The 71461-nt window shown below is 32.0% G+C and overlaps 7 protein-coding genes across 10 annotated transcripts; 4 read left to right on the top strand and 3 right to left on the bottom strand.

The window, feature by feature from the left end:
• Positions 1-5577: 5577 nt before the first annotated feature.
• On the bottom strand, positions 5578-7973 carry LOC106776022 (dof zinc finger protein DOF2.1). Its single transcript, XM_014663320.2, has 2 exons — positions 7359-7973; positions 5578-6922 (listed from the first exon to the last, which is right to left on the bottom strand). Exons 1-2 carry the CDS (start codon positions 7383-7385, stop codon positions 6047-6049), a joined length of 903 nt encoding a protein of 300 aa, XP_014518806.1. The 5' UTR covers positions 7386-7973; the 3' UTR covers positions 5578-6046.
• Positions 7974-22973: 15000 nt separating this feature from the next.
• On the top strand, positions 22974-24220 carry LOC111242779. The gene is made up of 2 exons (XM_022787589.1): positions 22974-23745; positions 23876-24220. The coding sequence occupies exons 1-2, from the start codon at positions 23662-23664 to the stop codon at positions 24194-24196; spliced, it is 405 nt and encodes a 134-aa protein (XP_022643310.1). The 5' UTR covers positions 22974-23661; the 3' UTR covers positions 24197-24220.
• Positions 24221-29388: 5168 nt separating this feature from the next.
• Positions 29389-34726, top strand: LOC106775776 (arogenate dehydratase/prephenate dehydratase 2, chloroplastic). The gene is made up of 12 exons (XM_014662963.2): positions 29389-29736; positions 29835-29887; positions 30313-30405; positions 30708-30908; positions 30980-31060; positions 32869-32964; positions 33053-33130; positions 33239-33328; positions 33434-33495; positions 33651-33732; positions 33810-33885; positions 34371-34726. Exons 1-11 carry the CDS (start codon positions 29496-29498, stop codon positions 33867-33869), a joined length of 1137 nt encoding a protein of 378 aa, XP_014518449.1. The 5' UTR covers positions 29389-29495; the 3' UTR covers positions 33870-33885; positions 34371-34726.
• A 679-nt stretch (positions 34727-35405) lies between these two features.
• LOC106755582 (NEDD8-specific protease 1) lies at positions 35406-37534 on the bottom strand. The gene is made up of 2 exons (XM_014637759.2): positions 37391-37534; positions 35406-36597 (listed from the first exon to the last, which is right to left on the bottom strand). Exon 2 carries the CDS (start codon positions 36577-36579, stop codon positions 35887-35889), a length of 693 nt encoding a protein of 230 aa, XP_014493245.1. The 5' UTR covers positions 36580-36597; positions 37391-37534; the 3' UTR covers positions 35406-35886.
• A 5148-nt stretch (positions 37535-42682) lies between these two features.
• Positions 42683-54727, top strand: LOC106756546 (V-type proton ATPase subunit a1). 3 transcript variants are annotated; one of them, XM_022778460.1, is made up of 19 exons: positions 42683-43065; positions 44445-44489; positions 45231-45350; positions 45544-45651; positions 45947-46060; positions 46191-46364; positions 46531-46668; positions 49855-49962; positions 50098-50205; positions 50329-50477; positions 50713-50866; positions 51224-51384; positions 51932-52138; positions 52231-52414; positions 52503-52586; positions 52814-53007; positions 53098-53157; positions 53710-53771; positions 54005-54114. In XM_022778460.1, exons 1-18 carry the CDS (start codon positions 42922-42924, stop codon positions 53768-53770), a joined length of 2313 nt encoding a protein of 770 aa, XP_022634181.1. In that variant the 5' UTR covers positions 42683-42921; the 3' UTR covers position 53771; positions 54005-54114. The 3 variants fall into 3 exon arrangements, with proteins under 3 accessions (XP_022634181.1, XP_014494505.1, XP_022634182.1); XM_014639019.2 differs by lacking the exon at positions 53710-53771 and having other exon boundaries at positions 42684-43065; positions 54005-54727; XM_022778461.1 differs by lacking the exons at positions 42683-43065; positions 53710-53771 and adding an exon at positions 43080-44120 and having other exon boundaries at positions 54005-54727.
• Positions 54728-55834: 1107 nt separating this feature from the next.
• LOC106756057 lies at positions 55835-64658 on the top strand. Its single transcript, XM_022787233.1, has 16 exons — positions 55835-56116; positions 56230-56418; positions 56543-56784; positions 56881-56974; positions 57097-57249; positions 57482-57618; positions 57733-57921; positions 58019-59056; positions 59141-59522; positions 59637-61308; positions 61400-61508; positions 61716-61775; positions 61921-62984; positions 63088-63196; positions 63370-63450; positions 64365-64658. Exons 1-16 carry the CDS (start codon positions 55984-55986, stop codon positions 64434-64436), a joined length of 5724 nt encoding a protein of 1907 aa, XP_022642954.1. The 5' UTR covers positions 55835-55983; the 3' UTR covers positions 64437-64658.
• Positions 64659-64816: 158 nt separating this feature from the next.
• LOC106756058 (mitogen-activated protein kinase 3) lies at positions 64817-68512 on the bottom strand. Of its 2 annotated transcripts, XM_022778459.1 has the most exons (7): positions 67934-68512; positions 67588-67717; positions 66671-66808; positions 66229-66561; positions 65861-66044; positions 65510-65700; positions 64817-64948 (listed from the first exon to the last, which is right to left on the bottom strand). In XM_022778459.1, the coding sequence occupies exons 1-6, from the start codon at positions 68092-68094 to the stop codon at positions 65531-65533; spliced, it is 1116 nt and encodes a 371-aa protein (XP_022634180.1). In that variant the 5' UTR covers positions 68095-68512; the 3' UTR covers positions 64817-64948; positions 65510-65530. The 2 variants fall into 2 exon arrangements, with proteins under 2 accessions (XP_022634180.1, XP_014493789.1); XM_014638303.2 differs by lacking the exon at positions 64817-64948 and having other exon boundaries at positions 65068-65700; positions 67934-68509.
• Positions 68513-71461: the final 2949 nt, after the last annotated feature.

The raw sequence follows: 71461 nt of genomic DNA, 5'->3' as shown, positions 1-71461 counted from the left end.
TATTTCGTTTGCATGGTCCAAAGAGAAAACAAGACTTTCTCTTGCATCCATTTCATACCTTCCAGTCCATCTATCATATTTATACCATTACATCAAACCAACAAAAGCCATCCTATAACAAAATTCCTTTACTAAAGAGTTGCTTCGATTGTTTGTCTTCGAAACAACTCCTACCAAGAAGAAAAAGTGAAAATCTCAAAAATAGAGAAATCCTAAGTCATACCATCTAACAAATAAAGCAATTATCTGAAATAGACCAATATAAAAAAAAAAATCTCAGTCTGTAGAATTTGTGAACCATATAATGTTCACAAATGAAACCAAGAAAAAAAAAAAAACAGAAAAAGAAAGTTGAAAGTAAAAAAGAAACTTCCTAAAACAGATTCTGATTAAATAGAATAATTTAGTTTTATCAACTTACTAATACTAATAGGAAAAATCTATGTAAAAAAATAGTTTGAAAAAGTTCAAATATAAAATAAAAGAGAGAACACAAAAAAAAATATAAAAAAAAATAAAGAGACGAGTTTTAGAAATGGATAACTAAATAATTAAAATTGTACTCTATGTAAAATTTAACTTTTATTTTCTTGAAATCACGCTCACTGAACAAAAACCAGATGTCTTACAAAATTTATTTAATTTAATTATTGAAAAATCATATTAATGGATGTGGAATAAATCATGCAAAACACATTTGAAGGAACACAGAAAAATAAGAGAGAAATTATAGAAGAAAATAAAATTAGTCAAAAAATTGAAAGGATTAAAAAATAATAATAATATGAATATACAAAGTGTGTTTGAATAGAATTGAAAAAATAAACGAGAAAATTGGTAGAAAAATAAGTTAAATGACTAAGAAAAATATTATGCAAATTGACGAAAAAAATATAAATGTTATAAAATTTTTAAAATAGTGCCTTTTCATCCTTAGCATAATTGAAAAAGATATATATATATATATATATATATATATATATATATATATATATATATATATGACCAAATTGAAATTATATTTACTAAATTCTATCATTAAATTACTATAGATTAAAAATGTTAATTTGGATTATAAAATTCTGTTGTATAAAAAATTCTTTCATGTTAAATTTTAAATAAAGAAAGGTATAAAAAATAAAACCTTACAGCAGGTAAAAAAATGAAAAAAAAAAAAAAAAAAGATAACCTTTCCTTTGTAAACGAAGCACTGTTTAAACTTGCATGCTATAAACTGTACTTTTCACTTTCTCTGAATCCATAGCATAGCACTTGTTCAACTTTACTCCCACAATCTCTGTAAGTGTTGCTCATTCTCTCATACACCTTTAATTGATTCTTTCCTTCTCTCTTTTTTCTTCATCCTTTTAACATTTATTCCAATGTCTGCAAAATTAGGTTTGATAAATTGAAAAGAAAATGATACTTTGACAACTAAAGTTTAAGGCTAAAACAAATCTATTTGACGTGAATTGATGAATTTATCTTATCAATTTGTTCTTGGATTTATTTTAATTTTTCTGCCTTTGATAATTCAAGGTAATTTCATTTACCATCAGAACTTTTCAACATGAACAGAAAATTTGACAACATGGATTTATGCTAAATAATATGTTCATATACTATGCACCGTAATTAATGTATTGGGGGCAATGTTCTAGAAAAAGTGTTAGCCTAATATATACTTTTGTTTTGATTGTATGTATGCTATATATTTTTTTTCTTGGAAATTCTCCATAAGCTTGAACAAAAGGTTCGGTTAAACTGATAAATTTTACCGTGGGATTGAAGCTAAACAACTAAACTATGCTATTAATAAAAGGTGCTCGAGCTCAATTAATCATAAATGAAAGAATATTGAAGCCAGTGCTAAGAAAATGTAAGTTATCCTTGAGAAAAATGAGAGGGAAGGGGAGGTGTTTCGGTTGGGTTTGGAGGTCCCTTGTAACCTTCCTAGTGGGGACTTGTTGGAGGCCGGACGGTCATCATGGTCCTCTTCAAACTCGAAGTTGTTCGTTCTCCCTCTTTCCTTCTTCTCCAAGCCGAGCAGGGCGGGTACCTGCCAAAGGCACTCCGACGCTCAAGTCAGCAAAAGTGGTGTACATCATATATATAACGTGTCTGAAATCATACCTGAGACCCTTATTTATACTAGCTGTAATGGGCTTTTACCTTTCGTGGGCCTGATGACGGCCCAATCACACCTTAACCTCCATTAGGGGCTTTAATGAATTATTATCGTTTATAATCTATCCATGTGGTTGGCCTAGAAGGTCGGCCTGGCGGCCTGGATAGTCGGCCTGATGGTTGGTCGGCTTGGAAGGTCGGCTTGGAAGGACTGCACGGACGGCCATATGGGAGGACCGTATGGTCATTGGGAAAGACCGTACGGTCAGGTGGAGGGGTCGTACGGTACAGGAGGTATTGGGTGTGTATTTGTTTCTTTTTCCCTTCAACAGCGCTGTTGGAGATATTCTTGGAGTTAAGTTTAAGGTTGTGGGTGTTTCTTCTAGCCCTGTTTAAAGAGAAGGAGAAGCCCAGTCTTGAATTATTGCTTGTAGGCATTCTGAGATGTTCCTCTTTCACTACTTTTAGGTTTAAGATGAGATTGCTACTACAAAAAACATTTCGACTGCTAAAGTTATGGACACTACAATATTAAAATCATTTAGGTAGATGGAGTTACATTGATATGTTTTCACGTTGTTTCTTTCGACTCAATGGAAAATACTTATGTTATATATTTCTAAAACTGAGGACTTAAAGACAATTTAAAAAAAAATTAAATTGAAATTTTTTATACAAACATGAAGACCAACTGAGGGTTTTAATCTAAATAGGTAACAATATTATAAACAATATTGTACCATATAACTGGATAGCCCTAGTGAGAAAAGAGAAACGAATGACCAAGTGTGTTAAACCCTTCAAATGCGCACAAGATAAACATAAAGACCATCCAGCTAAGCATGAGCAGAGGTCGTACGAGTGATCTCAACAGCAAAGTACTTTAGAAACACCAAGAATCAAGGTTAAAGATAAGTGTCAACTATTGTAATCGTTTAAGATTGAGTCGTGATTAGGACTTTACTAATCTTAGATTCATTTTGAAAAACTATAAATAGGATGTCAAAGGTAAGAGGTAAGTAATCGTATTTATTGTGAATTTAAAAATTTGTTTCGTCCGGAATAATTACTAACTTGAACATCAGAGTACTTTTGGCAAAAAGTGAAGTTGTAAAAGTGTGTTTTGTAATTACTCGACCCTAAACCTGAAACAAGTACTATTATTAATAGATTCATGAACTTTTACCTGATTGGAAGTTAGATTCTTGTTGAATTGTTTAAGCTTTCACCAATTTATTTTACGTTTTAATCTCTTCTTCTATTATACTTGATCTTTGTTAGCTTATGTCTAGTATCGGTTGAGATGTTTTGTCGACATGATTTTGTACTATATCGACCGAAATGGTTTCGTTCATATAGTAGTATACAGTATAAATTATTTATCAATAACATTTATGTTTATTTCACATTTAAAGTGATAACCGTTATTTGAATCTTTAACCACTTGCTTAGGTAAAATCTCTTGTGGTAGATGATATCTAATTATTTACGTATTGTTATAATGAGTACCAATGTTTTAGTGTAACACGTGAAACTAAGGTTGAACAGGAACTTCTCATTCCAAGTTTGAATAACTGATGTAATTATTATCTTACATCAGAGAATTTCAAAGACAGGATATAGTATTAGTGTTTTCTGAGGATTCTTTGTTGTTGTACCAGGATGCTAGACAGCCAGTAATGGCATCACCCTAACATGTACGTGACCGGACGGCACCAAGCAGCAAGGCGAGCTTGATGGCTAGATTAGTAAATAAGATTAAGGTAAGTTGGAATTAAAAGTTATTGGGTCATGATTGAACCCTGATTAAGGTTTTCCTAATTCAAATTCTATCTCCAAATTTTATTCAGACATAACTCGCTTCTTTTTGAGTGTGAAACAGTGTCAAATTACCCAACAAGCATTAGCTCTCCCTGAAAAGGAGGTGATCCAGCGCACCTTCCAGTACGGTTACCTTGTTACGACTTCACTCCAGTCACTAGCCCTGCCTTTGGCATCCCCCTCCTTGCGGTTAAGGTAACGACTTCGGGCATGGCCAGCTCCCATAGTGTGACGGGCGGTGTATACAAGGCCCGGAAACGAATTCACTGCCGTATGGCTGACCGACGATTACTAGCGATTCCGGCTTCATGCAGGCGAGTTGCAGCCTACAATCCGAACTGAGGACGGATTTTTGGAATTAGCTCACCCTCACGGGATCGAGATCCTTTGTCCCATCCATTGTAGCACGTGTGTCGCCCAGGGATTGGATTGATTAACTGTACATTTAATATAGTTCTTTAATTACAAGAGTGAATATTTCACTAACTTTAGCATCATAAGACCTCTGGAAGTACCACTCCAGACGAACTTGGATTAAAGAAAACGAACCGAAAGACTAGCGTAATGGAGAAATCGTGAAGAGATTAAATGTCTCGACCCTATACCGGAACAGTTGTCATTTTAAAAGGTTAATGATAATATTATCAAACCAGGAACAACTTAAGTGTTCATCTGGTTGGAGACTCTCAAGTCTGAACAAGCGGCAAATATGTCTCATCGCTGTTACAGTTTTATTTGATAGTTGGAATATAAATATAGAGAAAAAAAGAAAAACATTGAAGGTGAAGCATTATTTTAATTGTGAGGTTAAGAAACATAGGAAAACATTTAGCTTTAGAATGGAATATAGTATGATGTTTGTGGCATGTGGTTTGTCAGATAAGCAAGAGATAGTGCTAGTTGAAGACTTTGACCTGCTGTACTTGCTCCACCTCCTTCTCATTTGAAACTCCAACCAAAGTAGGCCCAGTACTTGTTGCTCTTTGAGGTGAATGAATGTGACGGTCAATTTAAAAAAATTCAGTCCCTTTAATTCTATAATAATTTCTCATATCACAATCATGTAATTAAATATCAACATCACTTCCCACCAATCTCTCTACCCTAAATTCAGGACACAACAGTAATCACTTCTTGAATGCTATACAGCTGCACAGATGGTGTCTATTTTCATGTTTTCATACCCAATACAAGGATTTTTCTCAAAGGGTTACAACCAAACAAATCAGATTCTCCCTCTGACTCCATTGAATTTTTTATGCCACATTTCAAACCATGATGCAGTAATGTAGCTCATGCTCATTTGATTAAGGCACTTCAAACAATTTTCAAACTTATTACTGACGATTTTCTCACGCCCAAATCCTATGTTGGATTTGGTCTGCCAAGTGCCAAAGAGAGAGACAAAATCCTCACCGAAGTTGGCGCAGATGCTTCACTGAAATTTCTATTCTAAAATTCTCATCACCTGATTCAGCTCCACTATCATGTCATAACATATATACAATGGAACTATGGTAACCACTTAATTTAATTTAATACTGCATTTCAGCAATAGCAGTCAGTAGTCAGTACAAACATGTTCTAAGAATCTACCTGGTGAGAATAAGATGCAATCGTAGAAGAATATCTCGAAACTATCACTAATTATAAATTCAAAGCTCCTGAAAGAAAATGATTCTAACTGTTCAGAGAGTAGTTCTGCATTAAACCATGAAACATCACTCTCAGGCTCCCTGCTTCTCTCTTTCTCTCTCTCTCATCTGTCAAATAAGGAAATGATGATTGATGCTCTATATCTACTTCTCTCCAACTTCATTGACTTGGTTAGCAAACAACCTCTGAAATTTCATTAGTCTATTCACCAATTAAAGGATAGTAGTACAAAAAATTTGACAATTTAAGGAGCAAAAAGGAGAAAAAGAAAACAACAAGAAAGAAAGTAAAAGAAGATGATTCAAGGGAATCAACCAAACCCCTATTAACCTCAGCACTCGAGAGGATTGAAAGTCCTAATTAGACTGATTTTTTTTCTTTTTTTCTTTTTCATCAAACACTTAAGGAATTAATTATCAGTGTCTTAGCTTGATGATTGTGTCTACATTAGAGGACTATTGAGAAGTCCATGCCAAGATGAGGTGAGAGCATTCCAGTTAGCCCTTCCTGAGTCAAGCTCAGCCATGTTGGTGTCTCCATTGAGTTGCCATGGGAAACCCCACAACACCCTACTCTCACTTTGCTCTCTTGCATTGCAAAGTTCTTGTTTCATGGTGGTGACTGTGACTGCTTGGGTGGTGGCAACACTCATTTCTTGATCATAAGGCAGCAGCATCTCTCCACTAACCCCATTACCACAAGCATTGCCATTGTCCACCTCCCCCATGTCCCCATTCCCATATCCATAGTACAGATTCTGAACATTGCTTTGTGTTCCAAGGAACCCACTTCTAAGAGAATCCAAGAAACCTGGGTTCGTGGAAGAGTGGTGCATTCCAGGGTTGCCAAGGATATCACATGGGGTGCTTGTGGGATTCCCCAAAATTGAAAAGTCATGCTCATCATAACCCAATTGCCCACATGACTGCTTTTGCAGCCTTGCTAGTGCAAGAGTGAGGTCGCTGGAGTCATAAGACAAGGAAGGAAAACCAGTGAGTGGGTTGTTTGGATTGGGTGTGAATCCTTGATCTTGGATTCTCTTTGAAGATGAAGATGATGATGATGACCTCTTGTTCTTCCTGCACCCTCCTCCCACTGGAACATTCCTCAGTGTTCCTCCTTTGGTCCAATATCTTCTGCAAGACTTGCAGAAGTACCTTGGCTGGGAAAGGCTGTAATTGTTGTAGTAACAAAATTTGGTGTTGGTGGAGTCACATCTGGGACACTTTAGAGCTTGTTCTGGCTGAGGCCTTGGCTTCCTCTCCTGCTGTGCTTTTGAACATGCCAACATGTTCTCCAATGACTGGTTAGACATTTGCTGCAACAAACAAAACACAAAAAACATCCAAATTAACCAACTCACACATGTCAAATGAAACCCAACCACTGACCAACTAATCCTCAATCCAATTTGACTCCATGGTAACATGCATACAAAGGCTTAATTTAAACTTCCAAATTTTGTACTTTATTGCATTCAAAGGGAATTTTTTCCTTACTTTTCAGCTCGAGAGACATATCAATTACATGGAAAACACCATGAATAGTAAAGTATATGGTTTAGAAATACGAGGGAGGACAGAAGTTTCCTATAAAAAATGTTAAATATAAAAACAAAACCAATCACAAACCAAGATAACTGTCTTGTTCTCTGTTCCAAACTGATCTCAAGTATGAACTAAAAATTCAAAACCCAAAACCAGACAAAAAGAAGCCACGAAAGACACAATTAAAATACGTTGTTTTATATTTACCTGGTGTTGTCCAGTAGAAGGATCCATCCATACAAAGAAAATATATGCACTCCTGATCCAAACGACGAGTTTAACTCAACTAAAGAACTCAAAAGGTTAGAGCTTTTGGTAGATTGTGTATGTGGGTATGCAGTTTGGTGTGTTTGTGTGTGTATGAGAGTAGTTGAGAGAGAAGGGAAAGTGGAGAAAGATAAGTATAGAAGAGAGACCATGCAAAGTGAGGTAATAGAAACCTGTATAGGACTGGTTATATATAAAGCACCCCACAAGCAATCCCAAGAGAGAGAAAGAGAAGAGAGAGAAGGGAGTTTAATGCAATGATGTTTTTTGCCGTACACGATGATGGATGAGGTTGGCTTGCACGCAGAGAAAGCATTAAGATAGAAAGAAAATTCTAGTGCATTCTCACTTCCTTACTTACCCAATTCTGTTCTGCAACGGTTTCATACGAACCAAAAAAAACACAAAAACAAAAAGAAACATAAACATAAACCCAACATACAAGGTCCCTCTCTCGCGTGGATGCAACTATTCATGGACCCCACCTCATCATAGGTCCCCACACATCCACCACTCTCTCTCTCTCACCACCTTAACAAAATCCAAACACCAAAAACAAAATAAAAAAACCAAAACCTCTGCGATCTTCTCAGCCCCCAAACACAAAACCTCGTCCTCCCGCGTCCCTATGTTCGTCTTCTTTTTTTTAATTTTAATCATTCCTTCCATCTAATCTAATCTAAACCCATTTGTTCTTTTCAAGTAAAGAAAAGAGAGCAATAAATTAAATGAAGAAGGGTTTGTTGTAATGAAAAAAAAAAGGATTTTGTTTGGTATGTGTGTAAGTATGATGAAGTGGGACCAAGAGGGTGTAGCAGGAAGAAGATATTATTAATTGAAATTGATGGAAGGGAAGGATTGTCGTCGTTTGTTGAATGTCCGGGTGATGTGGATTTGTAATGATGTTGGGGACAGGCAAGGGGACACTAATGACAGTGACAGAGGATCTCTATTTTCATCTTCATCCTTCCTTCGTCTTTTTCCTCCCTTCATTCCTTTCTTTTCCATTTCCTCTTCAAACTCCAAAATTCTTCCTTCCCATTATTCACATTCCATCCCTCTTCTTCCATCCCCACATCACAAAATCTCAACTTTTTAACTCATATTATCAATCAACTATACTTCAAACATTCTGTAGCTGTGTAACTCTGCATAATGTTTTTTTGTTTGAAGAAAACTATGTATATATGTATATATATGTGTATATATATACAAATAACAGTAACGTAAAGACAGATAGATAGAGGGAAGGGAATTAACACGTTATATTGGTGGCTGAAAGCTATTGGTTGATTCTTGACACCTAACAAGTACTACTGTCACCACTCACTCACTCATTCACTAACTCACTCACTCCATATTCATGAGTCAATTTTTGCTTTACCTGTTTTGGGGTCACTTGGGCCTTCAGTTTTGGTGCTTGTGGTCCCTCTTCCTGATGATGATCAATAATAATCTGAAACACAGTCACTGACTTGTCTTACTCAACTCCCACTTATTGGATTGATGCAATTCCTCCTGCATGCCCTTTCTTTTCCTTCTCACTCCACACGCATTACAATTATTTCCTATTATAACACTTCAAATACTTTACCAAAATTAATTAATACTCTTCTTCTTCTTCTCATCTTTAGTGTAACATGTTTTTAACATAATCAATATGCTAAATTCTCGGTTTTTATTATAGAACAACACTTTTTCTGTTAATGATTTGAGAAAAACACCAGCACTCATCACTGTAAATGAGAAAAATAAACACCATGCAATTGAGGTATCTTTTTACATTGCTAACCACTGTCATCATGTCTTATCCCGCTTGTGCGTTTGTTGGAATATCTATCCATGTGGATTCTTAGACCACATTCACTCATCGATTCATCTTGTTGCGATCATGACATTCACTGTAGAATCGTGCTCGATCTGAATGGACATTTTGTATCCATACATCTGAATAAACATCTCAGTAAGTAAAAGAAAATTAAACAAGGTTTCATCTTCAATACTTTCATTAAAAATTACATACTGTTCATGTTTTAGTTTAGTTCAACAGCTGACTAGGGTTTATGTTGAAAGTAAGATTTCCTTAACTAATCAACATGAAAGATTAATAAGATAATTAAGAATTAACCAATCTAAATTTATCCATGTAAAAATCCGATAAAAGTAGTATAATTAGAGATAAAAAGATGCTCAGTTATACAACATTTTTTTTACTTTATTTACATATACACACACTAGCTAGGGCAAATTCTTGTAAATACTGCACTATTAGTCAGTGTTTTTCCAACCGTAAGCAACACGATTAATTTAGAAAAACAACAGACTCGAAGATTCATCTGAACCGCCAAATATATTACAGGGAATGATTGAATAATAGTTACCAATATTTGACAATGCAGAATAGAATGATTCTTTTTCGTCTTCTTGCTTTCTTTAATCAATCTGCAGATTAATAAGATTCATTTCCTCACACATGGCGTTTTGTCGCTTAGCTGGTGGAAAAAAGAGCCACTTTTTTTTTTCCACAACCGTTCTTAAAATGATTAGGGAAAAGTTAACGATCATCATTGCATTTTATAAATATTTAATCACTGGTTTACATGAATCATTTCTTTCTCTTTAGTTACAACAATTAACACCAACATGAACTGATTGCTAACCTAACAATCATAGCTATTATGTCCATATCCCGCATAATAGTTAAAAGAGAAACACACATATAACCATATAAGTTTTGTTGAATTATAACTATTCCAAGTTAATTATAATTACAATTCTTTTCATACACCTAATAGTCTCATATAATTTATGATTATAAAAATATTATTTCAACGAATTTAACATCAGAACAACAATAAATTAGTATGACTAAAAGGTTTAAAATTTAAATAAGGAAAATGATATTTTAACACAAATTTTTGACACTATTTTGACACTGCACACGTGTCAAAATGTGGTTGGACGATTTCAAATTAAAAAAAAATGAAGTAAGGGCATATTTGAAAGAAAAAAACCAAAGTTTTTTTTTTAATTTGAAATCGTCCAACCACATTTTGACACGTGTGCAATATCAAAATAGTGTCAAAAAACTTGTGTTAAAATATCATTTTCCTTTAAATAATCTATATATGAGTATTAGGTTCAAAATTATAGTATAATTTTGTTACATTTATTAAATGAGTGAATAGAATAGAATCACATAGTTGTAACTTGAAACACCCAAAGAGGCTTGATGCTAATATACAAATCACACTAGCACACCGTTTTCAAAAACTTTGCTACATAACATAAGAATCTATAGATTATATATATATCCCCACTCAAAAGAGGAAAGAAAAAAGTAGAAGAATGGGCCAATTATGTGGTGCTAGTACGTTGTATACGGTGTGATTTGTTGCTAAATTGGGTGTAATGTCTCCGTAGCAATTGGTATCAGATTCTTGGGAGAGGCAGCTGGTGGAAAAATAGTATAATATACTAACTATAATTCATAGTGTCATTATCACTTTGTTGAAAAAAATTAACAAACAATGATTAATCCCACTTTGCCACATCCTTTGGATCCCATACAAATTTAGCTTTGAGTGCACCCTATGTAACCTTACAAGAGTCCCTTGCTAGCTAGTATTCAAAGTAACCATAGATTGAAAGGAAAAAGAGAAGAATATATATATATATTATATATACTATATAGTAATAATATATGTTATCATGTGGTGATTGAAATGAACATGTGTGTGTTGAGCAATGGATATTTGAGAAAAATAATTAAAGAAAAATGTGGTGGGCCATGGATTGTAGGTGGGGCAATGAGGCATGAACATCATAGGGATCAGTCATGTTGGTTGACTGGTCAAATTTATACAGTCAAAGGAAACACCGAGGGCAAAAAAAAGTAAAAGTGAGTGATGGGAAACTGTGCCCAAACACTCCCTTGTCACACAACACATACGGTAACGTTGTTTGTATTAGCATTTCTGTGAAGAAAAGAATCTGGTTGGTGTTCCCACTTCTTTCTTCCGCGCAGAATCTTTGTCTCTATGGTTGAGGTTGATATGTCATCTCATTTTGTGTGCTCCTTCGTGTTTAATAAACATTATTAACAACTATACGATGTGATGCCTTCGTTACATAATTCCAACATAATTTTAAATAAATTAATTAATCAACACAATCACATAAAGCAAGATTGTGAAGACTTCAAATTGGAAAGTGGGATCATACAATTTCGTTGAACTAGCCAATGAACCAAAAAAGACAACAATGTTTGCCAATTACAACGCGTTCTTGGTTCGTAACAATAAATAATGATGTTGGACTATTAGTCATCGATGTAAAAAGTCGTTAATTTGCATTGTTTTTACTCATAATTTTACACCTCAAAGAGTCTGTTTTGTTTGTTGGGAAAATTTAACAGTAATAATACAGTGTTATGTTTGGTGATGTCTATTAAATGTTCCATTATGTTGTAAGTTTTACATCAAATCTTATTATTAATTCACCCTTAACCTTTTATTTATAAAATTTGGTTTTTTATTGGTGATATATATATATATATATATATATATATAGTACTGTTTCCTTATTCTATCACTTTGTTGAATGAATAATGTTAGAGTTCTTTAAGGAAGGAAAAAGGGTCGATAACGGAAAAAAATGAGTTCCGTTTCCGATGTTTTGTTGAAGAGGGAATACTATTTGAAATTTGCTTTAAGTCATTGCGCCTCATTTTTGGAAATACCGAGCATGTTGGAAATAGTACAAACTATTTCTTGTTCTGCACAGAATGCCAAAGAAATATTCTAGAAATTCGATATGCATCATACTTTCTTTTGAATGTGAACTATTTTTTTTTTTAACTATTTTATGATAATTAATCTATGATATTAAAATTACTTTTCTAATCATGTTTGAAAGATCAAATGTTTTTAACTGTTTTCTAACTTTAATCTTTATACTTTTGAAATATAAATAATGCAAAATTAATTTATCCTTCTTCCGTTAATATCATATTTCCTTACCTGACATCAAATCAGAGAGTGAACAGTAACTTATGCGTTAAGATTGTTCTGGCTATGTTGACACGTGTTAGTTTCGCAGCGTATGTAGCGCAGGTTATGCTTTGCTTCCCATATTTCGCTTCTTTTGGTTAATTTTTTAATCATGGCAGTAATTTATGATTGGTTTGGTGATTATTACAACAACTTCTGCTAGTCACGTGAATAGTCAAGAAAATCTACTTATTTAAGGAGTAATCATAAGATTTATATATTTAATTTACACTTTTCGTTTTTCTTAGCATTTTTTTACCATTTTAATACATGTTATTCCTTTATTTATCTTAAATATCTTTTAAGAATAAAAGTATGAAGAAGTTTTGAATTTAAAATATTTTTATTATTGTTGTTTTAGTCAAAAATAAAAATACAATTAGTTAGAGCATTTATAAATGTGGCATGTCTTTTTCGGTTTTTCAGGTCTTTTTTTATATTGGTTGTGTATGGTTTTTTGAGTTTTTTTATTTTTTATAATGTTATTTCTATTATTTTTACTTTTTAATATCTTGTCTTTATCACCTAATTTTTTAAAATTATTTAATAGCTACCATGTCAATGATTGGTATTAAATCTATAATTATGTAACCTTTTAACATGTTTTTAAGAATGTAAGACTAGAAAAATGTATTATTAACATATCCTTATTATTATCTAACATTTAGGTTTATCATCACATAGTCCTTTTTTCTTTATCTTTTCAGAGCGTAAAGTTAGATAGTTTTAATAATTGACTCAAATAATATATATCTTATTATGAACCTAAAAAATATTTAGGCTCTAAAAAGAACTACCAGGATGCATGACGATCTTAATATCACATTTTACAATTTGTAATGCTCAATATAAAATGTCTATAGCTCAATGTTATTTCAAGGATGGATTTAACGTTGTTTGTTTTACCAAGCAAAAATCGTGTTTCCTGATATAGACTTTTCGACTTTAGATCCCTTGAAAGAAGTTGTTGATGACCAGATTTTAAATGGTTAGCTCTGGACAATGTTTTTTCTTCCCATTCGCTTTGTCAGAATAAAATTCATGTAATTTCGTTCTTGTGTTACTTTATGAAAAACTTTGGATGTATAATCTATATTACCTCGTGAGAATAGTGATAATGTTGCTTGTTATCATGATTTCTATTTTACAATGGTCTAAAGCATATATTAAAAAATGCAAGAACTAAACACATAATTTTGTAGCTGAAAAATTGTAAAGCACTTCTAAACTTAGAAATTTATTATTATTCCCATCAAATATGCAAATTAATACTTTCTTTTTTTTTCTATTTTAAGAGCTTATTTGCTCCATTGTATTTTGCCCATTTTTTTATTCCTTAATAGACTAGATGACTCTTTGTCGAATTCTTCTTTATTCCTTAGGAGCCTCGCTCCCGTCGAGTTTTTGCTTTTTTTTATTCCTTGAGACTGGTTGCTCACATCAAATTTTAGGAGTTCTTCTTTATTCCTTAGAAGAGTATTTGCTTCCTGCACTATATTTAGAAATTGCAGGTGCTTGCTTTAAAGATTTATTTACTTTTTCGAAATCATTAGGATATTACACTTTTCTTTAATGGGTCATGAAATTAAGATATTGATTACTTTCTTAGTAGATTTCAATTTTAGGATATTAGTTTCTCTCTTATCAAATTTCTATTCTAGGAGACTAATTACTCCATTAGAAAATTTTGATTCTAGGAGACTGATTGCTCCCTTAGCAGATTTTGAGATTCTAGAAGATTGATTGCTCCTTTAGCAAGATTTTAGGAGTTTGTTTTCTCCCTTACTTGATTTTGAGATTTTAAGAGACTAATTGTTCCTTTAAAAGATTTTGAGATTTTAGAATAGTGATTATTCCCTTAGATTTATGCTTATTTTTTTCTTTTGAGAACACCTTAAAAGTTTGCTAATTCTTCTTTCTATATGTCAGTGTTGTATTCTTCATCTCTTGCTAAAATTGTTATGTTGCTTTGTTCACAGAGTGAACATGTGAAAAAAAATCCTATAAGCAAAGAGTTTCATTATTTGGATATGAAATGGCATAAACTAAAACATAGTAGCAATCAAGAGAGAGTAAAAACATAATATAAAATTTGAAATATTGCTCTAAATATTAGTGGGCACATAACATTATGTTAAATCACACTTTAACCAAAATGAAAAGAAGAAAAGTTTAGAAAAATAAACATATGAGATTTTTAAGGTCTCCTGTCATATTACATTGATTGTAACATTAAGTGATGCAATATCTCCTTCTCTGATAATGATTCTTTCTTTATTAAGGCTGGTTGCTCTAAACTGAGGTTATATTTATATGACATTACATCAGTTTTTAACATCGATGTAATATGTCTTGCACTTATTACATCACTTTTGTTCAAAAACCGATGTAATATGCTCTAAAAAATCAACGAATATCTCTTTTTTGTATTGGTGGTTATTAAGCATGATCGTTCATTGTCGTAAGGAATTTGGGGACAATGACTTCCATAATGGTTTCGTAGCAGCAACGTCAATGCACGAACATGATAGTAGTGACAACAACTAATCGGACGAAAGCATTGGAAAGTCAAAATATTGAACTAGACACTAACGATTTGTAATGAAAATGGCTATAGTAAAGTTGTACGATACACTAATTAGAAAAGTCTTTTTACACTAGTTAAAAAAACTTTTTATATCGGTTCTCAAATCGATATAAAAGTTGCAAGTATAAAAATTATTTGAAATTTTTATACCGGTTCCAAAATCAGTACAGAAAGTCCACTTTTAAAACAAAAGAATGTTCTGTTCTCTCTTGAGCCAGTAAACATTATCAGCACCCAAATTACACTAATAAAATTGAAACAAACAAGGAGAAACAAAACCTTATAAGCATTAGTAAGATGGGGAAAATGGCTCACGTTTACGCAACAGTGAGAAGATGCGAGCGCTGACGTTGGAGGATGTGTAATGAGCTAACGTGGAGTAGTTTCTAGGGCGACATTGAAGGCTTAGGGAGAGAGGGGAGAGAGGGCAAGTGCAACAAAAGTGTTAGGGAGAGAGGGATTTCGGAAACTTGGGTAATTTGGGGATGACCTCCATGAATACCCCCAATCACTTAGTTTAATGTGTTAAGCATCTTACCGAAGGCCACACACCCCTCGCTAAGCTCTTCTTGACCGTTGGTAATATTATTTTACCATGGTCGCCACTGATTCTCTTTTTGACCGTCGGTAACGCACTTTTACCGAAAGTCTAGAAGTCGTCGATATTATATATGTTACTGGTAATACGCAAATTTCTTGTGATGATGAGTGTTTAACAGTGAAAGATGAGTGCAAGGAGTGTTCAAGGTGGTACATAAACCAAAATAGGTGGCATGACAAAATCGTTAATTGGACCTTCCTAACGTTACCAAAGAAGTCACTATTGGTGGTGTCAGTATTGGAGGACGACGGAAGCTTTGCAAATGGTGTCGAGGTGGCGGCTAATTCCTAGCGAAGGAGGCTAAACCGATTTTGTCATCATACCACTTTTTAAACTGATTTTGAGTTCAACTTATATAGAAAAACTTTGTAATTCATTACAATTTTCTCATTTCACTTTTTTAATGGATGTAAACATTCTAACCAAAAGATAAAAATGTGCTCTGTTAGAGTATTGAAAAATGTGATTTGTTTTTTCTCAACTTCCTAAGTCTTTTTATATTGATTTCTCTTGATTTTTTTCGTCTTATAAATTTGCTCCTCTTTTCAACCTTTAATAACGTGATCTTTTAATTCTTTTTGTAACTAACAGGCCAATAATAAGTAAAATTTAAACCTTCTCATAAATAATTCAATCAGTAATGAATCTACTGCTTTGAGTCTATCATCACATGAATAATAATTAATTATACATTATACTATCTTAAAATTTTGAAATTAAAATATTAAAAATGAAGTTTCAAAAATAAATTCTTATTTTCCGAGAGAATGAAAAGATTGTTTCAAGATAAATATTTATTCATTCAACCTTCAACTAAAATAATTTCCTAAATTTCGATATTCTCACAAATCAATATTAATAAATGTACTTCTTTTTTTCAATCCAACTAAACATTTTATAAAAATAAAACCATGAAAAAATTCTAAACTTTTAAGAAAAAATATTTTAAATACAATGACCTAATGACTAGTATTATCTCAATTAATCAGAAGTGAGAGTATTCGTTATCACATTCATCTTTTGTTTCATTGTTCTCTATTTTTTAGGTATTTAATAACATGTAAGACTTGATGCACAAAATTAATTCCTCCGCTTCAAGAAAATTTGAAATAATTAGTTTGGATTTTTTTTTTTATACTCATTTTTATAAACTTATAAAAATTGGTGCTTAAATAATATTTATTCGTATGATATATATTGTTTTCACATTGATAATGTGTGTGAACTAAGAATAATCAATCGCGTGTTGGAAGCCAAATTACGCGCGGCGAGGAAAGTGATTTTTAAGGTTATGGTCGGTGTGAGGTGGGACCCAACGAAGATGACAGGTGTGTGTGATTTGAACACGTGGCATGGAAAATGCGGCTTGAAAGAGGAATATTGAAGTTTACGAGGAAGAAGCAAAGAACAGTGAATAATAGATCGATAGTAGTAAGTTGATTATAGAGAAAGAAAGAAAGAAGAAAAAGAGAGTGTGAAATGCACTAATTTTAGATGAATGAGTAAACAAACACCATATCATAGAATAATAGAATATAGCACTGTCAAATCTTGGACCCTGTTGCTGGGTGGGACCCACACTCACTTCTCCTCTCTTCTCAAGCAAAGAATCTATTTCACAATCCAATTCCAACAACCACATATCTCTTTTTTTTTTCTTCTTTTATGTTTTTTTTTTCATTTTGAGCCATGTAATTTCGAAAAATAAAATTTTATCCTAACATCTTATACTTTTTAGGTTTAAATTTCTTTTTGCTGTCTAAGTTATAAGCGAAAGTTCAGTTTAGTTCTCGTTTTTAAAAATGTAAATCTTTGGTCTCTAAGTTATAAAAAATGTATCAAATGAATCTTTTTTTGACTTGAAATACTATTTTTGATTGTTTCGTCTACATCTTTTGATTGCTCTGATTTGTTTCTTAATAATAATAATAACACTTTAGATTGCTCTTTGTACTTTGATCATAAACATCAAAAAATAACTCATTTGATACATTTTTTATAATTTAGGAATCAAAAGTTTACATTTTTAAAAACGGAAACTAAACTGAACATCCAGGGACCAAAAAGAGATTTAAACCTACTTTTTACAATTCACTCCTTAAAAGATAAATATTTTGAAGATGGTGGTTGGGAAGAGAGAGTGGGAGTGTTTGGTAACGAATTGATCGTAGTCTCTCAAGTGGAAAATGATGAACAATTAACACCATTGCTACGGTCTCCTTTTTTTTCAATTAAAAAAACATGTCCAATTATTATTTTTTTAGTATACATAAAGGAGGATTTAATGATAAAACACGAATCAATAAAACTTGAATTCAATTTAATAAGATATTAACATTTTTCTCTATAAAATCTTAAGAATTATGAATCTTTATTTTTATATATTATTTTATTTTTTCATTTCTATCTAATTTGATGTAAAAAAGTCTTAAAAATAATAAATTATGGAACTTTATCTTTATATTACTCTACTCTCTCATTTTTATCTTAATACTTGTGATTTTAAAATTTAGAAAAAGCTAAATTTTAATTAACCATAGTTAGTTTTTATATAATGCTTTTTCTTTTAATTCAAAAATTACAAAGAGTCTACCTTACACTATATGATTAAACTTAGTTCTGAGTTTTTATTTAAGTTTCTAAACGTTTATTATTATTGAAGAAAAAAAATGAATTTCGTAAAATTAATGTGATATTTTGAAAGAAAATGATACATTATTGTAAGAAATCTTTATTAAATATGCCTTGTTATTTCTTCCAAACGAACATTCTCAATATGATAAATGGTAACGGTGATACTGCAAATTCAATGGATTCAGCCTCTTTTTTTTTGTTCTTTGAATCCTTTTCAGATCTCAGCTTATCAGTCGGTCAATTTAAGGCTCTACGTTTTTCATGTTTCAATTCAAGTATCTTATAATACGAATAAATGTTATTTTAAGAAAATTTTCACTTACTTCTTTTATATAATTTTTGATAAATCGTTAGATGTTCTTAAATGAACTGTTGCAGTTTCAAAACCTTTAATAAAGTTTTTTGTTTGAAATATTTCCCCCCTAGCAATCCTTATAAAATATATATATAGCCAGCGTTTTTCAATGACTGTTAACCTTTAATTTCATCTTTAATGAACATTTTTAGTTGAAGTGTTTTTTTCTTTTTTTTTTCAAGCAAAAGTAAAAGAATAGATAACACTTTTAAGATTATTTTTTCAAAAATCATTTTTTACATGACAATTTGTTGTTATTTTAAATATTTTTTAAAAGAAAAAGGATAGTTTTGGAAGAAAAAGTAAAAAAAAAAAAAAACAGTAACATTTAAGTGTAATAGACACGTGTATATGTTATTGTACCAACATCCTTATTTTTTAGTGTGTATCTTAACCTTATGCGATTAGGTATTATGTATTTAAGTATAGAGAAGTAATAATAGTTAATTACTCTTTTGGTTAAAAGATATGATGACTTCTTTTGTTAAAGTCTTATTTTCTCTTTCTTTTGTTAGTTTATTTATAATCAAGTAAGACATAATCTATTATAATTTTGAACTTGTAATTTTGTTTTCTTAAATTAAGGTTTGTATATATTTAACTTTTGTCTCATTTTATTATTTCTTTCTTCAACCAATGATTATTTTTGTATCAAAACTTCTTAATATTATTTAGCGTATTTGCTTCAGATGTTAATTCTAGTTTGTTAGTAATAAAATATTTTATGTTTATAGGAGATAGATACACTTCATCTCATTTACCAATATTTATAAGTTGATATCTCTAATTGGCCTTTGAAGAATAAAACTTGTTTAGGATAAATAGTAATTACTACATATATTTTTAAAGCCATCAAACTCTTACCTATTATTGTATATATACTTAATAATGATAAAAGAAAAAAAAATTCTATAGATTATCTGACATATGTTATTTTGACATATTACGAATTGGATACAGAATGAGTTAATTCAACCAAACTTTTTATTAACGATCTAAAAAATTTAAGTTTAACTCGATTATACAAATTTGTAGATTAAATGGATTTGTTTTAATTATAATTTTTTTCTTCAATTCAAAACAAAATTACAAAAGCTAATTAAAATACAAATAAAATCTCATCCAAATATAATAAAAAAAGATGTTGAACTCTTAATATAATTTAAAATCACAAAATACAATATAATTTGAATAAAAGATAAAAAATTATTTAGGATTTTATTTTTTAAATATAATTTAATATTTAGAATCTACACTAACTCATCGAAAGTTTAAAATTTTAGTGCGTTAGATTCATTTTTAGTCCAAAATTTGTAATTTATTTTAATTCGATTAGAATCAAATTCCCGGTGAACTTGATTGGTTGAAAGGTTTTAATTCATTTTAATAGTTTTAATCATCTTTAATATTGATTTTAAAAATCTACAAAATTATTAAAACAATACTATATCAAAAATTAAATATTATATACGCAGAGTAGAAGTGAAATGCAGAGGCTTTAAAGAAAAAGGCGAAAATGAACAAGTCTTCATGATTAAGTATTGTTTATAAATCCTTTTGTAGTTATTAAAGCCGCAAATCTAAAAATTACATGCACCAATAGTTCCTCGTGGCACATTATAATATTGGATTATTAATATTGCTATTATTATTATTATTATTATTATTATTATTATTATTATTATTATTATAATAATAATAATAGGTGAAGGGTCTCTATTAGAAAAATGAACATTGCGTATATCTGTCGGTCTAAGGTGTGTTGTTTATTTGTTGTGTTGCGGTTTTTGTTTGTAATGGGTTGGTTTGTTTTGTTGGTGTCACAGTTCAAATTTTGTGAGCTGAGCATGCTTGTGTGGTCCATTTGGGAATAGTTTTTTTTAATGCATAATATATATATATATATATATATATATGGAAAAAATTCTTTTAACAACACTTCTTCAATAACTTTTGACAACACATACGTGACAGCGTGTGATTGATCCGTTTTAAATATTTTTTAAATATAAATTCAAATAAACCAATAAAATAATGATATGTTGTCAAAAAAATTGTCAAAAAATGTTGTCAAAATATTATTATAATATATATATATATATATATATATATATATATATATATATATATATATATATATNTATATATATATATATATATATATATATATATATATATATATATATATATATATATATATATATATATATATATATATATATATCCAAACAATGTCCATTCAAATCTATACAAAACATACACGTATCTTTATCACGTATTTTACAACCTAACTTAATTTATGATTATGATATGATATTCTAATGATGATCACGTTTCAGCTGCTTCTCATTGACGCTTCCACAGCTTGTATTTCGACAACGCATTCAACCAGAATTTTCTTATTAACTTACTTTTATTATTTAATTAAAGGCATGTGTTCTGTATTTGCATTAGATATTTAAAAAATAAAAGAAATTGCCAGATTTAAATTCAACTATATGAAAAGTTATAAGTGAATCATATCATTCACAACCGTTTCCTTGAAAGTTCTTCAATGGTTTTTTTTTTTAATTTGTAATTTAAATTAGATGATTTTTTTTATATATATATTTTTCTCGTATGGATTTGATCTAGCTGGTAATAATTAGAGTAAATAGCAAGTAGGTTACATCAATGTATTTAAAAGATGAAAAGTGAATTTTTATGTGAGTATAGTTGGAAAGGCTTTAAAACATTAAATACTGATATTCTGACATGTGTTTTTAAATTAGGAAGAAAAAGACGATGAAAAAAAGAGAGACTGAATAGAGGCTGAGATAAACCATCTTTATGTTTAAATGTTAGTAGTTGGTTTTAGAAAACTAATTAATGAATAGTAATACAAAATTGCATATAGAAATATAAAACAATTAATTTGGTTATAAATAAAAAGTTGTATATAAACTAAAGAAGCTAATTATAAGCCTTTTCGTTATCCTTTTTCCTCTTTAATCCCTCAAACATATCTAGACTTAAGTATGAAATTAAATTAATTTTAATTTTATTTTATTTATTTATTTTCAAATGAATTTTTGAGTTATGCATGTACAAGAAAGATTGAATATGAATTGAATTTAGTAAAATTTTAATTAAATAAAAAATAATGAAACATTTATGTAGAAAAATTTATATTTATATTTATTAGAAATGACAAAATAGATTAAACTGACTCATTAAGTCTAGTCCGATATTATTGATTAATAAAAAAAAAAAACCAGTTGGGTTAGCATCAATTTTAATAAAGTTAAACGGTACAATTCAGCCTGTCAAGTTATTAGATTATTATATTTTTTTTGTTATATAAAATCTAATATCACATTAAAATGGATTAAATTTTTTAATTTTTTATACGAAAACAAATTGATGCGAAATTCTTCAATTCAATACAGTATGAGAAAATAAAAAATAAAAAAGGATAAAAAACACGCAGAACTAGTTTAGAGATGAAAAGAGAACGATAAAGAAGAAACTAAGTTGTTTTAGTGTAATGAAGTTAAACTGTTGACTTGTCAAGTTTATTTTGACTCCCAAGTTAGAAACGCTAATATAGTCCACCTTTTTTCATCAGATTGTTTTTTTTTTACCATTGATAACATATATGGTTATTTGTTTACCTGTTTTGTTGATTTCTGGTGTGCATTGTGAAAAATGGTGCATTAGGTATTTTATGGGCTTTCGTTTCGTATTCTTATGGGCTTCTTTTCTAGTCCAAAGATTATTAAATGGGGTCGTTGCTCCCTACACCCTCACAGATTGCTTCAATACCTCCCCGTTCCTATTTTGTCTCCAATAAAATTTAATTTTTAGGTAATTTTTAGGATTAATATTTTTTTAACTTCTACCCACTCCATTGATAACCTAATAATAGTCCTCCTGTGTGAATGGATGCAGTGACAAGCAGACAAACTCTTCTTCTCTTTATCTCAGACTGTTTCTTTGTGGTCTGAAAGTGTGGTGGTTTGTGCTGTGAGTGTGGTGGTAGTGTAAATGTGTTTTGCAATATGCTTAATGGGAGGTTACAGGTTGGTGGTGGTGCAAGAAACTCATCTAGCAACAGAGAGATTGATTTTTGTGATAGTGGTTGAAGGTACAGTGAGAAAAGTAGTAAAGGTGCAGTGATGCTTAATAAATCCTATAAAAATATATTAATCTTGAAACGGATGTGACCATCCGTAAACGGATGTTAACATCCGTAAGGTAAATTTATTATAGAAAGTTATAATTTTGAAAACTATTTAATATAGTAATTTATGATTAGTTAATATTTAAATAAATATGAATGGTAGTGAGATTTTGATGGAAGGAAATAAAGAAATGTGATGAGGAGTTAGAGAGGAAGAAATAATTAAGAAGATGAGATGTGGGGGTGGAGGTGTGGTGCGGCAGTGGAGTGAAAAGAAAATGAAGGAAATGGGGAGGTGAGATCCGTGAGAGTGGGTGCAGCTCCAGAGAAGGAGAAAGTAAACAAGAGTAGGGTTTCAAATAATTTAAAATATGACAAAAGTAAAAAACTTTTTAACCTAGGGATATAATTGGAATTAAATAAATTGGGGGAGGTGGAAGAAGCATTCGTGGGGGTGGAGGGAGCAATACCCTTAAATGGGTCCAATATGGATGTTTTATGGGCATTGTTCCTTCCACCTCCCCATTTCCACTCTGCACCTCCCCATTTTTCATTAACTTTTTTTATATTACCAAAATAACCTTTTCTTTACTTTATTTTTTACTTTTTTAACCCTGTTTAATTAAATAATCCTATATTTCTATTTTTCCATTTTCTGCTTCACTCACTCACAGTAACACAACACCCCCACCTCCTCTTCTCACCCAAATTCGTTTCCCCTTCTCACTCTCCTAGATCCTTTTCATTTTTTTTAACCTTTTACTCCCAACTCTCTCAATCGTCCTCTTCTATTTGTTTGTGCATTTCGCGTGGTGGTGCTTTGTAGTTTTTGGTGTGTGCGACGGTGCTGCTCATGTGTGCAACAGGGCGGTGGGTGTGCGGCGGTGTGGCAGCGTGTTCGGTGGTGGTGCTTCGTTTCTTCCTTGGTCTACGAGAGGTTAGTTTCTTCGTCTCTTCTTTCATCCGCTTGATAGGGAAGCTTGTTTGGTTAGTTTGTTCATTTCTTCGTCCAAGCATGTTCTATAAATGTATGTTGCTGCTGGTTTTCTGTGTGCGCGTATGAGGAGGAAGACGTCGGCGTCGCCGCGGCCTGCTCGTCCAAGCTCCTAGCCCACAACATTTGTGGCGTGTTCGCGCTCAATCTGATGTTGGCTCGCTTTGGAACTTCCACTAGAGAGGTTTTCCTGTCTGCATTCTCATCCAAGGCCAAGGACGGGATACAAAATCTGAATTGGAATCAATTTCTTCAATTGGATTGTCACGGATCGCAGTTGCCGCTTCGAGAGCTCCGTTCTTTGTGCCACGTGGGAAAGGGGAGGAGACGTTGGTGGTTTGGAATTGGAGAAGGAATAGCAACACTTGGGCTCACAGGAACAGGCGTAGAGTGACAGTCTCGTGGCAGAGCATATCGCAAGTTGAATTGATGCTATTTTGAATTGTAAAAACTAAAACTTTGGCTCTCTGCCTTTAATTTTGTTTTTGGCTGATGTATTGTTGGTTGAGATTGTGCTTCTCTGAATGTTGAGGCATAAGGCTTGAATTGGTGAGTGATGTTTAGTTTGTTTGCTCTTGGTTAGTTTTGTTTTTCTGAACTGGAAATAATCAATATCTTTGAAAATAATAGTTGAAATGTTAATCGGATCTTGAATTCCGTTTTCGAATGTCAAGATCCGTTGATGACTCTCATATCCATTAATTTGCATGTGGTGACAGAGGAAGAAACTCCATAATCTCAATTTGCGACATGGGAGAAGAAGAGACTTATCTCAAAAAAAAAAGTGTGAACAAAGAGTTTAAAAGTAAAAAAAGTTAAAAAGATAAAAAAGATAAAGAAAAAGATTATCATCGTAATAAAAAAATATTGAAGAAAGTTGAGAAAGTGGAGGGAGGAAATGGAGAGGTGGAGGGATCAATGCCCATGTTTCACCCTCTACCTCTATCTCTACCTCTTTCATCTTATACCTCCAAATTTAAAGAAATGTTAATTTCCCTCTAATTAAAATTATATTTCATGTAGAAAATTAAAAACAAATCTAGTTTAAGATTCCAGTTCAGTGTGTTTCACTATGTATCTTAAACTTTTTAAAAAATTCAATTTTTAATCTTAAAATATATATATATTTTTTAAATTTTTTCTCATTCTTATTAAACTACCACTTTTTTTTAGTAAACTTTTAGTTTAAAAAATTAGTTTAATAAGGTAATGTTTGTCTTAGTTTTGGTTTTAGATCTAAATAGCACCTTTCATTAGAAATATAATAAAATGTAAATATATATTAAATTTCCTAATTTAATAATTCCTGTTAAGCTCTTTAGCAAATGGTGGATGAGTTTATCATTAAAACCAAATTACGAGTGATAGTCACGAGCTCAACATTCAATCGATGAACCTGGAAGCATGTCATTTAGTATAACATGATTTCATCTCTAACTATGCTAATTTATATCGGTGATTACGTAACATTTATGATCAATAACATTTTAGCATTCCTCCACGGAGACTCCATCTGGTCCTAAAACGAAGACGCAGACGCAGCGAACAGCCTAAAACGAAGACGCAGAACCATACACCAATTGCAGTTAAATTAAAAACCTAACAGATTTTTCAGTTGCATAAAAACCCAAAATATTGAATTGCAGATTCTGAAATGAAAAATTAGGAGGCTTAAGCGGAAGATTTAAGAGAAGGAGGAGAGGAGAAACACACCTTGAAAGATTTGATGGAACGGACACTCTAAGGTGATGATGGAGTTGGGGTGATGGCGAGAATGGGGGTGGGGTGTCTTATATAGGAAAAACACCATGAGGGGTTCATTTATGGCATTGGTGCTCCTGCCACTCTTCTTTTGATGGGATATTTTAACCACTCTTTTTTAATAATTTTCTAAAAAATAATTTGAAATAAACTAATCACAAACTGCTACATAAGCGTTGTCAAAAAAAAATTGTTAAAGAGACTTTTTTTCTTTCCTTTCTATACACATTTGTGTCATTCGACTCCTTTTTATAAAAGGAAAATAATATTTTAACACCATTTTGACACTGTACACATGTGAAAATGTGGTTGGACGATTTCAAATTAAAAAAAAACTTTGGTTTTTCTCTTCTAAATATGATGAGCCAAAAGAAAATGGTTAGTATGTGAGGAGACCATTTGCATGCATGGCTACATAGCCATTTACATTACTTCACACATCATGCATAAGGAAGAAGAAAAAAAGCATCTCAACCAAGCATAAATTAACTATTTCTTTTTTCTCTTTTACATTTTTCCATTTCACCTATACTTCCTTCTTCTTCATCTCCTAGCTCACACCTCCATATATACCACATACTCGAAACCCTTCATACACTGTTCATTACCAAAATTACTCATTATCAAATTAATGTTATCTCCGACCCTTTTTCTTCTTACAGATACTGATACATCTAAAGTATTTATGTCATTATCTATTTTATAGCTTATGTCTTTTTTTTTTTATAACACTTCATAAAGAACATGTAATTACAGTTTGTACGAGTTTTTTTCCTTTGTTAGAAGTGGGTTTTAGGCCTAAGTCAATCCCACAAAACTGGCTTGTAAGGTGAGGTCTGCATCCCATTTATATGTTATAAATTGGTCTTATCTCTAGTCGATATGGGACTTCCAACACACCCTCCTCATGCCGAGGTATATACATATCGAGCGTGAGACTAGATATTAATGGGTGGTCCGATAACGGCCCAACAGTGGGTGGAACAATATGCCCAACAAATATCGCTAGGATAGGCTTTAACCATAGCTCTGATACCATGGTAGAAGTGGGTTTTAGGCCTATGTCAACTCCACAAAACCGGCTTGTAAGGTGAGGTCTGCACCCCATTTATATGTTATAAAGTAGTTCTAAGTGGGCATTTCTGTTTCTATTCCACTCGTTGTCGAGCCAATATTGGACCACCCAATTTCTGCTATCACGCACGAGATGTCTATACCTCAGCGTGAAGGGGGTGTGTTGGAAGTCTCACATCGACTAGAGATAAGGCCAATTTATAATATATAAGTGAGGTGCAATCCTCACCTTACAAGCCGATTTTGTAGGGTTGAGTTAGGCCTAAAACTCACTTCTAATATCCTTTTCCTCCATTTATTTAATTAACATCACCCTGATATTCACAAATTTCTACCACATTTTCATTAATGACATTTTTATTCAAAACCATTCCGCTTTTCTACTACTAAATCTAGATTAATTAAGTTAAGCATACATTTTTTTTTAAAATTTCTATAAACATTACCATCACAATCTGCAACTATGTCCCATAATTGAGTTCAGAGATTCCCAAAACGTATAACTGCTTATTTCCCTCCTGGCCTTTAACTTTTTTTAGCAGCGGTTTCCCTCTTTGGCTACGGAATTCATATTGTTAAATCTTCTTCTGCTGTCACGTCAAATTGAATTCTTCTCAAAATGATGTATTGTGTCACTTTACAGGAGAGAGAGAAAAAATGACTACAAGGGAAGATAGAAAGAGTGATGAGAAAGGATTTTACATGGTAAAGTAAATTGTTTGAAAACTCCATGATAACAAGTAATAGGTAAAACAGTAGATGGGTCCCTCGCATATCACAGATACGATTCTTTAAAATTTAATTCATGCCAGTTTCTTTGGACATTGACAGTTCATATTTTTAATTTGATGTATTTGAGGATTTGGATGATCATACAAATATCGAAAAGAAAAGTAGAGAAGATTTTTTTTTTTTAATTTGTATATAATTTTTTAGGATTTTTATATTTTATATATATATATATTAGGATTTCGAAATTCATGAAAGATTTTTTAAAAACTTTAACAAATTTTAAAATTCATTGAAAAAAAAATATTTCTGAAATGTAAAAATAAAGGAGAAAAGTAGGAGGTGCAGAGAGAAAGAGTCATTATTAAAATAAACGTAGCTCAGCCCACGAGATCAAAATAAAAATGAAAAGGAAGGCAGGAGTGCGAATAGTGAAGCCCTGGTGAGATATAAAAGAAACTTGGGACCACTTAACTCCTTTAACAAAAATCACAGCTGAAAAATAACTCATGACATGAATCATCATGTAAAGGTAAAGGGTGTGTAAAAATGAATGAAAGGGAGTGCAGACGACATAAAACAACTATTTTTATTTATTCCGTTATTCTTTTTATTTAATTTTAAAAATAAATTTTATTTATCTGAATGAAATTTAGTGTAGATAACATTCTTAATTATAATAACTTTCATAAGAATCATGTAAAGAAATAAACGATGTGACAATAATGTAAGATTTACCATCTAATTTAATCATAATCTTAAAAATTATAATAAATTTAGGTTTAAATTTATAGGAAAAAGTATATATTTGATATTGTTTATTTTCTTGCGTCAAACTCGTTCGGTCTTTGTAGCTTTAAACAATTAAATTACTTCTTCAAATTATAAAAACATAAAATTTTATTTTGTTTTTATCGTAATAATGTTTTAAAAAGAAGTAAATCCGTTATTTTTTTTAAAAAAAAATTGAGAACTATTTCATCAATTTGAAACTACAGTAAAATCAAAATTAACATAAAAGTACATTATATCATTAATAATTTCTGTTTGGTTAACCGCTTAATCAACCATTCTACTCGCGACAGATACCGAAACCACTAAATCTACCGTTCTACTCGTGACAGATAGCGAAACGCTTTGATATTCTAGAAAACACGGTTTTGATTTTTTTTTAGCACAATATTATTTAAATATGCATGGCTTCTCTTGTCTTGGTTGAAGTTTGTCAAATTTTTCTCCTTTTAAAAAAATCTACTTTGTCTCATATAGAAAAAATTTGTGTTCATCAAGTCATGATTTTTAACGGAGATGACTTGATTGATACAAATTTTTTCTATATGAGAACGAAATTGACATTTTTTTAAAAGGGAACGAATTTGACACACTCCAACTAAACTGGGACAAAAGAAATAATTAAACCTTTAAATATTGTTATACAAAAATTACATATACATGGAATGATATGTAGGTAGATATTTTTTAAGCAAAATTTTAATACATAAGATTAAAGATAATTCAGATCTTAATAATATGTTTCAAGTGTACACGAAAAAATGCTAAAAATATTAATAGGAAATGATAAAAATACAATGAAACTAGAATTCAATAAAAAATTATATTAAAAGTGGTCATAAATAATCCTTTATTTATTAACGGAAATATAAAGTATTTGTTTATCGTTTTCTATTAGTAATATAATATTTATGTTTAATTTTTTTCAATAAAGCTTAAACTGATAACTTGTACACGATAATATTATTAATCTAAATAAAGTATACAAATATTTCTCAACAACCCTTATCTTTTTAACTGATTTTATACCATATTTTCTTAAAATGTACACTGCAAGACATCACTTCTTCATCTTCACGACAACCAGTTACTTCTAAGACAGTTTTGTGAATTTGATTACTTGGAAACTAAAAAAAAAAAATTGCAATATTAATATTTATTAAAGGATAAAAAATAATGTGGATATTATATATTAATTTAAAATGAAAAAAAAAATTAGATGCAGCATTTCTACTTAACATTCTTAACTCTGGAGTGGGGTTGTCAAACAAAGCTCTGAAAACGGACTTTGGAGTCCATACTCTGCAAAACCAAACGCTGTCTCTGACTGTGTCTCGATGGCAGCGTCACGAATCGTAGCCCATCCACCACCCTATCTCCACCGCCAGTGTTCGCCGTCAGACGCCGTGTCGTTCCCCAACCCCACGCTTCACCCAAAACGGTACCGTAACCTCAGCATTCGTTCTTCTCTTCACGAGGGGAAGCAGAAGAAGAACGATCTCGCTAATAAACCTCACTCAGTCGAATTGCGAACCAGCCCCAACGACGTCGTTTCCCGCGATCCGCTCGTTCTTCCGCGTACCTTATTTATAATCTATTCCATGCTTTCTCTTTTTCTTTTTTTCTATCTTTCTGGTAGCTATTACTATTGACGATTTTTGCGATTCAATTTTCAGGGCCTTTATCTGCTTCAGTTTCTGACGGTTCTGGCCTTCGTGTGGCATATCAGGTGTTTGCTTGCTTGTCACATTGCATGATTATTAGTGGAATTTTTTTTCTCTGTGTACGCGAACTAGCAATTCTTACATAATTCACTGTATACAAGCACAATCATCAAAATAGCGATAAAATAGACGGTGGATCTTGTTTTGAAACAATTAATTGACGTTACTTTCTTGAGGTTTATTACTAGGTGTGGCTGTGCTCATGCATGAATTACTTTATATTCTCAATTGTGTGAGTGACAGGAGCTAATTGTATATAGAGTTTATTTGGTGCGCTGTTAGGTACCTTTTTTAATGAAATTATCGTTGGTGTTGACAATCGTACTGTATATGGTAGTTTATGACTGAATCAGGTGTAAATCGGTGTATCGTAATTGAAGTCTAACATCCATTGTTTATGATTTCATATAGCTGAGTTCTGCTCTTTCAGGGGGTTCATGGTGCGTACAGTGAATCAGCAGCACATAAGGCCTACCCAAATTGTGAAGCTGTGCCGTGTGAACAATTTGAAACCACTTTTGATGTAAAGTATTGTTATCCTTTCCTCTTGATCTGTTATCTCTTTTTTATGTTTCTTTATTGGTTTTTCCTGTTTTCTTCATGGAATTCATCTTAATCTTGTAAAGTGTTTGTCCAGAAAAATTTAACTCTTATTGTTTTGCATAACGGCCCGAACCACTTAAAATTCAAAATCAAACGTTCCAGTTCTTAGCTCTTAGTCTTATATTCTTATTGTTTTTTTCTTATCGTGGTAACCTTTTTGTATAGACATTTTTGAAGAGGTCTAATCTCATTGTTTCTCTCATTTTTGGTTTTATGTTTTAGGCTGTTGAAAGGTGGATTGTGGACAGAGCAGTTTTGCCAATTGAGAATTCTTTAGGAGGGAGTATCCATAGAAATTATGACCTTTTACTCCGCCATAGTTTACACATAGTAGGAGAAGTAAAATATGCTGTCCGTCACTGTTTGATGGCCAACCATGGTGTTAAACTTGAGGATTTGAACCGGGTTCTAAGTCATCCACAGGTGTGACTCTAACATTTTAAAGCCTTACCTTCTTCCAATGACAAACATGTCCCAGACTGACACTTTTTCAGGCTCTTGCTCAATGTGAGAACACACTGACAAAATTGGGATTGGTGCGAGAAGCAGTTGATGATACAGCTGGTGCCGCTAAGGTAAGTGTAGAACTATTGAAAGGTGTCGAAAGACAAAAAATTACATTCAGGAGACATTGAAACCACGAGTCTGAGCTACACCAGATTGATATCAATGGCAGTAAATACAAATAATTTAAGGATTTTTGCTCCTATATTCTTGATATGATATTCATATAAATCAAATGCAAATGAATCTAATTCTAATCAAATATGTCTATGATTAGAAAGATACTAATATATAAGTACTCGAATCATAAGATATAAAATAAGAGTAAATTCTTAGAATTTGTTTGCTAAAACTGTGGTTGATAAGCTAGCTGGTAGTTGCTATAAGCTCTTGGCTTATAAGTTCCTAGTTGCTTTGGTAGTCTATTAAATTACAAGTGTTTGATAAACTAACCGATAATTTAGTTGGTGAATATAAAATGCCATAAAAGATATAACTACAAGAGTTTTACTATATAAATGAAATTTGTGCTTCTAAACAAAAATATATTATTATTTAAATAGAATTTTAGACTTTTTAAATAAATAAATTCTTATTAAACTTTTTAGTACTTTTATTTGTCTTTTGATAGTTGTATATGCTTTTTTTTATTTGAATAAGTCATTTTGTTTAAATGAACTTAATGAGTATTAATCAAATTTAATTTTTATTTATTTTTTTAAAAATGAAATATTTTTATTTTTTAAATTTAAATTACTGTTACATTGAATTTCTCTCTATTATTTTCACATTGCATCATGTAATTAAACATTTATTTATATAATTTCTAATGTTATGTCTTTTTTAATTTGAACTGCATGAAAAATTAAAAAACTAACCCTACAAATATTGAAAATTGTACAATAGTTAATTCTGTCTATAAGACTGAAATAAGTAATAATAGTTAAAACGAACTTAAAAATAATAAGGAAGTGTATTAAGATATAAGGGAGTAGTGGAAGAAAATTAATTAAACTAAAAGATGGAAGTTTTCTGGAGTAGCTTATAAGAAACTCGTAAAATAAACTACTTTGAGGGATTTCCAAAACACTTAGTCGGTCAAACTAGCTTATATTCTAGTAGCTAGCTTATTGGTCTTAACAAACACACTCTAAGAGATCAATTAGGATGCTCTACCATATTCGAAGATAAAAATAAAAAAGATATTATAAGATATTTATCGTATGTTGTAATAAAAGATATGTAGCTGGCGTAATTTCTGGTGTTTCTGTTGATCAATGATTATGCTTAAATTGCTGTATTACAAAGAGTTTGGCGTCATTGGAATCATTCTCACTTTTCTAGGAAACATGCTTCTTTCCTTTAGATTTGAGAGCATTTTGTACATTTAGACCCTATCCAAACATGTAGATTTTTTCCCCCCAAGATTTCACTGAAAAACGACTTTGGCAAGATCCGTAAGCAGTGATACTGTGGTGTGATATTCTCCGGTTATTGTGTAAGGGATCACCATAAAATTAAAAGAGATAAGTAAAATAAAATCTTTTTGCATTGTTTTGAAAACTAAGGAAAAAAGTTATTTAAGATCACGTAAAAAATTCCAGTTATACTTTATTTTATTTGAAGATGTTTTGTTTTTAAATTTGCATTTAAAACTAAAAGCCAAATCCTTGCAACCATCCCAAACAGAGGCCTTAATTATAAGTAGGTCATCTTTGGTCGAATTCTAATCTGCTGAGAATTTTGGCATATTCTTGTCATCTTCTGAATACATGATTAGATGTTGTACCTTGGGGGTATTGGATTAAGATTCAATTTGTAGTGCTACTACCCACTTGTTTTTCAGTATCACTTATCCTAACATTGTTACAAATTGTAGCAAGTTGCCTTGCTCGGACTACAAGATGCAGGAGCAGTTGCTAGTTCTTCTGCTGCAAAGATCTATGGGTTGAATATACTTGCTGAAGACATTCAGGTCCGGGTTCATGGTATCAGTATTTTAACGTGTTGTTGGAAGTTTCGGTTCATAGTAGATTTCGTTGCTAATAGGTTTGCATTTGCAGGATGATAGTGATAATGTCACTCGATTTTTAATGTTAGCCCGAGAACCTATAATTCCAGGCATTGATAGGCCATTTAAGGTACCCAGAATAATTAGAAGAAATTATTGAATAGAACACATCATATTTCTTACATCGATTGGTTTTATGCGTACTAATCAATATTAAATATTGCTATTAATTTTTCAGACAAGCATAGTTTTTTCTTTAGAAGAAGGTCCCGGGGTTCTTTTCAAGGCCCTTGCTGTTTTTGCATTGCGTCAGGTTAACCTCACAAAGGTTTGTTGTCTCTCTCTTGGCATCACCTGTTATATCTTTTGAGGAGGTTAGCAAGCATGCTTTTTAGGCCTTTCTAGTTATGTAGTTCATTTGTTTTTCGAACAGATTGAAAGCCGACCTCTGCGAAACCAACCTCTACGAGCATCAGATGATAGCAGCAATTCCAAGTATAATTACTGAAAGTCATAGCTATCTTTTTCTGAACTCTAATACATTCATCATTTAAACTAATTAGTTAAAAACTTAAAATCATTATTTGTGTTGTCTTAAAAAAAGGTATATAGTTAGTGATTATTATGACCGTAGTTCTTATCTTATACAGGTACTTTGATTATCTTTTTTATGTTGATTTTGAAGAATCAATGGCTAATCAGAATGCACAAAATGCCCTAAGACATCTAAAGGTGTGCTTTAATTTAATCCTTTAAAGTATATTGAAAGTATTACTGAGTAGATATTCTAAAACTGATACACATAACAGGAATTTGCTACATTCTTGCGAGTGCTAGGGAGTTATCCAGTGGACACTAGCTCGACGTGAATAATTTCCTAGAGAGGTGAGTGCCATGTATTTGAATAATTTTTTGAGATTAGCTTGGTTAGTTTACTGAATGTAATAAATGACCTCCAATTTTGAAACTTTTGGTTTACCTTGATTTTTATTGCAAACTGCTCGAGCTTTATTCACCATTGCTACGAACAACTAATCCTTACAGTTTAAACTGTCATACATGATCTTGATCAATTGTCTCGGTTCCATGGTTCCGTAATAACACTGCATCATCCGTTTTGCCAGAAAAAGAAAAGATATCCTATGAAAAGAATAATTTTGTTTCCTGATAGATGTTTGTCATTGTTAAAATTGAATGAGTAACGTGTTGTTGCCAATAGATTACTGCTTTTGTTGGGAATAAAATCTGGATATTTGAATGGGTTTAGCATGTTTGTTGACTCAAATGTATCGCTTATGATGGCCATTTTATTCTGCATCTTTTATTTAATTAAATTTGTACGCTTTTGCTGTATGCTTTTGGTGATGCAGGACTGCATAATAGGGTTGCTTTTGCGTGCGACGTGGTACTTCCAGTGGTCAAATCATGTTAATGGATGGATATACAGAGTTTAGATTTCTTCATACAAGATATGAACAGAAAATTGTATCAAATGTACAAACTTTTTAAATTTTGACGGGCCTCCTCTACCCTGCCCGCTATCTATGTTCTCAGAGCTAGCTACAATGAATAGTCATGGTTTTTTTTTTTTTTCATACACTTTAAATGTTAGTTAAATTTTTGTTTTCCCATCACCAATTGTCCCTGAGAAGTTTGCACATGTACTGGCTCTGATATACTTGAATCAAAATAGAATGGACCTAGGGTATTGGCAATGGATAAACAATACGATTATCGTACAGTGCATACGTACTCTTTTCTAATCAAATGTTAAATTTTACTTTGCTAATTTGAATTTAAAAATGGAAAATGTGTTAGTTTCTTTTGCTAAACAAAATTTATTACTTTTCTCATTGCAGATAAGAAATTGAGGATAAAAAACATGAAAAATTCGGTTTGATAACTTTTTTTTCAGATATAACTAATTATCATAATTTGATAAACAATTAAATGATTATCAAAAATCAATATTGACTGCTATATCAATACTCGAAAGGGACATGTTACTTATTACTCACTAATTGGTAACAACTAAATCAATCAAATACTTAATTAATTCTCAATTGATTTTAAGATAGTCATACTTAAGATGATAAGTTTTAAGAGCTTAGTCTCTTTTAATACTCCAGGCTATATCAATACTCGAAAGAGACATATTAATTATTACTCACTAATTGATAACAACTAAATATATCAAATACTTAAGTAATTTTCAGTTTATTTTAAGATAGTCATACTTAAGATGATAAGTATAAGACCTTAAGGTTACAAGTCTCTTTTAATACTCCAGGTTATTAGAATAAATAACATATTTTCCTGCTTTAAAACATATTTTTGGGTCAATTGAAAAATTAATAGAGTGAGTCATGTAAATCTTGTGTCAAAATAAAAATTGCAAATAAGACTTAAAAATGATGTGATAAATTGATGATAACAGTTGGGAATATGATCTCACTAATGTTAAAGGTTGAAATACTCAGACATAACTATCATCAACTTCTCCATTACATTCTAATTGGAATAAGTATTCGGTTTCAATGACCCATATGCACTGTCATCTTTGTATTTACCGCCCAAGCAACACTCATTTGCTTCAAATGGCTCAAATAGACTCAGCAATGTTGGAATAGTGTTCAAGACGCACGTATAGCAGCAAACTCACGTCAAAAAGAGATTGATTAACTTAAAAGCAACACTTAGTTGCTTCAGCTTGACGTGCATCAATTTTCTTTGGACGTAAATCTAAACATACAGTAAACCATAGTCGCCTCATCAAAGAAATTCAAAATCGAATTCACACTTCTCATAAATCAAGATATAGAGGAAGCTCAAACTTAAATTCAAGACACCGAGTACTAAATAAGACAGATTTTAATGTGGAACATGTTATTCTCTATGTCTTGCCATTAGATCTCTGATCAAGGCCAGGATCTCACCTCGCATGCTGGCAACAGCAGAAGAAGTAACCTGTTCCTTCACAGCAGAAAACCACATATCGTTCCCGTGTGTATTGTTATGATTTGCATGCCAGTTGCATATTGTTCTTGCTGTGGCTGTCACATATAAACCACAATCATAACCATTATCTTGCAAGGGTGAATTAGTGCATTCCTGAAAGCTAGCCTCAGTAGCTGATCCAGAGGATCCCATGTATCCAGCAACAGCTTTATAGAGTTTCTTGGCAGGTGCTGCATTCATACCTCTGCAACTATCATGGTGAACAAACACATTAGCATTGCGGCAATATGCAACTAAGCTCCAATGAGAACCACCTTCAGCTCTGTCAACATCATCATTGTCATTGATGGGGAATATAACCAGCTCCTTATCAGGCAAATGAAGAGGTTCTAGGAAATCACCAAGAGAGTCAACAACAGGACATTGCATTATCCAAAATGCAATGGATGGTGGAACCAGCAGCATATCCTGAGAGGAATGGCTTGAAGAAAGATAACTGAAATAAAACTCAATAATCCTATCATTCAAATAATATGGGCCACTAAGGATCTCAAGATCGGATTGCCTAAGCACCACATCATTGTAGCTGAGAATCTTCTCATCTGTTCGTGATTTCTTCATCCCAGTATGAAGGCTAGCCTGGTGAAAATAAATTAGGACAAGTCTAAGCTAAATTATCACCTACAATTTCCAAAGGAAAAGAAAAGGGAACTCCATATAGAACTAGTACTTGTGCTATTTCATGGTCTAGTTTAGGCAACAACATGCAATACCTTCTGAAGGCAACACATGCTAAAATTGTGAGAAAAATAAACAAACAATCTATACTTGCTTGGGGTTCCTCTACACATCTCCAAAACATTACAGTGAATGATACGAATGTATTATTTAGTATAAATCCAAGTTGTCAAATTTTTGTTTAAGTTGAAAGATGTTTCTCAAATACATCAGAATTTCTGATGGTAAAACTAAATTACTTGATTTATCAACACCAGCAAAAAAAAACAAAAACAAAAAAACAAATTCAAGAACAACTTAAGATAAATTCATCAAGTCCCGCATAGGAAGTAATTCAAATCAAATAGATGTGTTTAGGCTTAAACTTTCATTATGATGCAATTTAATTGAGTGAATAATGGTTTCAACGGTTTATACATTGAATGGGTCAAAAGATGAGTAATCTTTTTTCTGGTTATTAAAACTTATCTTAATTTATTGTCATTTGAAATTGGGAAAAAAATTGGGGTCAAACGATTAAACTCCAAGTTCAAATAATGAGAGAAAACCTTGATTTTTTTTTTTGTTATATATGAAACCTAATCTTGCAGTAGCGTTGGAATTTGAGTTGGAACACATTGGAATAAAGGAGAAAATAATGAAAAGAAAGAGAGAATGCAAGAATCAATTAAACCTATAGCAGATAATGACTCACGGTTACAGAGATGCGCCAGAAGAGGTGAACCAGTGCGATGCCACTGCTTCAGAGAAAATAGAAGGTGAAAGTACTATTTAGAGCATGTAAGTGTCAAACAGTGCTGCTTTTGGACATCAAAGTTTAATTTTCTTCTTCTTTCTCTTTACATTCATGGGTGCAAGATTTTAACATGAACAAAGTTTTATAAAATAAAATTTTAAAAACTATAAATTATATTTGCAACTTCAAAAATTTAAATGATAAAATTTAATAAATATAATTTTATTTTAGTTATATTTTTTTTCAATTATGGTAGAGATGAAAAAGCACTATTACACATTGTTAAAAAAATAACAACAAACTTACTTCTCTACTATTTATATAATTTTCTATCCATTTATACTTTTTGTGGTATTTTGGATATTTTTTCTGTCTATTTTTCCCTTGCGTTTTCATATTTTTCTCGCTCATTTTCATATTTTTTAAAACTAATTTTATTTTTTTCTATAAATTTTCTCATTGATTTGTCTTTATTCCTCCAAATCATTTTTTTTTATTTCTTCATTTATTTGATCGATTTCTTCAGTAACCAATAACTTAATTTAAAAAATGTTTTTTTATTTAGTATGCATATTTTTTAAAAAATAAGTTTTAAAATTTTATATTATTATTTAAATATTAACATGTAATTCAATGTTTCACATGGTTTTGAATCTTAAGTATTAATTAATTGATGTAAACTTCATTGATCATGCTTAATAGCGAAAGTTAAATTAGTCCAAAAATCTTTATAAAAGATGGAGACTAGTACAACGAAAATGTAATTAAATGATAGACTCAACATGTGAAAACTCATGTGAAAGAAATGTTACTCACATGTATTATTGTTTGGAACGAGAATAAAAAGATCATTGGTTAAAAACTTTGAAAGATCGTCGTATAATGTTGTTTTTTTTAAAAGAAGTATACATGATTTGAAAATGAAAGGAATAAGGTTTGAGGTGAAATAAAGTTCTTCCTATAATTATTAATCTAATCAATAATTTTCTATTTGTTGTGGCAATCCTTAAATGTTATTAAACTTTGGTGTTTGAGGTGTCTATTTTTATGTCTTTTTCAATCCAATTGCAATTCTCCAAGTCCATATTTCTATTTTCCAATTATGCAAGTTCTATAGTTTGTTACAGACAACATAATTCTCTCATTTTCATATATTTTCTTATTTGTTCATATAATTTTTATTAATAATATATAATTCGTTTTTCAATACTTAATTAACTTATTATCAAGCGAGAAAATTTTCTTTAAATCTTTAGTATTAGAGTTTTGAGTTATTCTGCTAGTGTGAACTAAGTTTTCTATATAAGATTAAAATAGACAAAAGTCAATGTTAAAAATGATTGGTGACAGTATTGTAAATAAATGTTTAAGTTAAACATAAAATATGTCAGATTTTCGACTTTAAAAAGTCGTAAGAAGTAAAAAAACTCAAATTTTAATGTTAATAAACGTTAAAAATTCATTTTTTCGATGTTGTAGAGTTGTATAAATCATTACAATTTGAACAAAAATGATCCTTAAGTTCTCAAGTTATGAATTAGACGTCGAAAACCTCATTTCAATGCTAATTAATTGGAATTTCATTTTTCTTTTACATTATATGTTCTGTAAATTTTGTGAATTCATTAAAATGTTTGGTGGGTAAATATAAAATTTATTCACATAAGACATCTAATAACCTAGATTCAGATGTCAAAAACCTATAAGACATCAAATTCTACATTTTTCGACATCATATGACCTGTAAAAATTTTATAAAACAAAAAACACTCACATTGTTTCTTCACGTTTTCACTTCTACTTCAACCAACATTTGCGTAAGGAAGAACAAAAGTTAGTTTTGTGTCACCTACCTCTAGCGAAAGTGTTTTTGTTGCCTTAGTTAGGATATTTCATTAGTTTTTGTTGATTTCTATCGTTTTTCCGTTTAGCATTGATGTCCTATTACATTTGTACATGAGTTCAAACTCCACCACTTCCAAGTGAACCAAATGCTTCATTCACCAGTTCAAGGAAGAACAAATGCCAGTTTTGGGTTATTTATCATAAATGTATGTGTTTACGCTACCTTGGTTACGATCTTGTTTGTGTTTTGATGGATTCATTTCGTGTTTCGTACTCCATTGAAGGTCCACCACAACGAACAACAACGTCAGAAAGTTCTCTCATCTCCATTGTTATCAACGACTCCCATCAATGTTAGTTTCTTGGTTTTGATGTACATTACAATGTACTGATATATTATTCAATACATGATTTTTAATTTCCCTTATTGTACTTTGTATGCTATTTCTTGTATGTGTCATTGATTTTTATAGGTTTCTTGCAAGTTAGATTATTTTTTTAATATGAATTTTGGCATTTTTTTATTCACTTTTTAAAAATAATATGGATCAAAGCTAGATGAATGAATGTCGTACAAGTCAAGAATATGAAAAAAGAGTTTTCAAGTTCTTACAATATGTTCAAGAACATACAAACTTTGTAAACGAGAGATATTTTTGTCTCTATATTCGTTGTCTTAATCAAATACCTCAATACTCAGACAACATACATGATCATTTATTCATCTATATGATATAACGAGGAATTATACAGTTTGGTATAATCTATTTTTTAGATTTTTAATTTTAGTTTAATTAAGTTTTAAATCTCTAATAAAATTTTTTAGAACCAAAATATTTTATATTTTTCAATAAGTTACTTTAAATATATATATATATATCATATTAATGAATGTAAAATTATTTTATAATTAATAAAATAATATTATTGTTCTTACGAAATCAACTATATTCTTAAAAACTCCAACTCACACAAGGAAAAACCTCATTCTCTCCCAATACTTCAAAGTGACACTTAAGATATACTCGTCCACTTTAAAAATATTTGTCCTTTTCTAATGGGAAAGAGTTTAATATGTACTTAAGTCAACCAAGTGCATAAGAAGATAAATATTACAACTATGGAACATAATTAATATGTTTCATATAATATGTTATTTATACTATATTTATGTTTTTTTTTACCTAAATGAATTAATTAACTCAAATAGTTAATTATCTTGATTAATCTATTTATTTAATCATACTTTAATCACAATCTTTAAGTTAATTAACTTAATCAACGATTTTGATTGATCCACATATATTTGCTCAAGTTGTCATGATGTAAGATCATAACATGAAGGTCAAGTAAATCTATACACGAGTGACCAATATATATTCAGATATATGAAGAACGCTATCATGATTGGACATGTATTAAACCAAACTTTTTTATGCTACGACCATACCATAAAATTTGGTAGCCCTGATGTCTTATATATATATATATATATATATATATATATATATATATATATATATATATATATATATATATATATATATATATATATATATATATATTATAAAATTATAAGTATGCTTAAATGTTATTTTATATTAATTACTATACTCATATTTCTTAATAAGTGAAGACAAAAAAATTTACAAATTCAAAATTTAATTAAACTTTAAGTTTACATATTCATGTAAATACTAAATACAAGTATATTTAATAAGATATTTTTATCAGTATAACATTTTAATATAAATATCACAAAGGTATCTTAAAAAAATTATATTTATCATAAGAAAAAATATAAGCAAATTTTCCTTATATATACTGTTATATGTAGACTTTGTTACACCAGTTTTTCCTCTCTTAATTTTTTTACACCAAGAGAATAAATTTCTCTTTATGGTCATAATAAGCCTTAAATGTTGGCCCAAACCTCCAAATTGTTAGGTCTTTCCTCTTAAGTTTTATCTAACTCTAATAATAACTAATAAATTATATTATAGGTTGAATAGGGAATAGTATTAGAGTTTATAATAATACTAATAATAATTATTATTATTGAGTGTATGAGAAGTAAACATTCCTTTCACTTGAAGTTCAATTAAAGTTAAACAATGTTTTTAATATGTTTTATGATAAGAAAAATAAATACTTGTTTAGTAGGACAGACACAAAATCAGAAAAAATAATCAACATTGCTTAAAAAAACTCCATCCATTGTAATTAGATTACTAAAACAGTTACAAATTAATAACTAAATAATGAAATGTAACATTTTTATTCTCAAGTAATTTTACATAATCAAATTGTATTATTTAACATTGCCTTTTTCCTAAAATTTTATTAGCTTAATGCAATAAAAGAAATTTGAAAATAAAAGTTAAACTAAACCTATTAATAATAATTTAAGACACATAATTATTTTTTTAGTTTTTCAAACTAAACAGTTTGTAGCTGATGTTGATCAATGGTAATTCATACACCAGTTGTTGATGTTCTCCATCATACAATATAAAAAAAAAATTGTTTATAGCATTCAAAATTTTGTGAGTAAAATATTTAAATACATGAAGCTCACCAACAATAGTTAGTTTGACTAAAATTAATTTTAATATTTTTAAACTTGCTTATATTTTGTGCATAATGAGTTGCCCCTAATTGCACCTATGGTTAAAAAGTCATATTTACTTTTCCACTACACTTATTTCTACTTAATTCTCCTAAATAAAAAAAGGAAATTACAATAACTTTAATATACTTATTTTAAATATATTAGTGAAAACAGGTGTGTTAACCGATAATAAAAAATAATTAAATTATTATAATTTTTATTATTATTAAAAGTATATTTTTTTCTTATTTTATTGTGAATATTTTTATTTATTTTATATATAATTTTTTAATTAAAAATAATTAAATTTAAAAATGTGATCAAATGAAAAAAAGGAAACAACTAATTTTTTAAAAAAAGTCAGTAAAATTAATAAAATAATTATTTTAATTTAAAAAGTAAAATTGAAAAACAAAAAAAAAAACATTATATATATATATATATATATATATATATATATATATATATATATATATATATAACTCTATTCATTGATTAAAAATCCTTGTAGATACAAAATTTAAAAGTAATTATTAGAATAGTGAACTATAACACTGTGTAGGAGAAGCTATTGTCAAATGATGGCTTAAGAAAATGCTATATTATTAATATAATTCAGTTACATTCATTTTTTTTATTATAATAAACACTTATCATTGAGTTAAATAAAATAAAATAAAATAAACACTTGTCACTGAGTAAAGTAAAATAAAATAAACACCATAAGGATAAAAAGAGATTCATCTATAGAGAAGCACGTGCACTTTTTTTTTTTGTTGCTTAAGATACAAAAGAGCCAATTGCATTTAGGAATTATAAGCCAAAAGATGTTTTCATTTTGGCGCATAAGATTCAGTGGAACTAATGTGAATTTTCCATTTCTAATGCAGTGGCAGTTGCCAAAGGGAAACTGAAACAGAGTCTTTCGGTCTAAGGAACCAAAACAGCACTCTTCAAATTCAAACAAACAAAACCAAAAACATAACAAAACGGTTTTCTCAGATCCAGAGCCGAACTTCCATTCTCTGAAAAAATGAATGAGTTCGTAGAAAACTTGCCGCCAATGGATCTGATGCGTTCGGAGAAGATGACCTTCGTTCAGCTCATCATCCCCGCAGAGTCCTCCCACCGCGCCATCACCTATTTAGGCGAACTCGGCCTCATCCAATTCCGAGACGTAAATCTCTCTGAGATCCAACATTCCTTCATTTCTTTCAATTTTTTATTCTCTCATTTTGTGCGCTTGTTTTTTGTTATGCGGAAATATGTTTCTCTGCATTAGTTTGGTGTTTGTGAGTTCATGAAGGTTTGGCGTTCTATTTAGCGTTTTCCGTTAACGCACTGCATTGTTTTCGTGTGTTGAGTTTTTGGAATCTGGAGCTACTGAGCAGATTTGTTTGAAAGCTTTGTTCTCTTTTTATTTGTTTTGTGGTTGATTTGGATATGGATGCATGCACAAATAGTTTAGATGAAATATGATTTAACATTGAAGAATAGATTTTGTATTTTGTCGAATCAAATTATGATTTGAGAGATTGGTTGATGAAAATTTAGTTGCATTGTTAGTTATGTTCAATTTTGTGTTTAAAACTTAGGCATCTATGATCGGGCTCCTCTAAGGATAAGTTGAGTCACCGAAGTAACGGAAAATAGTAATAGACGCGGGACTTAAAATTTTCTATTGCCTGTCTTGTATTGGTACTGATGATGGTTTGTTTTGAGTTCTTCCTTCCAAATAAGATTGCCGTCGCAGTCTTGTATTGTTCTGCCCTGCATATAAATTTATGTTCAAGGCTAAATTTAGAAACTTGATTTTTGGTTTCGTTTTTTACTTTTTCCTCCACTAACGTGAATGGTAAATTCTATTAATGAATGTTTCATTATGTCCGTAGTAGTGTTAGATAACTATAAACGGGTGATCTAGTGCACGAGGCTCTCACCTATTAGGGTTTGGGGTATGTGCAGGAAGATCATAAACTGAGAGGCTAATCCCGTGATCTTCAAGTCACAGGCAAAAATCTTACTGTTGCACAGAGGCTTACTCTTTTGTTAAAGGGCCATACTGTTTAAAATTGTTATTCATTACTATTTGAAGTATTTTTTTTGTATAAGAAGGGCTCTCCTTAGAAGTTGTTTCTTTATGTGTGATCCTATGAGCAAAAATTGGTGGCGAACCATGGGAGAATCTACGTATGCGTAGAGAATTGTTGCTCTTTCAGGTCAAGAGTCCTGGTGGGTCTGAGTATTTCTGGATATGTGAAAACTTTGATATTAACTTTCAAATATGGTCTATTTTCACATGCATTTTTGTATGGACAAACTAAAAGTGGTGAAGTTATTTAAATTTTCAATTATGTATCTTCTTCGCAATATCATATATTCCTCTATCCTATTACAAATGATATTTTGGATAGAAACTTTCAGATGTTGTGCTAGGAAATCTTCAAAGTTGATTTTACTTTTTACTTTGCTGCCATGTATTCTAAAATTTCAGTTTTAGAATTCTTCTGATATTAATCATTGCATTTCTTATGGATTTTGTTTTCTCATTTGTAGTTAAATGCCGAAAAAAGCCCCTTCCAGAGAACATTTGTTAACCAGGTAGTCTACACTGCTAATTATTAGAAATCCCATTGCATGTTGAATTCCCTTAATTTTGTCAACTTTTGGAGTGGTAACTCATTAGTATAATTTTTTGAGGTTAGGACTTTGTCTGCAGTTCGGTTATGAGGTTCTCCTACGGGACTTGATATTATGACGCTATGCTTTCCATTTTCTAGTTAGGAAAGAAAGGAAATGTCTTCTAATTCCCTAGTTTATTTCATGTTAATCAGAGTATTATTTCCAAAATATCCAGATTTCATATTAAAATAAGGTAGAAACTTGGTCAAACTTTAGGAAATAATTTATTTTTTGTTTTCCCTTTATTTTTCTAGAACTAAACTGAATTTTTGGCTTATAAAATATTGTCATTGTTTAAATTATTGGGATTAGGATAGAGCATATGAAAAGAGATATAAAAGAGAGTACGGAGTATGTTCTCCAATGTATATTGATGTGATATGCGACTCAAAAGACAAGGTAATAATCTTTATATGCTATCCTTATAAATACTGAAACAGATAATGAAATATGGAACCATTGTAAGAGATCATCAATGATATTTTAAAATATTCGGAGGTCTTTAAAAGGATATTATGAGATTTGTAGATATTCTGACAGACAGATTAGCTTTTCATGGATTCTTTGAATATTGGTATCTGTCTCCAGGGTCGGATTGTTGTAATATTCTCCAAATATATATTTTTTATTTACCAATATTAGCTGCATTTTGCTTGACAGGTAAAGCGATGTGCAGAAATGTCAAGAAAGCTACGATTCTTCAAGGATCAAATCAATAAAGCTGGTCTAGTGGCTTCTCCTTCGGTCTTGCAATCAGATATTCACCTGGAGGATTTAGAGGTCCTTCTCTATTTCACTGGTTTTCCTCCATCGAATGTGATCACTGTCTGTAGGGTGTTCTCATCTGGTTGCCATCAAAAACATGATAAAACCTAAGTTGGTTGTCTTAAGTTTTAAAACTTTTGGTGGGTGGTTATCACATATCACTATTGAATCTGACACTGTGAGTGCTGTTGGATTTCTCTTTAAACAGATACAACTTGCTGAGCATGAACATGAGCTAATTGAAATGAACTCTAACAGTGAGAAACTTCGGCAATCATATAATGAACTGCTGGAGTTCAAGATTGTATTAGAAAAGGTATGATATATATTTCTGTAAGCACATTCTCTTTTAAAGTACGGGAAGTTTTGATACACTAATTGTGATTTTTTGTTACAAAGTTTTTCCTGCTTGAATGTAACAAAAAACTAGTTGTTGGAGATATTTTTTACCGATAGGCTTTTCTATTGTACTTCTGATTTTAATGTATTCGGTCAAATGTACCTTATATTTTACTCTGAACTATGGATGTAATTCTGTTCTTTTTATTAGTGAATACTTCCTACTACTCTCTCATTTATGTAAGATATATAATACCGCGCACACGTTTCAGGCATGTAGTTTTCTTGTTTCAAGCCATGGTGCTGTCATTTCAGAAGAGCGAGAATTGGAGGAGAATGTTTTCTCAAAGGGAAACTATGTCGAGACGCCATTTTTATATCAACAGGTTCCTTGTAACATGTCTTATTACTGTGGATATCTTTCTACTCTATAAAGTGTAAATTCTGTTACTAGTTCTTTTTTTTTTTTCAGTTTATCTTGTGATGTAAGTGAGTTATAAATGGTTTATTTTACAGGAAATGACACCTGCACCGTCAGATCAATCTGGTTTAAGATTTATCAGTGGGATAATTTGTAAATCCAAGGTTCTTAGATTTGAAAGGATGTTGTTTCGAGCTACGAGAGGGAATATGCTTTTCAATCAGGCACCAGCTGATGAACAAATCATAGATCCTATTTCATATGAGATGGTTATCTTTCTTATTGATTTAAAGAATATTTATCATTAGGCTGTAGTTTTGTTAATCTGTACTTAACATTTTATTACTTTCACCAATCCCTTGGTTAGTTTTTTTTATTTCCTAATAATTTATTATCAGCCCTCCTGATGACTAGACTGTTTCCTGTTCTTTTCAGGTTGAGAAAATTGTCTTTGTTGTGTTCTTCTCTGGGGAGCAAGCAAGAACAAAGATCCTGAAAATTTGTGAAGCATTTGGTGCAAATTGTTACCCTGTCCCTGAAGATATAAGTAAGCAGAGGCAAATAACATCAGAGGTATGTATGCCCAGATTAAGAACATTTTTTCCTCTTTGAACTATTCTTACTTACTATCGCAGCATAGGAGCCAGGTGTACTCTAGTTTGTAGACAAAACTTAACTTTTTGCTGTTACAGTTTCTGTGGGGGAAAATTGTCTGAAATTCAACATTATAATATTGTTCGGATCCCACATCAACTACAGATGTATCGTATATTATGACTAATGTAGTCCTTATAAGGCTTAGATACTCCTTACCATATAAGCCAATTTTTTGAGTGTTGAGTTAAGCCCTAATTACAAATTCTGAAATTGTATTTGAGTCTATCTTAGATTCGTTACATTCACTCATGTTTGTCTGCAATAGATTTTTATTCCTAGGCATGAGGAAATGTTGTTACTGGGTGACCCATGTTTGTCCATGGTTTTGATATAAAGTTTTGGGCATGAGGGGATGTGTTTAAATCTTTCATTAAACCAGAGATATGACTATTGTAGTTCTTAACCTTGGGCGGTTTCTCCTTACAAAATGGTTTTGTGGATAAAGATAGCCTATAAGCCAAATTTCTATGAAAAAATATCAAACTTTATCCTAATATCTATCTAGAGAACTTGTTTCCCAATCCAAGAGGCTTTGTGTTACGTGACCGAGTAGGAGACGTAACGAAATCAACATCTCACACACTCAAAACAAACAAAAGAATAATAAAAGAATGGAATAGAACGAATTGATATCTTTTATTGATGGTAATATCTAGGTAAACACAAGTAAACAATAATTGGGAGCATAACCTCCTTCAGTCATCCAATAACTGGGAGCATAACCTCCGCCAGTTATCTTGGAGCATAACCTCCTTTACAAAACTCACAAATCAAAAGCATATCCTTAACCCTAGACTCTAACTTTATTTATACTAATTATTTTTCGTCCATCTCTCACTAAATATTTCCCTAGGATATATTTGCATTTAATATAAATATCCTTATATATAAATATCTTCCCATATATTATCCTAGCATATATCCTTAATTATAAATATCTTATATTGAATATTTTTCTAGAATATATATTTATTTACTCTAATTAACTTATATTATATTTATTTACTCTAATTAACTTATACTGAATATCTTATATTGAATGTTTCCTTGGAATATATATTTATTTACTCTAATTAACCTATACTATATTTATTTACTTTAATTAACTTATACCGAATATACTCCCACCTTATACCCTAACACTTTGTTTTGGCAAGGTAGTTAAAATTGAGATTATGGTTAGAATTGTGAAGGGTTTACAAAATCAAATTGTGTGATCATAACACGAATAGTAGATTTTTCTTCATACAGAAATATGACACACACACACACACACATATATATATATATATATACACACACACAACCTACACAGAACCAATGCAAGTTATATGAAGAGAAGAGATGTTTGTAAGTTACAAGTGCTTAATTGGGTTTTGTTTTATTTGAAACCCATTCTCCACCAAGAAAGTGAATGGGGCAATAAAAAATACCCTTAATTTTTAATTGGGTTCGGATTTTTTTTAATTGAAACCCCTATTCACTAAGGAAGTGAACAGGTGTTGTGGCTGCAAAAAAACGTGAATTCTAATTGCATTAACTGTTAATTGGGTGTTTTTGCTGCTAACAACACAAATAACAGGGTGAAATTTTAATCATATTAACTTTTAATTAGTTTTAGGTTTTAATTGAACCAAATCCATTCACCTTAGATGGTGAACAGGCAGTACAATGAAACAATATAGGAGAAATGTTTATTTACATAATTTCACGATTTTGTTTGACAATCCGTTCGATTTTGCTGTGCCATGGTCATGCGTGATATTTGAATCGGAAATACTATGCAAAATCATGGATAGTACAATTTTACAAGTTAAATCTCGATTTTAACTACATAGTCTTTTGGTGCTCTTTAATACTTCCATTCTTTAAATGAAAACCTTAGTGCCTTGTCCTTCAGGTTCTTAATGTTCCTTTATAGAATTAAAAGTTATTATTGTTGACTGAAGAATGGGAAGTAGGAAACTGTTCAAATTATTGGGTTTAGGTGTAGGAAGAAGAGAAAAAGAGAGTAAATAATGTGAAATTGATGGATTTGATGTGATACTATTGATAAAACGTTAACCCAATTTAGTTATTACTAGATTTCATTTACTAATTAAATAAAGAAAGAAATTATGAAACATAAGAAGTTTGGAAATCATTGTTAAGAGATATGTAAAACACTCCAAATTAGTTTGAGATATAATAGTGATATTATTAGATATTTTTCGATATTCTAACTCTGCTCTTCGAGCATAAGTATATCGAACTTGAAGGTTCTTACAATTAAAGTCACCATTGAGACTAAAGGAGAGGTATAACAATGTAGACAGCAGGTCAACAATGTCTACAAATAGAGCCATACTATGTTTTGGACTAGAGTTTGGGGCAAAAGGTAGGCATCAAATTGCACTTGGAACAAATGTAGGGGCTATAATGCTGGGGACAAATATGTGGTTGATGTGAGATACAGTTAAAATAAGTCGATATTGGACTGATCATGGGAGAAATGTCACCATTGGTATAATCATTAATGGACTGTTGGACATTATCAATAGGAAAAAAAGGTAACTTTACATTGAGAATAATAACGCTGAAAAAAGATGCACTTAAACCAAGAAAAATAGTCAAGTGTGTATAGAGATAGCAGTAGAACATGGCAGGAGATATGACAAATTGAAAGAAGAAAACAATCGTGGAAATAAAGTGGAGCTCAATATTTAAGGAAATGCAGGAGCTGAACAGTGTGTCATTGTGAAATTACTCCTTCAGTATCATGTTTAGATAGTGTTAAAAAGGAAGGGTGAAAATGGAGATTGAATAATCTGAATTTAATATTGTGATAGACAAAGCAGTGAAAAATATTAACATGAATGCTATACTCCTTAGTTTAATTGAATAAAGAATCAATATATAAGAGATATATAAGATATTATGAGAGGGACCTCGGTATTATTGGATGCCTAAGTCCAACATCAAGTCGTAGAAGTATTTCAGTTTTTGGTTTTCTAATCATATTCTAAACTATTATAAGATGCACTAGAGATACCAAGGATATTTTTTTAGATGTTATAATAGAGATTCTATGATTCTAATAGAAAATATAGTTTATGGTTACAGGTATCGGCACGCCTTGCAGACTTAGAGGCAACTCTGGAAGCTGGAATTAGGCATCGGAACAAGGCTCTAGCTTCTGTAGGAGGCCCTTTAACAATATGGATGGACATGGTAAGAATTAGCTTCTGAATACATTTTTGTTCCTTGTGATGTATCTGCAAGGCATTACTAATACCTTATCAGCCTTTGCAAGGGATGGACATTTATTATGAACCAACAATTCTCATTCTTATCATCTTGTGCTAGGTAAGAAGAGAGAAGTCTGTGTATGATACACTGAACATGTTAAACTTTGATGTCACCAAAAAATGTCTTGTTGGAGAGGGCTGGTGCCCTGTATTTGCAAAAACACAGGTATCCCCCTCCCTCAATTTTGTTGGATCCTTACCAATTTCTTTGCGCTTTGATTTTTGAGGAGTTGAAAACATCTTTTATTTATATTATCTATTAAAGAGATTACATCTTTCAATTTTCCAGATTCAGGAGGCACTGCAACGTGCAACTTTTGACAGCAATTCTGAGGTTGGCATAATCTTTCATTCAATGGATGCTCTGGAATCACCACCTACATATTTTAGGACCAACATTTTCACAGGTCCATATCAGGAAATTGTTGATGCATATGGGTGAGACTAATATTTATTATGTTTATTAGTGGCAACACAATATGTTAATGTATTGAATCAAATTACTTTCTTTGAAGTGATAAATGATGGCAATGTCTCATGTAAATAGATCGATCAATGTCTTATTAATGTACCAAGATTTGGATAAAGTCAGTTTAGTATGGAACCCTTATTTTGCAATTTTTCTGTAAAAACTGAAAGATTCCTAGTCCTAATGATCCCTTGTACTTGGCAGTGTTGCAAGATATCAAGAAGCAAATCCTGCAGTTTATACAGTTATTACATTCCCTTTTCTTTTTGCGGTGATGTTTGGCGACTGGGGTCATGGAATTTGCCTGTTGCTGGGAGCATTGGTTCTTATAGCACGTGAGAGCAAGCTCAGCACCCAGGTTATTTCATTCTAACTTTGGCATAAATAAAGTTGCAAGGGGAGGATTGTGCCAAAAACTGAGTGTGACATCTGTTAATCTTTGTGAAAAAAATTAAATTGGGTTATATCAAATTTGATCAATAGTATTGTCAATTTGATTATAGTAGGATCCTCACTGTCCAATGTTTTCTAGATGGTAAACTCCACAATAATTAAGTTACCTTCTTTTTTATGATTATTTTGATTTTATGGCCTTAAGTATCTTGAAACGAAGTATGGTAATAATTAAAGGAGTTGCACAATTTCCTTTACTTTTGTTCTGCTCTTGGAACTGAAATTAAAGTGCATAACAGCTCTTCGATTTGATTTCTTCCAGCGCCTTGGAAGCTTTATGGAGATGCTATTTGGTGGGCGCTATGTGCTACTTTTGATGTCTCTATTTTCTATTTATTGTGGGTTAATATACAATGAATTCTTCTCTGTTCCTTATCACATATTTGGTGCCTCTGCTTACAAATGCCGAGATAATACATGCAGGTGTCTTTTATTTCTCACTTTCCATTGCCAGTTTCAATTCTCTCTTTTTTTGGGTGCCAAAATGTGGATCCACAATGCATTTGTTGCTGGTGTTTTAGGTTGCCTTTTTTTCTTAAAAAAAAACAAACTAAAACTTATAATCAATCGTTCAATTCTTGGTAATGACTCCATGGTTACGAAGATTCTATTTTTTTTTTAATTTACAAATGTTGGTTCAAATCTTTCCGCTACTCTTAAGTTATGCACGTACATCCTAGTTCTAAGATATTATCTCCAAATCTACATCATGACTGATATTATGACTCTTAAGTTGGAAAACCAAGTTCCTAAATTGATTCTCATTTTACTTAAAAATGTTTCCTTCAAATTTGCATCATTAGGAATAATTTGTTTTATATCACTTCTACAGTTGCCCTCTTTAGTTATGCTCTTGGTCACTCCGTCCTCCTTCAAAAGTTTATATTGTTAGAGCTTGCAAAATATTGCTAAGTTGTTTTCTAAGAAGGCTTTTACGTGATGTGTATTTTTTCATCACTTTCCATCCCAGGGATGCACATACTACTGGCTTAGTAAAATATCGAGAACCATATCCATTTGGTGTGGATCCCAGCTGGCGGGGAAGTCGATCAGAATTGCCTTTTCTAAACTCTCTCAAGATGAAGATGTCCATTCTGTTTGGTGTGGTGCACATGAACTTGGGAATTATATTAAGTTATTTCAATGCTCATTTCTTTGGCAGCTCACTGGATATAAGGTGCACACTTTTCTTCTATCTTCTTCCCACAGTTAATGTTTTCTCTTTCCTTTGAGTATAATGCTGTAATATACTCTTTTTGATGTTTTTAGGTACCAGTTTGTGCCCCAGATGATTTTCCTTAATTGTTTATTTGGATATCTATCCCTTCTCATCATTGTTAAGTGGTGCACTGGCTCTCAGGCAGATCTTTATCATGTAATGATTTACATGTTTTTAAGCCCTTTCGACAATCTTGGTGAGAATCAATTGTTCTGGGGTCAAAGACCACTTCAAGTATGATTCATTTCTTTGCTTCTTCGTTGCTTAATAATTGTTCCTTTCCTATTTTACGTCATTCTGAGTTACTGTGCATGATATGCAGGTTGTGTTGTTGCTTTTGTCTGTAATTGCAGTTCCGTGGATGCTCTTTCCAAAACCTTTTATGTTAAAGAAGCTTCATAATGAGGTGCCAATTTCTTAGGTTATCAAGTTAATTCTCTCTGAGGTCCATGATAAGATCATTTTTCTAAAGACTAAATATGCAAGTTTCAAATCACTTACCCTCTAATGGCTATACAGACAATTTTTAGCTACACAGTTGCCCCAATCCTATACTTCTGTTAGCAGCTACTTATTAAAGAAGTGCTAGGAGTTTATAAAGATTACTAATCTTTTACCTTTATGATAATCTAGAGATTTCAAGGACGCACTTATGGTGTGCTTAATTCCTCTGAGGTTGATCTTGAGTTGGAACCAGGTTCTGCCAGGCAACGTGACGATGACTTCAATTTCACAGAAGTCTTCGTTCACCAAATGATTCACTCCATTGAGTTTGTCCTAGGTTCAGTTTCAAATACGGCCTCATATCTACGACTTTGGGCATTAAGGTTTGGTCAGCTATGTTTGACTCATTGTCTTGGGTCCTTATTTTATCAAAAGTATTCATCCTTGGTTGATATTTTTTTACCAAAATGCAGCTTGGCTCACTCAGAACTTTCTACTGTTTTTTATGAGAAAGTCCTGCTACTTGCTTGGGGGTGAGTTTGATTCATAATATTTCGTTAATATGACATACTATTTCCTTTATTATTTTTGGATCCCCTTCCCCAACCAATGGGCATCCTGTTACAGACAAAATTATAATTTCTAATTAAAGTTGTCTGAATGGTTACAATGAAAAGCAAATAAAGGAAGGTTTCATAGTCCACAAAACCAAACTTGACCTTTTGAGCCGAGAAGACTCAAAGTACAACACCGGGAAGATGTAATATTTTTTGGTGTGAACACAGAGGAAGGGTGCCTGCAATAAATTGCATCATTTATATTTATCAAAAAATTGTTTGATTTTGTTATTTTGAACTACTGTTTTATGTTTGATCTATGATGGCAATAGCATGCATTAGTTTTGATGTATTTTTTTGATAGTGTGCAAGTAAAATCTACAGATTTTGTTAGAAGTTTCACATCAACTAGAGATAAAATTAATTCATAATATAAGTGAATGCAAACCTCATTTTATAAATCACTTTTGTAGAGTTGAATTAGGTTTAAAAATGTACTTCTTATCAGTTTTTAATTATTATTCCTAGATTGAGATCACGGTATGGAATGAGCAGCATTGTTGCATTGGTGACACGGATAAGTCAGTAAGGTATTTTAATGGTGCAGAGTAATTTTGAACAGATCATGTGCATATGGCTGACATAATTATTTTAATTAAACCAGTAGAGCCTTCTGTGTAATGTATTTTGCACGAGCCATTAGCAAATTTAGATTAGCTTGACGTCTGTGATAAGTTTGCATTCCCTTTTCGGCCTTTATCGTTTTTAGTATCAGTTTTTAATATTCGACTGTTGATATCATCGCTGGTTGCAATTATAACAGGTATGACAATCTTATCATTCGGTTGCTCGGACTAGCTGTCTTTTCCTTTGCAACTGCCTTTATACTATTAATGATGGAGAGTCTCAGTGCTTTTCTTCACGCGTTGCGTCTTCACTGGGTGGAATTTCAGAATAAATTTTACCATGGCGATGGATGCAAGTTCAAGCCTTTTTCCTTTGCTTCCTTAACAGAGGATGAAAGTTGATCCATTCTTGTCTGTCTTGGAACACTGTTGGCAAATATGTGCAAAAAGCATATATACAAAAGTAGAAGAAGGAACACAATTAGAAATTGTGGGATCCTATTTAGTGGCGATAACCCAGCAACAATATTCTGGCTCATTTTCCCATGGCTATGCTGGTGTGACAGATTTAGACCAACAGTAATGAACGGCATCTGTAACAGAATATTTACTTTCTAATTTTTCTTTTTCTTTCTTAGAGTAGGAGAATGGGAAGAGATTAGGGAACGGAATGGTTAGACTAATTTTGTAAAAAGAAATCCATCATAGTTTTTCTATTGGTTATTTGGGGTTACACATACACACATAATGTAGCGCGGGCCTTCCTAGGATACAGTCATGTAGGCATTTACTCTGATTTTTTTTCTTGTAATGATTAATGATTAATCACAAGTTATAGAACCATCTATGTGATCTTGTTTGGTATCTGTGCCCTTCTCTAGCAATAAAATAAAGTGATGTTCCAAATATCCTTTTTACGGACACCTACCGACAGGTTTAATTTATTTATTCATTGTGCTTTATTTTTTTCCAAACAAAAGTATATATGCATAGTTTATTTATCACTTTTATTCACAGTTCTCTCTTGTTTGGTATTACCTGAGTAATTTCTTTAAATTGATTTATGAAAAATAGTTATTAGTTAGTTTAGTCAATTTACATTATGCAGAGAGGAAAATTGTCCACCGTAACTAAAGTATATAGCATTTTGATAATTTCTGCTGATTTGAGGTAACAGGTTGAAATAGGTGCGTTTGTGAATTAGAATTACACGAGTATTTCGAAGAACCTTTTTTTTTCTCCTTTTAAGTATGTTGAATAAATATCTTGTAAGTTATCATGGTAGTTTGAAGATTTTTAAAAGTATTTTTATTATTAAGATTTTGTAATTTAAATTCAAAAACATTATAAAATATGAAGTTATAAGATTTGAAAGGATTTTATGGATATAAATTAATTCAAAGGATTTCATTTATTTAAAAAGTAAATCAAAAGTATTTTATATTTTTACTGTAAAATGCATCTTTATGCATTATTATGTTCTAGAAAATTGCATTTTAGTTGTAGACCAATATTACGGAAAACCATCCAAGATATAAACGACATTTTAGGTCAGTAATATTTGTCGAGCATTGTTCCAAGTATATAAATCTTATTTTGCGTATAATAAAACACAAATTGTTTCAAACGATAAATAAATAAACATGAATTAACGTAAAACTAAATTGAAGACAAATATTCCATGTTGCAAGAATGTCTGTTATTTCAGTTAATAAAAGTGATACATTGGACAAAAGAAACACAAATATATAAAATAAATTAAGAAAACAAACATCCATCTACCTAATCTATCAACTCATGAATCAAACCGGTTACAAAACATCTGACTCATGAAAATGTAAGCCAATTTAAACTTACTTTTTATTAAATCCGTGGTTAGCAACCGGATTAGCTCGCTTTAACACTTCTATACGTTACAAAACACAGGTAGTTTTAAAAGATGAGGAGTGTAGGAAGTAAATATTGAGTTTCAGAAAGTAATTACCCAAACCAAACCCGTGTGGCCCAATTATATTTATTATTACCCATCCTACCGTTGTAACACTCCCGCTCACTGTAGTTTGAAATTGCGAACGAATTTGCAGAAGCAGACACAGTAATCGATTCATTCCAAATCCAAATTCATGAAAACACAAAACTACAACTAACAGAAAAGGAGTGATAATATCGTATTATCATGGATTCCGTTAATAACATTCCGCTTCTAGACGAAGACGATTCGTTGCTCTTCGATGATTCTGCACCTTCCACCGCAGATGTCTTCTCTTGCTCCCCTCTCATACCTATCAGATCGATTCCTCTTCAAACCGGTTCGTTTTCTTTGCTATTGAATTCTCTCTTTTTGTTTTCCATTTCTGGATGATTTTTTTTTTTTTTGTGAATAATTGTTTATTTAGTACTGATTCACTCAATGCACCTGCAGAGAGTGGAGTTGCGGATTCTGAAAATCGAAATTCCTCCGTTAGTGAGAGTGCCAACAAAGAGAACGCGGATTGGAACAAACCGCAGAAGCTTAGCTTGGATCCTCATCAAATGAAGAGGAAGAAGAAAGGAGGCGGTTACAATTTGCGCAAGAGCTTGGCGTGGAATCGAGCTTTCTTTACTGAAGAAGGCACTCTTCTCTCCATTATACGTTAATTAACAATGAAAATCGATCACTCTAATTGTTCTATTATTTGAATGGTTGATTAATTAATTAATTAATTGGTTTATTTGTTCTGAATCTTACTTTTCAGGTGTTTTGAATCCGGAGGAGCTTTCTATGATTAGTGGCACTGCCTCTTCTAAGTCAGGGTTGGATTTGGAAGTGATCCACGAAGAAGAGTACGTAGGTACATCGATAAATTTGCAGGAGATTGAAGAAAATTTGTTTATGCATTCATCCGATGCTCTTCCTTTAGAAGATAGAAAAATTGGTGCTCGGTTTTCTCCAAAGCCTGCGGCATTAGCCAAAGCTTCTACTGCTCCGGTTTCCTCGGTCAGTCTTTATACTCTTTGCGCGAAAGATGGTATTGTATAGAAATTGAACTCTTCTGATTTATGTCACTTGTTACTTTGTCTACTTGTTTGTTAGGCCAAGAGGAAAATACTTACTGTCAATGACTCCGTTGGCAGCAGACCTAAACGCAATGCTTGTCCTCCACGGCTGCCAGTAGCTTCGTCCTCATATCCTTGTCATTTCTTGTTTAGGATAGATATTAAGTGGAGTGTCTCTGCTATTGAATTGAGTTGTCTTTTCTTTCTTTCTCTGTCGAATTATGGAAGTGTTTACCTTGACCCCTTTGCAAATTAAAAAGACCTAGCACAGTGAAAGCGCCGAGTAAAGAAGTGAAAGTCGCTAGGACACCTGGTCCTAAATTGGATGTTTCTGCCAATACAACAACTGCTAGGAGTCGAATCTTGACCGCAGGTTTCTCCAAGAGAAATCAGAATGCACCTCCTGGTATACTGTTCAACTCGCTTTTGTTTCTTCCATTTTATCTTATGAACTTTGACAAGACTAAATAGGAGAGATACAACTGCTAGTACTTTTACTGTTGCATAATACAGTGTGAAAATAGATTATCTAATAAATTTATGTTTTATTGAGGTTTGTGGTCTCAATGAGCTTTTCTAACTTTTACATGACATGAATTTATCGATAATATTTAGTTAATTTTGTTTCTGTTCTACAGCCACTAATCCTCCGAAGCACGCTGGACTAAAAGCCTTGTCAAAAAATCCTAAAACCATCCCAAGTAACCCAAAGGTTGTTCGTGCTGATAAAGGTTCGGTTACCAGAACACTAGCCACGCCAGCTGGGAAACACTTGGTAGGAACTTTAAACTTCTGGAGGCTGTGATTTTATGACATTTTTCAAGTTTTCAATTCCTTTACTTAACTAGTAGTCTCATGATTCGTCTCTTGAAACTGTTTGACTGCACAGAATAACTCAGTTGAAACACATCCACCAGCCAGAAAGATTCAGTCAGGAACTGAAGCAAATAAGGAGTCAGAAACTAGTCTCTCACGAGGCCCATCTGACATTAGTGAGAAAAAGCAAGAGACACAACTTCAAACAACAAAATTATCAGGCCTGCGGATGCCATCTCCCTCACTGGGATTCTTTTCTATAGTATGTGATTTTATTTGGTTCTTTTTTTATTTTATTTAAGTACATGTATCATGAGTAACATAACGATTTCATATTCATGTTTATTACTTGTTTGCAGGCAAAAGCTCCCAGTTCACATAGCCAATTACAGAAAACTTCTAAACCTTGCAAGCCTGCTAAGAGTAACGTTCTTAAATTACAGAATTTAGAAACAAATTCTGTTAATGAGGCAAGACTAAAACATGCACCTGCCATGAGGTCTGAAATTGTCAAAGGGAAGAATTGCACTGAGGAGTTAAGCCTTTTGGATGTGAAGTCAGAATTGAGCATGCAAGTGGATGATAAGCAAATGACTTGTGTAGAAGCGAAATATAATTCTGTTGGCTCTGAAAAAATAAGCAAGCAAGAAAATGTTGAAAACATTCTTGGTCATGTCAGCGTAACATACGAGGAACGCGGAGAACTATGTAGCAGTAATAATGCTTCTAGCGTGGAGGATGCGGGATTTTCTAGACATGAAAAGCTTCTTTCAGAGAGTCACGCTCAAGTGCCGTTGGAGAAAGAAACTGGTCAGCCTGATGTTTCGTTAAAAGGGTATCAATCTGTATTGCAGGAACGACCATCGATGCACCATCATGGTGGTGCCGCTGATCTTGTTAAAAGTGGAGGAGATGCTCAAAAACATTTATTGATATGGAATCTCTCAGTCAATTGTAGTGAAACCACCGGAAGTAATTTAGAGGCAGTTAATCAACAGTTACAGGGGAAACAACTCAAGACTACAAGTGCTGTTAGGGTGGGGGAAATCATGTCAACAAGAGAAAGTGAATCTCATGTAAATAGTTGTCAGAAATCTATACCAGAAATCAAATGTGCTGCTGCAAGTGAACCAAAAATAGCTAAAATTGAAGGCTGTCAGTTATCAGTAGACGATCAGTCAGGTTTCATTCAGACAATACCAGTGTTGGAACAATGTGATAAGGTTATCGCATCAGAAGCAAAGGATCATAGTACTCAAGTCAATGAATTGGACAGGTTGAGTGAAGATTGCATAACCGTTTCTGCAACAGTTTGCAACACTGAGTTAAACAATGTTTCACAGGAAAGAAGACCTTTTCGTGAGGATAATGTACAGGATCTTGTCCTTACATCCCAAGTATGTCCAATGGTAAAATCTGATTTTGTTTTTGGTGAAAATGAAATGTCAACCAATAAACACTGTACAATTTCCAAATTGCAGCTTAGGGATGAGGATTCTTCTAGGGAGGCTTCTATCCACTATGATGTTCCGTGTTATCTCCCTGGAAACTTTGAGCAACAAACTAGCAACATTACGTATTCTAAAGTTACGAAAATGCTCAGTGAAGATGTGGGTTTAGTGTTAAATCACGGTGACTTGCTTGATCAAAGTGAATTTTCTCAAGTATCTGCAGACATTAATTCAAACACCAAAGATTTTATTGGTTCTGAAGCTGAAAAACCCTCTAGCTGCTTACAACATACACTATTGACTCGGTTAGTCCGAGACGTTGATCACACTAACACAGATATTAAAGAATCACATGTGGAAGATGCGCAGATGCGGTTGCTTAATGAAACTCTAGCGCCATACAAAAGAAATAGTAAGCATTTAAATGTTTTCATTACCAATAAGTTTCCATTGGCAGATAACAATAGTATGAATGAAAATTGTAGTCTTTCTGATATTCAAAGCCTCGGTGCTGCTGTTCGTGCAGATCCTGAGAACGGTAATAACGTACTACACTGTGACAGTGACTGGCTACCCACAAATATTGCTTCTTCTGAAGAAATCAATAAATCAACGGAAGATGTGCATGCGCGTCCGTTTAATGAAAACCCAGCGCCATTCAACTGCAACAGTAAGCACTGCCTTGTTACAAATGATACTGATTTTCAAAGGTCTGGTGTTGTTGGTGCTGCAGATTCAGATGATGTTAATAGCATACTACTAGACTTGAATGGTGATATGTCAACACATGTTGCTCCTTCTGAAGAGATTAAGAAAACAATTTTATATGAGGGTGCATTATGTGATATCTATACAAGTGAAAACAGTGCTTCCAATAATCATAGTCAGGCTATGCCTGAAAACAAAGATGGAAATATTCGTACGGATGATTTGTCAATCGATGATGCAAAAGAAGGTTATTCTAACATGTTGCCTTTAGTGGAATTTCAACTCAATGGCAACATTCAGAAAATGTCTGAAAACAAAGATGGAGATCTTGATATGGAGGATGTCAAAGACGGTTCTTCTGATATATTGCCTCTAGTTGAAGTTCAACTCGATGACAACATTCAGGCCATGACTGAAAACAATGGAAGAAATCTTGATATGGATGATTTGCAAACGGGTAATGCAAAAGAAGGTTCTTCTGACATGTTTCTTTCAGTTAAAGTTCAAGTCAATGACAACATTCATGATATGTTTGAAAACAGTGATGGAAACGTTGATATGGATGATTCAAAAGAATGTTCTTCTGTCATATTGCCTTTAGTTGAAGTTCAACTCAGTGACAACATTCAGGCTATTTCTGAAAACAATGATGAAATTCTTGACATGGACAATGCAAAAGAAGGTTCTTCTGACATATTGCCTCTAGTTGAAGTTCAACTGGATGACAACATTCAGGCCATGTCTGAGAACAATGAAAGAAATCTTTATATGGATGATGCAAAAAAAGATTCTTCTGACATGTTGCCTTTAGTTGAAGTTCGACTCAATGAAAACATTGTGGATGTGTCTGAACATAATGATGGAAATCATGATATGGATGATTCAGAAGAATGTTCTTCTGACATATTGCCTTTAGTTGAAGTTCAACTCATTGACAACATTCAGGCCATTTCTGGAAACAATGATGAAAAGCTTGACATGGACGATGCAAAAGAAAGTCCTTCTCATACATTGCCTCCAGTTGAAGTTCAACTCGATGACAATATTCAGGCCATGTATGAAAACAGTGAAAGAAATTTTTATATGGATGATTTGCAAGTGGATTATGCTAAAGGCTCTTCTGACACGTTGCCTTTATTTGAAGTTCAAGTCAGTGACAATATGCAACATGTGTCTGAAAACAATGACGGAAATCTTGATATGGATGATTCAAAAGAATGTTCTTCGGACATATTGCCTTTAGTTGAAGTTCAAGTCAATGACAACATTATATCTTCTGAACGCATTTCTTCTTCAGCAGTGAACCAAGATTCTTTTGCAGATGTAGTTGCCTGGAAAGCTGAGGAGCGTTGTTCTTTAAGTGAAAGTTCAAATTTACCAGCTTCAGATCATCTAACCTTCAACCTAGATGAATTTTCCGATACTGACATGCTATATCAGTCCAAAGGTGGGATTTACTTTGCAGAAGACAAAAGAAAAATAATTCGCTTGTGAGTATCTTAGTTTGTTCTGATATTATTTGGTCAATTACGCTTTGACAACCCTTCCATTTCTACATCTAAGACATCGTTTGAATGACAGACATGAATCTGCTGCTAAAAGAAAGCAGGAAGTTCTTACAGGGAATCTTCCAACAAATGCTGCTCCATTTTCTGATGAATGGTTTACTGCAACCGATTCCGCTGAACAGGTGACTTAGATTTATCGACTGCACGTGCATGTTCTTAATGATAGCTTTTTGCATATCGTGGTGTTTCATTCCACTTCGGTGGTTGTTTTTCTGCTTTCAATTCTCACGATGCTTTTTTTTTTGGGCTTTAAACGTTGATCCTTTTATAATAATTATTTTTTGGTTTTCTTTGTTGAACTATGGTCTTTTTTTTTTTTGTGCATTTAGAAGTTGAATCAAAATCCCCCCCGTGGAGATAGGCGGGAAACTGTTGCTTGTGATACTGAGGTAAGCAATGCTTTTGTGGAAAGCTGACCTTTCAGTGAGAATGATGGAGAAAATCTCCACTTTATAGCCCTACTATTTCCAATGGTGAAAGCAGATTTAGATTAATGTATCAACTAATAACTGCTGTACCATTTTTGAGTTGCAGCTTCGAGATGATGGTTCTTCTAGGGATGCTTCTATTCAGCATCATGTTCACGGTGATGTCACGGGAAACATTGAGCAACAAACTAGCACGAGTACATATTGTAAAGCTGAAGAAATGCTTTGTGAGTACAAGGGTTTGGAGCCAAATCATGATGACGTGGTTGATCAGAATGAACTTTCTGAAGTATGCGAAGATTTCATTTCAAACACCAAAGATTCTATGGGCAGTGGAGCAGAAAAACCTTCTGGCCATATACAACATTCACTACTGGGTCAGTTTGTCGAAGAATTTAATCAGACTAACAGAGAAATTGAGGAATCACATTTAACGACACAAGTGCAGTCATTTGCTGAAAACCCAGTGTTATACAACTGCAACAGTAAACAATGTCTTGCTGTTTCTGATGGTAAGTTTCAATTGGCGGACAGTGACAATGTAAATGAAAATTCTCATGATCCTGATTTTCAAGGGCCTTGTGCTATTGTTGGTGTAGATTTCCAGAATGTTGATGACATACATTTACCCTTGGATGGTAATTGGCTGTCCACAAATACAGCTTCTTCTGAAGAAATCAAGGAAACAAATTTGTCTGAAAATGCATTAAAAGGAGGTGATGCCCGTACATGTGAGTATAAGGCTTCCAATGACCATATTCAGGCCATGCCTGAAAATGAAGATAGATATCTTTATGCGGATGAGAGGCGAGAGCATTTGCAAACGAATGATGCAAAGAAAGGTTCTTCAGACATATTCCCAGTAGTTGAAGTTCAACTCAAAGACAACGTTGTATCTTCTGATGAAGAGAGCAAAGACTCCTTTACAGATGAAGTTGCTTGGAAACCTGAAGAGCATCGTTCAAGTGAAAGTTCAAGCTTACCAGCTTCAGATAATCTTGCCTCGAGAGTCCCGCAGGTCAGTGAAATTAGTTTGTTGAACTCTACAACTTTTTCAGAAGAAGCTGGAACTAATATTTTTGAGAAAGACGAGTCTCCTAATACCGACATGGAGCACCAGTCAAAAGGTGACATTAATTATGCAGAAGACAGCAACAAAGTCATTCATTTGTAAGTTTCATTGTTCTTGATAATATTTGATAATCACAGTTTGGCAATTCTTTCGTTTATACTTGACAAGTTGAGTGATGCAAATTAATATTTTGAATGGCAGGCAGGAATCCGCAACTAAAAGCAAGCGGGAAGTTCCTACATTGAAGCCTCCGCCAAATGCTGCTCCATTTTCTGAAGAATGGTTAGCTGCAATTGAAGCCGCCGGAGAGGTGACAGATTTCTTGACGGAACTGCATATTTTTTATGACTGATTAATAGCTTTATGCATGGCGCGATTTTTTATGTCACGTAGTGTAGTTTTGCTATTTTCAATTAGCATCACGGTATTATATAAAGTCTGTTCTTTGCCATGTTAGATTCACTTTACACCTGGTGTTGACAGGAGATCTTAACGATGAAAGGCGGTGCTGTACAAAATTCTCCCACTGAGAAGCCTCAGCACGAACCTGGTCCTTGGTCCCCGGTAGGCATACTTCGCCCTCTAAACTGATTCAAGTTTTAAACGTAGAGATCTAGCATGACAATTTACATTTTTTTAATCGGATAAGAAAGTAAACTCACATACCTATGGATTCTCTAACTGAATTGTGTATAATTCAGTCTCTATTTTTACAGTTTTAAATAAAGGAGACCCTATCAAGATAAAACAATGTTGATATGACGAGGTCACTTGAAACATCTAACGCGTAAAGATGAACTTACTTCAAAGAACACGAACAAAAAAGAACTTATCATGCCTTTGTAGTTTCAGAATATATGGAGAATAATTGAACATTTTTTGTCGCTTAAAAAGAAGTAATGTGCGTGAGAATTAAGAGCACTTGGTGTTGGAACTCCTGCTACTGTTTTGCACATTAGAATTCGGATAATTTAAAAATTTTGGACTGTTCGAGAAATTCTACTAAAGCTGTTCGAGTTTCATCCTAGAACATAATCGGGCATGCGCTCCGAGCTCAGCTTGTAAAAATGAGAAAAATCCTCGCCAAACATCTAGAAATCAAACCGTGAAGTATGATATTGCAGGAAAATGAAAAGAAAGTGAACCCTATCAGTTACAGTCAAATGATTGCTATTTTTTAATTGGACTCAATTTTTTAAGTATATAATACTAAAATGTTTTTTTTAATTAACAATATTTAAATAATTGTTGGTAAAAGTGGAAAATCAAATGTGTAGAGAAAAGAACTCGTGATATTATTATGTACCAATTGGAGTAATTTTCTTACCTAGAAAAGATTCAAGAAACGTATATGCACCCCATTTTTACAACTTTGGGGTTCAAACCCGTTTACCAATCAGTTTCTCTATGTATTTTGACATTATTGTGTGTAACTTTAATTTCTTCTATTTTTATTTTTATTTTTTTGGTTTTTGCAGGTGAGACGTAAGAATCAATCAATTGGACCCTTTGATTGTACCAAACACAATATCCAGCCTTCCAGTTCATAATGACAAAACTGAGATTCAGTCATTATTAATTACTAACCATTTTTTCTGCTACGCATATAGAATTGCCGGTACCCAGAATCATGCCATAGTCTGAAGATGCCCAATAAATAAATAGTATCCTGATTCAGATTGTTCTCAAATTGTAAATGACATTTGTGTCTACTTATTACATTGGACTTTTGTTTTTTCCACGAGCTATATATATATATATATATGAGGCTAATCTCCACTTTTTTGCATTCATTTTCACCTTCTTTTGCATGATGCTTTTTCATTGATAGAAAAGGTTATCCAAACAAGCATGTAAATTTTATTGATAAGTAAGTATTCATGGGAAAAACACAGACGAACCGAGATTGAGAATTATAAAAGCTTACATATCCATAAAAGAGGAGGTTCTGAATAGAGGTTAAGTCGTACCCTCGATCTGATTACTTGCATACCTTTTTTGTTGACTTAAACTCGGCTAGATGTCTGGGAAACTATATAATTAAACCCATCTTTTTTCGAGCCTGATGTTATAGACAGATCAAGTAGTTATATAAAAAAAAGTGAAATAAACCTAGACATAATATTGTAAGGAGACTCATTGTCACAGAAATATGGTAATGAAAATCTATACATATCATACTTAAGACAAACGTTAAACTTGAAATTAGAAAAGTCAGACCATCCATTCAATATGTGTGCTCACTGAATTCAAATCCACTATACATATAATATAGCAGAAAATAGATAAAACTAAGATACAAGAAGTTACAATGCAAATAACTTAGGCAGGATACATGATGAGTAACCCAAGCCCAAAAGAAAATAAAATAATAAATAACCCATCAGGGTTAAAAAAAATTGTGGAGCCTAATATCGTTGCATGGCACTTTACAACAAAAGGGCACTCACCAAGACGTAGTTGCACCTAACTAGTCACACAGATTGAATAAAATACCTAAGGAGCTTGGCTGGGAACAAGATTGAAATTTCATTCAACTTGATACTTTCCTGCTTGTAAGCAGTGAACTTAGTGATGAAAAAATTACGATTTTATTATTTTTCCTTCTAAAGATACAACTTACAAGTCCTTGAGTCTTTCTGCTTTAAGCATGCTCAGGATTGAGTGCTAATGCTTCCCTGTATATCATCTCCTTTATTTGCTCTTCATCCAATGGTTGTTGCTCAAACTCAAAAGAGAATGGCTCCATGCAGATTGGTTCATCAGCTACATCATGCAGTTTTTCAAGGTATGGATGGGCTAGCGCTTCTTCAACTGCCAATATTTAAACAGAAATATATAAAAAAGAGTGCCCCTTTTCATTCAATATGTAGGTTTGCATACATCATCACTGTTCAAAATGAACCTACATATGTGGCTTTATCCAGATACAAAATTATAAATAAATAAAAAATGACAGGAATGGGAAAGGTACCTGTAATTCTTTTGGTGGGATCAATTGTCAACATTTTATCAACAAGATCAATGGCTGCGGGATGAACATGGGGGAAAACCTGAGCTAAAGGTTGGCGAGGATATTGAGGAAGCTGTCTAATATACCTTCTTGCGTCTTCATTTTTTACTAACCCAAGGTCAGCGTCAGTTGGGGTGCCAAGAAGCTGTTGATAAGACGAGAAGCGTAAGCATGGAAATAAAATTAATTTTTAAAATTGAACTACTGAATATATTATCCATGCTATTGAATAACTTGAAACATGTCATCGTCGAATTTTAAGAGAGGCTACGGCAAGCATTTTATGCAATTTTTTAGGTCATTGTCTTTTCTTGTTTTTTCAATCTCACCTCTGTCAATAGGCGCATCTGATGCACATGGTCTTTGCCTGGAAAGAGAGGTTTTTTATTCATAAGCTCCATGAAGATGCAACCAACAGACCACACATCTATCGCAGAGGTGTAATCTGAGGAGTTCAACAATAATTCGGGAGCCCTGTACCATCTTGTGACAACGTATTCTGTCATGAAGTCACTTTCCATAGTTGGTCGGGCAAGACCAAAGTCAATAATCTTCAAGTCGCAATTAGAATTCAATAACAGGTTGCTCGGTTTTAAATCTCTATGGATTATGTTTGCAGAATGTATATACTTTAGCCCACGAAGAATCTGATACAAAAAGTACTGCAAGTACAAGAGCATCCAATCATCAGAAAAACAAAAGGTTCCAATTTGAACACATAGTAATTATGGTACATAGAAATTAAAAAACAACAAGCTTGAGAGCACTCACTTGGCAGTGCTCCTCCGAAAGACTTTGATTTGAGCGAATGATGTGATGAAGATCAGTATCCATGAGTTCCATGGCTATGTAGACATCATTAAACTCTCTACGCAATGGTGGAGGAATAACATCTCTCAAACCAATTACCTGATATCCAAACAGACATTAATTACAACAAATTAGACACTACTTTTACATTCTATTAATCCACATTTTTTAAGATTTTCACTACAGTGAAACCTTAAAGGCGTACCAACGCGACCAACTTGTTTCATAAGTTAAATTAAATTCAATGTTATGAATAGCAAACGTTTATAACCAAATCCCAGTTCCATGTTATCATGTGTTACCCAAATTAGGAAGTCATGGTCAATCTCGGGACTTGTCCCTGTTAAATACCAACAAACGAGTTGCCACTCGCTTGTATTTTACTGGCATTCTATGCTTCTACAACTTTTCGTAAATAAGTTATACAAAATCTCAAAAGAATTTAGGTTTTAATTTCTTCACTACTGTATAAAAATGTCAACTAATGGTATAATTTTGAAGATACTTACTCTAAAATTAACAATTTTATCATATCAAGTTGTGATTAGCATAATTTTAATGGGCTAAATTTCTATGTACTGTTATTTTGTACGAAAAATGTCAACTACTCAAAAAACACGACTGATAGGATGTTATGATAAATATAAGTGAAATAAATTTATCATGTTAATTTGTAACTACAAATCAGGATAATTCTGACTCCATACTCCATTTATTCATTTTTAATTGATTATAAAGTGAAAATTTCAGTTAAATACGTGTCACAATAAAAACAGTTTAAGAAAATAATTTCTCCAACCAAAACCAAGCATGTATTACATTTGTATCATTCGATGATACGATATATCTGCAAGTCAAACAAAGGAGAGATTACTCACATTTTCATGATCCAAATGTTTAAGAAGCTTAATCTCACGGAGCGTTCGCTTAGCGTCCATGTGATTGTCGAAAGCATTCGCTATTTTTTTAACAGCCACCAGCTCATTCGTCTCCGTATTCAACAGCGAGCTTCAAAAATCACATCAACGGACTATTCAGATTTCATAATCTCACAAAAACATTAAAAAAATAAAAATAAAAGAACAACAAAACCAAACACTCATGCACTAGCCAACGTTCAATCACAACCGAATCGGATTCATATAATCAGAAAACCACACAATCTCTCAATTAAACCAATCGCGTTTCCAAAACCACAATAACACGAAGAAAACGAAGCAGTACCAAACGATTCCGTAAGCGCCGCGTCCAATAGGCATGATTGGAGGACGATACTTCGCCGTAACCTCGAAGAGGTTGCCGAATATGTTGTACTGAATGAACTGTCCGCCGTGCGTCGAAACCGCCGGAAAATCAGCTACGCCATTCGGATTACCTCCGGCCATCACTTTCTCCCTCGATGAAACTTTCTCTCTCTAGAAACCGTTCAGAGAAGAGCGTTTTCTCTCTTCTCACTCGCGAACCGCACCACCGCGCTTTCTCCCTCTAACAAACTTTCTCTTTCTAGAAAACGTCAAAGAAGAAAGGGATGAGGATGGAGAGTGGAAGAGGCGAGTGGAGCGGTTTTAACTTAAATAGTATCAACGAACGAGTGAGTCACCGAGTCAGTGTGTGCGTGCGTGCGTACGTGTAACTACTTTCGCTCGGTCAACTCGGCCTGGTAAGCACGTTGAGTCTTCACACTCTTTCGGAGCAGGTGCCAGGAAGACGGGGCGAAAACGCGCCATGAGAAGAAAAATAACAGAACGAACCACACACGCACACGTGCGACGCGTTTGGGACTCCATCGGACGGCTCTGATTTTAGCCGCCTCTCATCTACGGCCACCGTTTGTTCAATTATTTCAACAGCCATCAACCTTTCTTTCCTCTTGTATTATTACGTGATTTGTATTGTATGCTCGTCAAAGCCACCTCGTGGATTTTATATTAAAGATTTAAATGAACAAATAAATCTATAACAATAAATATCAAATGTTATCCTTAGCCTGAAGACACTGAATAATTCAGTCAGAAGCGTGTAATTATTTTGTGCAAATTTTGACTTGTGCCAATTTCCATATATTTAATGTATAACCAATAAAATTATTTAATTCTCTTGTTTGGGCTTTTTGGACCCTTTCATTCGCTTAAAATAAATATACTTTGGTTAAATTATTTTTTACTATTGCGCAAATAATTGATTAGCCTAATAAAAAATTCCATTATTTGCTAATCCATCACTAACAACTACATTAAACAAAGCTGTGTCAGTGACAATGCCAAAAAGTCCACTGCTTTACCTCTCGTGTAATTTCATTATTTTTTATAATCTATTGAAATATTTTAAAGTTGAATTATTAGATGATATATCTTATTACATTGTTTTATGGTTAAGTGTACCCACAAAAAAGATGTATTATTACTAAAAGTTTAAGATTTAATGAACTCAAAAGACAAAATTAATTTTTCGCTTTTCTGTATTTAAGAAATTTCGTGTGTAAAATTCAAGAGAAATTCCTCTACAAGTATATGAACATGACCTAAATTTAAGTCATTTAAATACATTGATTCTAAGTTACTAAATTTTAAACCAGAATAATCAATACTTAAGACATTTTTATAATTATTAATTATAAAAACCCATATATCTGATTCAAATATTGTACTTAATTTTTTATATAATGTATTGGATGTCTTTAATTTAATGAAGGATAAAATTCCAAAATTAAAATTTATCGAATGATAGTGTGAATTTATTTTACATTATTTGTATCTTTTTATTTAAATCCGTACAGTCTTTTTAAACCATGACGCGTACCTATACTTAAAATCTAAATTTAAATTTTTGTCCACAATTAGAAATTAGAGTTCATATATTTGGAGTTTAATCTTAGTTATCATTTATTTGTGATTAAAAAAAATCTTTGATTTTATTCTTCAAGCAGTGATTGAATAATAACTGAAGTTATTATTGGTCAACCTTTTCAATCTACATCAATGAAGAATCTTCCCCAAATCGATACTTCTGGGCCCTCGGCATAATATTTAAATTAACACTAATCTCGGGTTAAATAAATAATTAAGAAAAGGTACAACATTTTATGAACTTTTTATGCTTAAATAATAAATAAATAAAAAATCGCGGAACATTTCACGTGTTAAAATTATAAATTGACCACATCCTAAAGAAAACATAAGAAAATGACTTGAATAGAATTTAGTTTGATGAAAAACACTTAAGCAAGTTCAGACCTTCAAAAAAGATTAATAAGTTAAATTACTTTTTCTTAAATGACTTATTTGTCATGGATTTTGGAAAAAATTGGGATATCAAAGAGAAAGTTATAGAAAGTTTTTGTGTAATTCAATATTTTCAAATTAAGAGTCTTTTAGTCGGCTTTTTTTTTTCTTTTTAGATTCTCTCTATTATTGTAATTTTTTTAAATAATTACTATTTATTTGATAATTGATCTTTTAAAAAGCAAGAAAAAAAAATTGTAACAATATTTAGCGTAAAAGAGTATATTGTTAGGTACTTCTAAATTTTTTTAGCTCAAATAAGTACTTAAATTATAATTTGAAAATATTAATTAAAAGAAACTTATATGTGATAATTAAATTGATCTTCATATTAGTTCTAATATTGTCTTTAAAAAGAAGACCAAACATATTAAAATTAATTCACATTTTATTTGAGAAAAAAAATCATATTTAAGGAAATGAAGATTGAATTTGTTAGCTCAAGTGATCAATTAGTAGAATTTTTTTCAATTCTTTAGAAAGACTTATAATTAATTATAGGTTTAAACCCTTTTTTGGTTCCTAAGTTAAGTTCTGATTTTCAGTTTAGTCCCCGCTTTTAAAAATGTCAACCTTTAGGACTGATTTGATATGTTACATTTTTCATATCAAATCATAGGGACTAAAGGTTGACATATTTAAAAGCGAGGACTAAACTGGACATCAGAACTTAACTTAGGGACCAAAAAAGAGTTTAAACCTTAATTATATTTATAACAAACTTAATACATATAATTTATATGTATCAACTTGAGGAATATGTTAGATGTGACTCCTAGTTACAATATTATATGTACCGTATGATCATTCTGTCAGCTGCAGACTGAACAGTTAACCTTTAGTCAGACACGTCAACAAACTACTCTTGTGACTGGACAAATGACCAAGCAGTCGTAGAATTTGACCAGACAATCCATCGACAAGGAGATTAATTACAATGTTGAACAAATTAAGGTAAAGTGCAATTACCACCAACTGGACCACAATTAGGTTGTTTTTAATCAAAATTTTACTCTAAAATCTATAAATATAGGTTTGAGGTAGAAAGGTAAATGATTATATTTATTGTAATATTAATATATGAACTTTTAAATGACTGACTTTGACATTAGAGCATCTTTTGCAAGTATCCTCTAGACGTTATTAGACAAACGACTACAAACAAATACTTAGAATGAAGATAGCATTTAGACCTGTTAGACTATTACCTAGATATTAGATGTTGACTTCGGTTCTACAACTTAAAATATTATATATTAGTTTTAAATATAATAGACTTGAATCTTTCTATGTATAATTATGTGCTCAACATATACTAAGAATTCATTTTATACCTTTTTTTCTCTTTTTTCTTTTTTTGATAGCATCCCACAAAACTCAATGATAAGTTGTATCTAGGGTTGAATCTCAATTTGACCCATATACATAGTATATATGTGTTCTTTCATGCATCGGATTATAATGTCTTACC

Source organism: Vigna radiata, chromosome 2 (assembly GCF_000741045.1).
Source record: "Vigna radiata var. radiata cultivar VC1973A chromosome 2, Vradiata_ver6, whole genome shotgun sequence".
Lineage (NCBI taxonomy): Eukaryota > Viridiplantae > Streptophyta > Magnoliopsida > Fabales > Fabaceae > Vigna > Vigna radiata.
This window is presented reverse-complemented; position numbering and strand designations above follow the sequence as displayed.

Coding starts and splice junctions, on each gene's coding strand:
- LOC111242779 (XM_022787589.1), top strand. CDS start 23,662: ATGTGTGCAACAGGGCGGTGGGTGTGCGGCGGTGTGGCAGCGTGTTCG. Junction 23,746..23,875: donor TCTTCCTTGGTCTACGAGAG/GTTAGTTTCTTC, acceptor GCGTATGAGGAG/GAAGACGTCGGCGTCGCCGC.
- LOC106756546 (XM_014639019.2), top strand. CDS start 42,922: ATGAATGAGTTCGTAGAAAACTTGCCGCCAATGGATCTGATGCGTTCG. Junction 46,669..49,854: donor AGAGGCAAATAACATCAGAG/GTATGTATGCCC, acceptor TTATGGTTACAG/GTATCGGCACGCCTTGCAGA. Junction 52,587..52,813: donor TAAAGAAGCTTCATAATGAG/GTGCCAATTTCT, acceptor ATGATAATCTAG/AGATTTCAAGGACGCACTTA.
- LOC106755582 (XM_014637759.2), bottom strand. CDS start 36,579: ATGAAGAAATCACGAACAGATGAGAAGATTCTCAGCTACAATGATGTG.
- LOC106775776 (XM_014662963.2), top strand. CDS start 29,496: ATGGCAGCGTCACGAATCGTAGCCCATCCACCACCCTATCTCCACCGC. Junction 33,329..33,433: donor GTCAGGTTAACCTCACAAAG/GTTTGTTGTCTC, acceptor TTTTTCGAACAG/ATTGAAAGCCGACCTCTGCG. Junction 33,496..33,650: donor GATGATAGCAGCAATTCCAA/GTATAATTACTG, acceptor TATCTTATACAG/GTACTTTGATTATCTTTTTT.
- LOC106776022 (XM_014663320.2), bottom strand. CDS start 7,385: ATGGATCCTTCTACTGGACAACACCAG. Junction 6,923..7,358: donor CTTCTACTGGACAACACCAG/GTAAATATAAAA, acceptor TGTTTGTTGCAG/CAAATGTCTAACCAGTCATT.
- LOC106756058 (XM_022778459.1), bottom strand. CDS start 68,094: ATGGCCGGAGGTAATCCGAATGGCGTAGCTGATTTTCCGGCGGTTTCG. Junction 67,718..67,933: donor GGCGCTTACGGAATCGTTTG/GTACTGCTTCGT, acceptor TGATTTTTGAAG/CTCGCTGTTGAATACGGAGA. Junction 66,045..66,228: donor AGATGCGCCTATTGACAGAG/GTGAGATTGAAA, acceptor TCTTATCAACAG/CTTCTTGGCACCCCAACTGA.
- LOC106756057 (XM_022787233.1), top strand. CDS start 55,984: ATGGATTCCGTTAATAACATTCCGCTTCTAGACGAAGACGATTCGTTG. Junction 56,785..56,880: donor CTACTGCTCCGGTTTCCTCG/GTCAGTCTTTAT, acceptor CTTGTTTGTTAG/GCCAAGAGGAAAATACTTAC. Junction 63,451..64,364: donor AACCTGGTCCTTGGTCCCCG/GTAGGCATACTT, acceptor TGGTTTTTGCAG/GTGAGACGTAAGAATCAATC.